Source organism: Gobio gobio, assembly GCF_949357685.1.
Source record: "Gobio gobio genome assembly, chromosome: 3".
NCBI classification, from domain to species: domain Eukaryota; kingdom Metazoa; phylum Chordata; class Actinopteri; order Cypriniformes; family Gobionidae; genus Gobio; species Gobio gobio.
In genome coordinates, this window is record NC_137099.1 from 9,362,088 (window position 1) to 9,434,176 (window position 72,089).

A 72,089-nucleotide genomic window follows, 5' to 3' on the forward strand; every position below is an offset into this window, starting at 1 on the left:
CTCTTGTGGTCTGATTGGTTGAAGGACTATCCAATTGCACACAGAGTCATTTGAATTATGCTCGTTGATCACGCCTCTTGTGCAGAAGAAAATACAGAGCAGACTCCCCAAACCAATGTTCAATCTTAAATTGAGCTTGGTCTGGTGATAGCCAGACAACTTAATTGTGTCACTTAAAATGACTTCATTACATGATGTTAAAGTTACATGAACAAATTATGTTTGTTTAACTTAATTGGTTCATGTGAGACCGATGTACAAGAATAAATAATGTAAATCCAACAATTTTATTTTCAGTGTATAGTCAAATAGAATCCATTTAGCTTAGTTTGGAATTAAATTTTTTTTTTTTTTCTGAAATTCTTCATGTAACAATTCAAAACGGTTCAATTTTTTTTGTTTTCTCACTTATAAGCTCATTAATTATATTAAGCATTTCTCATTTTAAACATCATTTAATTATTAAAACAAAAATCTGACATAATATTTAACTATTCAACAATATTGTTCAAACTGAGGTTTCCAGAATTTTTCTTCAAATCTTCTAAAGATATTGGCCTTGTTCAACTGTTACAAAAAACTTGAGAGAGAAAATTTAGATCTTCTAGATTTCAACTAACATTGAGCTTGTTCAAATATATATATATATATATATATATATATACACACACAAATTTAAATAAATTCATACTTATTTTCCCCATAAATTTCTAGCACAAATGGTCCCATATGCTCCGAATGACCCATCCACATTCCCAGTCCTCTCCTGGAAACTCTCATGAAGATGAAGGCAGTCAGCGATGTCATTGATAGATGCGGTGTGGGGGGGATATAATACTCAGTTCATTTCATCAGTAGGGTTAATTAACTGGCGCTCGATTGGACCTGAGGTTAATCTGTGTGCCAAACTGACACATTGCCGTTCATCACTCTCATCACTCCATCCCCCTCTCCTCCTCCTGTCCTCCTCTTTCCAGCACTCGTCCAGAGGAAGACGGGTCAATTAGTTCATGTCTTTTTACACAGATGGCCCCTTGGCCCTGGTGCCGGCGGCTAATTGACTGAAATGAGCAGCCACGCCCCCTTATAAAACACATTCAACATGTTTAATCAAGGATTGGAGGCAGTGTACACTGCCAGGCTTAAACATAAAGGATTAGTCATTGGACACACTAATATAAAATAAAGGGGGGAAATTAGTTTTAAGTGCCTCTCAAATGCCATACAATACCACTTTAAAGCTATTTTAATTTTATTTATGGTATTGGCACTTGTTGATTTAACAACACTTGTCACATGAAATCTCACATCTATCTTAAAGAGATAGTTCACCCAAAAATAATTTTTTTTCATCAATTACTCTCATGTCGTTCCAAACCTTTAAGACTTTCGTTCATCTTCAGAACGCAAATGTTAATGAAAAATGTAATGAATTCTGTCCCTCCATTGAAAGCTACCATTTTGACGCTTAAAAAGTTCATACAGAGACAGTAAAACTATATGATGAACAAATGTAATTTTATTCCCAATGAAAGATTGATCAGTGGACATAAACAGCAGCCCAACCGAACCTTCTTGCTCAAACTCAAAGTGCTGCGTAACACAAGAATGAACCTCATTGGTTCTTGAAGAAGCTCAAACGTGCTGCGTAACACACAAGACTGAACCTCATTGGTTCTTTCCAAAACTCAAACGTGCTGTGTAACACAAAAATGAACCTCATTGGTTCTTGCGGAAGCTCAAACGTGCTGTGTAACAGAAGAATGAACCTCATTGGTTCTTGCGGAAGCTCAAACGTGCTGTGTAACAGAAGAATGAACCTCATTGGTTCTTGCGGAAGCTCAAACGTGCTTTGTAACACAAGAATGGACCCCATTGGTTCTTGAAGAAGCTCAAATGTGCTGCGTAACACAAGACTGAACCTCATTGGTTCTTTCCGAAGCTCAAACGTGCTGTGTAACACAAGAATGAACCTCATTGGTTCTTGAAGAAGCTCAAATGTGCTGCGTAACACAAGACTGAACCTCATTGGTTCTTTCCGAAACTCAAACGTGCTGTGTAACACAAGAATGAACCTCATTGGTTCTTGAGGAAGCTCAAACGTGCTGTGAACACAAGAATGAACCTCATTGCTTCTTGCGGAAGCTCAAACGTGCTGTGTAACACAAGAATGAACCTCATTGGTTCTTGAGGAAGCTCAAACGTGCTGTGTAACACAAGAATGAACCTCATTGGTTCTTGCGGAAGCTCAAACGTGCTGTGCAACACGAGAATGAAACTCATTTTTTCTTGCATAAATTAAAATTTCTGCAGTGCTTAATAGATCTCACTAGACAGGTATACTCTTGTTCAAAGCTTCAAGGAGATGAATATATGTGCATGTGTATGTGTAAACCTGTATGTGTAGCCTATTTGTGTGTGTCTTGAGAGATTACACACCTCATTTATCAGAGCACTTCACCTTGTGGCAGAAGGTTGTAATCCAGAGTGGAACCATCCACTTGGTATAATTACACCCATTAAAGGTGCAGCCGTCCTGAGTTCCATCACCTCATTCAATGTCTTCCCCTCATCGCTGTATGCTCGTCTAAAAAATGTATACCAAAACTGGCAATAAAGATCATTCAAGCAATAGTGACAGTGAAGCTTGCATATCCAAACACAGCTTATAAGTTTTTCAGCATTGTAAGATGCATCAAATAGACTGCATCATAAACACAATTGCATTAAAATGCATAGTGTAGTTCATAATAGACAGATATTGGCCTAGCAGCAAAGAGGTGACAAAAAAACTCTTTTAACAGTTCATTTTGACCATTAATATCCATATCAATTAATATCACTCTTATCAACTGTTTGTGTCAACATTCCAGCAAGACGCTTAACACAAATGGTTACCGCTTTCACGCTGTAATCATGATAAGTGATACTAAAAAGTAACTGGATGAATGTGTTTGTGTATGCAATGAGATGAGAGGATGAACAGCGTCCAGAGACAGATAACGGCGTGTCACTCCATCTTTGCATTTGTCCCTGCACACTCCATCAATATGAAGCGGCTGTCAGCTGCCTATTTCAGGAAAATTAAACAGGCTTACGGTAAAGATGCTCTGCGAGGGAGGGGTGTGCATGAATTATGTGTGTGTGCGTGTGTGTGTTTGTAACCTCTGCTTAACTTAAATGCAAAAGTGCTATAAGTACTTAAAAAAAGGACTTTTAAGCGTTTGACAGTTTGTGCAGTTGAACATATGGGAGACCGGGGCTAGTTGTCACACACACGCTAGTTGTTTTACCACAGTGAAAAAGTATTTTACCGCAGTGAATGTCGATTTCCAGACTAAAAAAAATATATCCACAATATATGGCACAATATATATCCTCAGGACAAAAGTAGGCTATAGAAAACGTGATTCATCAGACCAGACCTTCTTCCATTGCTCCATGGTCCAGTTCTGATGGCGCTGTTGTCGCTTTCGGCGGTGGACAGGGGTCAGCATGGGCACCCTGACCGGTCTGCGGCTATGCAGTCCCATACACAACAAACTGCAATGCACCGTGTATTCTGACACCTTTCCATCAGAACCAGCATTAACTTTAAGCAATTTGAGCTACAGTAGCTTGTCTGTTTGATCGGGCCACACGGCTTTCGCTCCCCATACATCAGCGAGCCTTGGCCGCCCATGACCCTGTCGCCGTTTCACCACTGTTCCTTCCTTGGACCACTTTTGATACTGACCACTGCAGACCAGAAACACCCCACAAGAGCTGCAGTTTTGGAGATGCTCTGACCCAGTCGTCTAGCCATCACAATTTGGCCCTTGTCAAACTCCCTCAAATCCTTACCCTTGCCCATTTTTCCTGCTTCTAACACATTAACTTTGAGGACAAAATGTTCACTTGCTGCCTAATTTATCACACCCACTAACAGGTGCTGTGATGAAGAGATAATCAGTGTTATTCACTTCACCTGTCATAATGTTATGCCTGATCAGTGTATATTCCCTGGGAAGTAGCTGTAGATATGTTAAAAAGATCATATACATAGAGTATATATGGAACAATAAGGTTCATTACATTAGTTAACTACATTAGTTAACATGAACTAATAATGAACTGCACTTTTAAAGCATTTATTTATTTTTATTATTAATTGCAACATTTACTAATGCATTATTAAAATCTTCTTAACATTAGTTAGTGCACTGTGAAGTTGAACTAACATGAACAGCTGTATTTTTATGAACTAACGTTAACAAAGATTAACTAATGTTGAACAGAGGTGTTGCTCATGGTCAGGCCCGTTCTAAGGGGGTGCACCCTCAAACGCAAGCAAAAGCCCCCTCAGTTGATACTGTAATAATATTGGCTTAACAGATTTGTCAGATTTGCACATTTGTGTCTGAGTTTTGGAGAGCGTCAAATTCATCTATTCACAGCGTGTTTTTGCAGCGGTGAGTAATGTGGCCAATCACAGATAGTTGTTGATCTCTCAAACGCGATCAGAATCTCACCGCTTAAAACGCCTGAGTTTTTATTCAGTGCTGAGTTAATGCAGGCTCTCGAAACCTCTCTAACAAACAAAGTTAAGACACGATGTAAGTAAGAGATTTACTGTAGACAAGACGACTTCATTTGTATAAAGGAACTTTGTGAGATCGTGATGAAGCAACAGCATTTTAGTGATCGTATAACGATCTTGGCTCGCTTTCGAGGCTACAGTCATTCATTGAATAAACTATTATTGCTAAGAGGACCGACGGCCAATTACATGTAGCAAAGTTTCGGAAGTGACATCTAAATATAAATGCCACTCACGAGACGGAAATATCCACCTGAGACCCAGATTAGGGGTTTTGCCTCTGTAAAGGATATTATTTAACGAATTTCTCTGACAACATACACAGTTTTTTAGTCAGGATATTCTTATGAAATACAAGACATTCTTATGAAAATATTATTACACGTCTTTTTACATTACAACACATTAATATGCAAATTGGATACAGTGTATAGATGCATTGCATATATAATGAGAATGGCATTTATGGCCATGTTTACACATATTGCATAAAGTAAAATGGTATATCAAATTATTCTGTATCGTTCATAATATTGAGAATCATCTTTATACAAAGTTTGGATAAAAAAAAAAAAACATCCCATTGTTTGTCTATTCATGTATTTTAATGTTCTCAATAAAGGGGTTCTGGTGTCCTATACAGAGCAGAGGATATAGCATAGCCTATAACATAGGAATACATTATTATTTTATATTTTTTTTATGCTCCGAACAATAAAAAAAAAAATCTGTTGTGAACACAGTTCATAAATTGGACTTTTGACTCAAAACCTAAGTTCCGACATCCTCAATTTGAATGCATTTGCGTGCATGCATAGTAATTGTGCATGTTTGCATAACATTACAATGCAAAGAAATAGATGCACACACACACAAAGGCACACAATTTTCCCGAATGAGATTGATTGCCTGCAAAGCAGTCTCATGCAGATGGCATCTCTCCTTTTGACATGATAATGGCTCTAAATTGATGAAGACATCTCACTCATTCTCTACCAGCTCGCTGACAGGCCTTACCCAAACACTTCAACCTGCTACAACTACCCATCAATCACCCGCAGCCCCTCCCACCTTATGTCCACGCGCTTGTCCATTTTAATCAGCTAATTCTCTCCTTCACCGTCACCCCGTTCACCGATACAACACTGTGTTTTGCCCATCTTCTCTCACATTTAATCTGCTTTAATGAAGTCCTGATCTGCCAATTAGACACAATCACAGTGGAGAAGAAGATAAATATAACCATCACACTGGCCAAGCGGGAGGGGAAAAACACTAAAAGAGATACAGATACAGTAAGCAAGGACAGTTCAAGGACTTCTGGGGTATTGTGGGAAAGGTTGCATGATCTGTACTGTAGGAGGCGACTTTATTATCAATGAATCAATGAATCTCCTAATGAAATGTTGGAAACCAATTGAGCACGGCATCTGAAATAAACCCTAACCCTAAGTATTAAACTGTGTCCTGCTCTGTTTGTGCCACGGACATTAACAACACTCCAAATCATGCAGTTTTTTGAGGAGAAGTCTGCTTTTACTAACTTACAATTTTCATCTGAGGGATGATAAAACAGGTGAAAAACACCATAGGGTTACTTTGAAGAAACTTGAGAATTTGACCTAGCAACAACCAGGTAACCACCTGGCAACACCTTAGCAACCAAATCTTAGTTTTTAATTAAAAGCCTCCTACCTCAAATAATACATGCGAGAATGTTAGCAATCCAGAATACTCGACTGTTATGTTTCATAAGTGGGTTTTAAAACATATGTCGTTTTCCCCGTTCTAGTCCACTTTCTCGCCTACCTCAGCGCTTTGCACTCCTCGACTAAAGAGAGTTGTGATGCATTTAAGAGCATCAATAACATCCAACCTGTGCTGACCCTGAGGCAAATAAAAAGTTATTGATTCCGCCAACCTCACGGCACCCTTAGCAAAAGAGACTTTTTGTTGCCCCTGATGAAACACTTTCATCTAATCACTTGGCAAAATCTAAAGAGGTGGACGGCTACAGAAATAAATAAACAAGTAATGCCTCTGGAGATAGAGTGCACACCTTTGGAGATGAAATTAGCCTGAAGCTGTTGCAAATCAATGAAATCGATGCAATCAGCTTAACTGACATAGGTGGCGCAAATCGTCCAGTTGGGGTTCGCTCGCTCACAATTCCGTCTTAATTGCCCTCCGGGGCCAGGTTTGCGCATGCCATTTGTTCACTTTAATTAAATTACAAAGACAGGTTTCCAAAAGTCGTAAGAGCGCTGGCTTGGCACGAGCCCAGTAATTAAAACGACACCCTTTTTGATTACCGGAATGTGCCCTAATGAACTCATTATGTATTTTAACCCAAACACACATTACTGAGCTGGCAGAAGACATGCGGCTTACTGTAAAAACTCAAGGCTTTTGCAGAGGCAAATAATTTAAGCGAGAGCTTTCTGATTTTAATGTCCACCCTGAGGATGGAGTGGTAACTGGAGCGGTGGCCTAGAGTTGTTTGAACACATGCTGAGCTGTGGTGCTCATGTGGCCGACTTGAGTTTGAATCTGGCTTGAGATCTGGCAGATTTCCTCCACCAGCTCATTTTGATGAGCAAATGTCTTACATGTTTACATACAGTATATTATATTTTACTTTATATGCATGATATGCTTTTAACAATGCAGATTGTTTCAAACAGGGGCGCCGCTAGCAATTTTGGGCCCTATGAAAGAATATGATGTTGGGGCCTCTACCACACCAGCCTAGCTATCCAAAATCTTTGTCTGCAATTTAATAATACTGACCAATTAAGCTCCGCTCGCTCAACCCAGAAGGCCCCAATTGGCTGATGAAACATTGAATAAAATTAAGATACAATTTATCCAAAACAAAACTTAATGAAGTGGTCAATGAATCAACTCCATTCATCTTATGATGTGTCCTATCTCATGCTGTTCACTTTTCATAATCGACATAGATAGACAGATCGACAACATAGACATAAAAAACCCACATTATAATATTTAAACATAAATAGAAAAATAAATACCTTAATGGCTGCAACAATTATAGCACGTCATGTCGGAGTGGGATATGAGTGAACGTAGTTTTACCGGTGAGTGTGAGCGGTTCATGAGTGGAGCGTTTTGCTGGATTTTGCCGGAAATGCGCCATCATTTTTTTATATTTGTAAAGGCCTTTGCACACTGAGTCCGAAATTGTCATGCGAAATTTTCGCACGTCAAAAAATAAATTTGACCTCACGTTATGTCAATTACGCTTGCACACTGCCTCCGAAACTTCCGTCCGTCAAAAAAAAAAAATCGGAACAGGTTCGATTTTCTGCGTTTTTTGCATCCGTTTTTCCCACAGTGCTGATGCCCAACCTAAAACTGCTGGCAATGGTGGTGAATGAATCGGCAGTGCTCAGATACCTACATATACAAATATTATTGTATCAAAAATAGGCTACTACAAATTATTATATCACAGCTATAATTATAGCACACCAAGTCCCTGTAAACCGTGTGTGTGTGTGTGTGTGTGTGTGTGTGTGTGCGCGCGCGCGCGGATCCCTTTAGACATAGGCTGTCAGTCTCTGTTCAGGATAAATTGAGTCACGGAAATTTGTGGTCTTCTTTTTAATATGTGGCTCCAGTATCGCTAACAAAGCATCAAACAGAGTCACTGACATTCTAAAGTAAACTTTGAATCGGTCTGGATAATCCCGCAGCTCCTTGATAGGCTAAGAGGAACTCTCCTTCCTCTCTATGCGATCGCAGAAGTGGATGGACCCAATATTTCCTCTTTTTCATTTTTTAAGAGAGAGGACAAAAAAAATCATCCTCACTACTTGAAGACGGCATTTTGTGTTGTTTTGCGTTTTTTTTCGTAACGCATTCATTAATAGGCTACGCATCGGACTGCAAGGTGCAAGGTGTCTGTGCGTGACGAATTTTTCGGATCACGAATACGAAAAAACGCATGCGAAAATTTCGGACTCAGTGTGCAAAGGCCTTAACTCTTTGGTAGATTATACATTTATAATACATTACTACTAGTGCTGTTACTACTAATAAAACTGATCTCTGGGGGCCCCAAAAGTGTGTGGGCCCTTAGAATCGTCCTAACTTTCCCCCCCTTAGCTACGCCCCTGGTTTCAAAGCAGCTTCACAGTGTTAAACAGGAAAATAATGCAACAGAATTTGATTCGGCTGTACAGCCGTTCTGGAGAAAACTCTGATGTTATCCAGCTCATTTCAATTATCATATAGTGACAATGCGGGCAGATCAGTAATTTAGTTGATGTATTTAATTTAGTTTAGTAATTAAATTTATTTGGATATTTAGTTGAAAATGTAGTGTCCCCAACTGAGCAAGCCAAGCCAAAGGCGACAGTGGGGTGCCAGTTCTCCTCTGGCCAATTAACAAACAGCATATGATTATTATTCTGGCTACTTTACAGGTCAGTGGTCATATTAGATCGAAATATTCAAAAGATCGGAGTCTTCAAGCTGGAGACGGGTTTATTGAGGATGACTTATCGATTAAACAATTATAAAATAGGAATATTCGAAAGATCAGCGTCATCACGCAGGAGTTGGGTTTATTGAGGATGACGTGACGATTAAAAAATTATAAAATAGGAATATTCGAAAGATCGGAGTCATCATGCCGGAGACGGGTTTATTGAGGATGACTTGTCAATTAAACAATTATAAAATATTTGCTAAATGCTATACATTTATAAAGCGCTTTTCTAGGCACTCAAAGCACTTTACATATAGAAGAGGGAATCTCCTCAACCACCACCAATGTGCAGCACCACCTGGATGATGCGACGGCAGCCATATTGCGCCAGAACGCCCACCACACACCAGCTGATTGGTGGAGAGGAGACAGAGTGATGAAGCCAATCTGTATATGGGGATGATTAGGAGGCCAATGGGCAAATTTGGCCAGGATGCCGGGGATACACCCCTACTCTTTATCGAAGGGATTTTTAATGACCACAGAGAGTCAGGACCTCGGTTTAACGTCTCATCCGAAGGACGGTGCTTGTTACAGTATAGTGTCCCAATCACTATACTGGGGTGTTAGGACCCACACAGACCACAGGGTGAGCACCCCCTGCTGGCCTCACTAACACCACCAGCAGCTACCTGGTTTTCCCAGTTGGTCTCCCATCCAGGTACTAACCAGGCTCAGCCCTGCTTAGCTTCAGTGGGAAACCAGTCTTGGGCTGCAGGGCGATATGGGTGCTGGTTATAAATAGGATATAAAATCGGAAAATCTATTTATTTATTGAGGATGACGTGTCGATTATACAATTATTAAATAGGAATATTCGAAAGATCGGAGTCATCACGCCAGAGATGGGTTTATTGAGGATGACGTGACGATTAAAAAATTATTAAATAGGAATATTCGAAAGATCGTAGTCTTCACGCCGGAGATGGGTTTATTGAGGATGACGTGACGATTAAAAAATTATTAAATAGGAATATTCGAAAGATCGGAGTCTTCACGCCGGAGATGGGTTTATTGAGGATGACGTGACGATGAGACAATTTCAGGGGAGTCTAATTGTCATGGTCTCTGCAGACACTTCAGGGCCATGCGTTGGTCCTGTCTGGGCGCAAGTCCACCATCTGATCTGGATACGGCCCGGATCCGGCTGACTGCAGTAAACCTCGGGACAAAACAGAGAAACTAACATTAGCATAGATGCCATTCTTCTGATGATGTAACGAGTACATTAGGTGTTATGGGAAGTGTTCCCGGTTCCGGCTGACCTAGCTAATGCAGCCTAACAATCATTTAATTGAAAGAATTTTTTTTTTTATGTGTATGCCATGGTAAAGAGATGTGTTTTTAGTCTAGATTTAAACTGACAGAGTGTGTCTGCTTCCCGAACAATGCTAGGAAGACTGTTCCAGAGTTTAGGTGCTAAATAGGAAAAGGATCGACCGCCTGCAGTTGATTTTGATATTCTATATATTTTAATTTTATATATATTTTGATATACATTCTACACTCAGGTTCTATATGGCACCAAAAATGGTTCTTGGCTCGTAATCATAGGGGAACCTTTTTTAGTGCTATATAGCACCAATTTTGGTGCTTCAGTGGTTCTTCAGCGGTTCTTCAGATGTTCTTCACCGGTTCTTTGACTAAGGTGATATAGCACCTCTGAAGAACCGCTGAAGAACCACTGAAGCACTAAAATTGGTGCTATATAGCACTAAAAAAAGGTTCCCCTATATGATTACGAGCCAAGAACCATTTTTGGTGCCATATAGAACCTTTTTTTTTTAGAGTGTAGGTTTTATCAAATGGCCAGAATTTTGAGACCACAATAGGCGTGATGGAGTATAATGTGTTAAGAGCTCGCTCAAGTAATGGGGAGCCAAACCATTTAGAGCTTTGTAAGATTGCAAGATTTTAAAATGTATGCAATGTTTAATAGGCAGCCAGTGCAGTGTTGACAGAACCGGGCTAATATGGTCATACTTCCTGGTTCTAGTAAGAACTCGAGCTGCTGCGTTTTGGACCAGCTGGAGTTTGTTTATTAAGCGAGCAGGGCAACCACCCAGTAGAGCATTACAATAATCTAGCCTTGAGGTCATGAACGCATGAACTAACTGTTCAGCATTTTGCATTGAGAGCATGTGCCGTAATTTAGATATATTTTTAAGATGGTAGAATGCAGTTTTACAGATGCTAGAAACGTGGCTTTCAAACGTAAGATTGGTATCAAAGAGCACACCCAGGTTCCTCACTGACGACGAGGACTTCACAGAGCAGCCATCAAGTGTTAGACAGTATTCTATGTTACTACTTGTGGAGTTTTTTTGTCCAATAGTTAAATTTTTTTTTTTTTTCTGAATTGAGTGGCAGGAAATTACTAGTCATCCAATTTTTTATATCAGCTATGCATTCCATTAATCTTGTGAATTGGTAAATTTCGTCAGGGCGTGAAGAAATATAGATCTGAGTATCGTTAGCATAACAATGAAAACTAACGCCATGCTTCCTAATGTTATCTCCCAGTGGTAGCATGTACTGGGTGAAAAGCAACAGTCCTAGCACTGAGCCTTGCGGTACTCCATACTGAACTTGTAATCGGTGTGACATCTCTTCATTTACTGCTACAAATTAATAACGGTCAGATAAGTATGATTTAAACCGTGCCAATGCAATTCCACCAACATCATTTTCGAGTCTATTCAAAAGAATGTTGTGGTCGATAGTATCGAATGCAGCGCTTGAGTTTGAACATATTACCCATGTTCATGCTCAAAACTGATATGATTTCAGCTAGCAAAAAATTATAATATTTTTAAACCTTGTTATTGTCACAGGTGTGTGCAGGCAGGAAGACAAAGACAGGTAAATACCGTTCCCATAATGGTAAATACTTCAAAGACAGGCAATCGCACAACACATCTAACATAACAGAGATCAGACAAAGACTGAAGGAACAGGAGGAACTTATATAGTGAATGATGACACAGATTAACTAATAAAATGATGGTAACCGGGGAGACAGACGAGTGGCGGGAAACAGAACAAAGGAACATGTGACATATGCAAACAAACTGAAAGTCCAATCAAACTGAAACTAAATGTGACTGTGACAGTTATATACAATATTGGTGACACTTTAGTTTAGGGTTCAATTCTCACTATTAACTAGTTGCTTATTAGCATGCATATTACTACACTCTAAAAAAAAAAAGGTTCTATATTGCACCAAAAATGGTTCTTGGCTCGTAATCATAGGGAAACCTTTTTTAGTGCTATATAGCACCGATTTTGGTGCTTCAGTGGTTCTTCAGCGGTTCTTCAGAGGTTCTTCACCGGTTCTTTGACTAAGGTGCTATATAGCACCTCTGAAGAACCGCTGAAGAACCACTGAAGCACCAAAATTGGTGCTATATAGCACTAAAAAAGGTTCCCCTATGATTACGAGCCTTTTTTTTAGAGTGTATGATATTGGCTGTTTATAGTAAAAGCACAAATTAATGCTTTATAATTACAGTGTGTCTTCTGCATGGCCATAATCCTACTCAATACCTAAACTTAACAACTACCTTACTATCTATTAAGCAGTAATTCGTTCATTGAGGCAAAAGTAGTGGTTAATAGTTAGCTAATAGAGAGAATTGGACCCTAAACTAAAGTATGACCCAATATTTAATAAATACAAATATCAGGGGCTATATGATGTACAAGTCTGACTGCTCTGAATGTACTTCATCAATAAAACACAATGTTGTTTTTTACGACATATGCATAGAGTTCAGCCAGTCTTTGAAGCCAGTCTGCCTTTGAAGTTTGCATCTTCTATCTTTCTCCTGTCATAAAATTATGTGGAAAATTCTTCAAAGGATGTAAAAAATCCTATATAGGCTACAGTAGTTACAACCGAAGTGTTGAACAACCAAATCATAAATTATTTGACTTAGGCATTTAATGCCTGCTTCAAAAAAAAAAAAAAAAAAAAAAAACACTCTTTAATTTTCAATGCCTTATTCTAGTTTGTTTTACTTATAAAGTATTCTAAGCTACTGCATTGTACAGTTTGATATTTTCTAATGCAATTAGTTACGTTTTACATTAGCCTGATTGTGGCTTTGCTATATGTTTAAATACAATTTGTCTTCTTTATGAACATTTTTTTTTTATTATTGTTTATCATTTCAAAATTATTTTAGGAAAATTATTTTTGTGTGGTTGTGGTGTTAGCTTTATCTTACGTGGCTTTTTTGGTGACATTATATGCTACTGTAAAAGCGCTTGAGGTTGTAGGATTTTTGGCTCCATTTATTGAGATGAAATCATCATGTCAATCTCTTTGGTCTGTTCATGCGCTGTTGGATCTCAAGAGGACACATTTGACACAGGAGGACAAAGCGAAGAGCCTTTAATGCTTACACATGATGTGATGTGTTGTCAAAACTCAAGGTATGCACGAGGCGCCATCTATTGGTGTGTTTACAAAGGTAAACGCCATGATTTTTCATTCAAGTTCACTATGAAGCCCACACCCCATTCTTCTTCTTTTCTGTGTTATTTGCGAACTGTATATTTACACAAAGTTTGCTAATACATTAGCATTTCTATTAAATGCATTATTTATAATACATATATTTGTAAATAAAACACAAACAAACACTTCCTCAAGTTTTGATAAAGTGGGAGTGTCATTTGATATAAAAACTACATTTCCCATCATGCATCAACGCGGATAAAACTATTGCATCCACGTGTTTTTATTAACAGCGCGCGGTGCACGAGACACTCCAGCACAAGTCGCTCATTTAGTCAGCTTTACCTGCAGCATGGCATCTGAACTAGGTAATCGAACGTCTTTTTTACTTTTTGCACGCTTTTGCTTACAAATCAAGTACTTTTCGTTGTGTTTGTTTTTGATGGGTGATATAATGCATTGTTGATCCGTCACAGCCTTTACTGGCATTAACTTAATAGAAAATATAAGGTTTAGAAAAGCGTTTGTTATTAATTCCTGTTCTGGACACTGATCTGATATCTTATTTAAAAAAAAAATATTAAAAAAATTCCGAAAAGCACCATAATACCATGTTTTACACAGTACCATGACGATAATACCATATTCCAATGTGTCTGAATTGTACAGTATCATAGTGTTGTTCTGATGGGTAAATACCATGATATCAGATGTACCATGGTATTCTTGGAACTATTTTAGTGTACCATGCAGTGATGCATGAATTTAATTTTCTTTTTTTACATGAATTTCAGTGTTATGGGATGTGTCAAGAGTACATGATGGTACTGATACAGTACTTATTTGCCACTGTAACGTTACTTTTTAACTGTAGTACCATGGTATTAAAGGGATAGTTCACCCAAAAATGAAAATTGGCACCATTTACTCACCCTCAAGTTGTTCCAAACCTGTATGAGTTGTTTTGTTCTGCTGAACACAGAAGATATTTTGAAGAAAGAGCAACCATTGACTACCATAGTATTTTTTCCCCATCTATGGTAGTCAATAGTTGCTCTCTCTGCTTGGTTACAAACATTCTTCAAAATGCCTTCTTTTGTGTTCTAGAGAACAGAAAAACTCATACAGGTTTGGAACAACTTGAGGGTGAGTAAATGAAGATATTCCTATTTCATTTTTGGGTGAACTATCCCTTTAACATACTGTGGTATTACCATCTGATACTATCATTGTTTTGCTTTTTGTGAAGTTTGGATTTGTGCAAAAGTGATGTGTGTAATTTGAAGTACAGTCCTGCTGCTGCAGTTGTTAAAATATCAGATTTTGTCTAATTGATTTGAATTATGGACGGTCTTTTACAGCATTGCTGAGTGTGTCGGATAAGACCGGACTAGTGGAGTTTGCCAAGCGTCTGGTATCAGTGGGTCTGTCATTGGTGGCATCAGGAGGCACTGCCAAAACCCTCAGAGATGCTGGACTCACTGTCAGGTCAGACATCTTTTACCACATGCCATTCAAACTTGCTTCTAGTTGCTGTGAATACTAAATCTGGCAGATATAGTATTCAATTGTTTTCATTTTTTTCCCACAGGGATGTATCTGAGCTCACTGGATTTCCTGAGATGCTTGGAGGAAGAGTTAAAACCCTTCATCCCGCTGTCCATGGCGGCATTTTGGCTAGGCAAACTCCCTCTGATAAGGCTGACATGGATAAACTAGGGTTTAGTCTTGTCAGGTAATACTGTTTTTAGTAAGGAGATTTTAATGTGCGTAATAATCGTAATAGCATGGTAATTGTTTTGCAAGTTCTGCTTTATAGATTTAAAATTCAGTTTGTGGTATTTCATGAATGATTGTCATGTGCCACCAGCACAAGATATAATCAGGTTTAATGGTGCTAACATGATTTCCATTGGGTTTTTGTTAGAAGTAGAGACTCAGCATTGTTAATCTAATCACTGATAATTCAAAAAGTGCCGCTGTGGTGGCTGTGACCAAACGTCTTGATCTCACTGGCTCTCATCCATTTAGACATGGTCATATGAGCACTGTGAACTATGTCTGGGGGTAGTAATGATGCAATCAGGTTAGGCTTGTAGTCTAGATGTTTTTGTTTACTGTAGCCAGTAAATCATTTTTAAATGATCGTGTCAAGAGAGAATTGAGAAATGTTGATGTAAACTTGTGTTCTTAAAGAGTGGCTGTGTGCAACCTTTACCCGTTTGTGAAGACCGTTGCATCCCCCAGTGTGACCGTGGAAGACGCTGTTGAGCAGATTGACATTGGTCAGTACTGTGTTAATTGTTCACAGGGTTTTATTTAAAGGGCTCATAATTGACCATTTTGGTATATTCCTTGACCTGAATTCAACAATGCTATGCTTTTGTATGTTTAAAACTGTTTAGAAATTTGGTAATTTCCAATGTAAGGAAAACTTAAATGTTCTTCAGAGTGAATAATATTATAGGAGTGTAATTGTAAACTACCTGTAAATAATGAAATTATGCATAATGAAGTATTTTATACTTTAATTGTTATAAAACATAAATATTTATAATATTTTATCACATATAGCCATATATAAACTGATATTCTGTATATATTTTGAAGAATCTTTTATTTGAATCTTTTATTTTAATTTTTTTTAGCTTGAATTTTAGTAATTTTATGGGATTTTGTTTAAAGGAATAGTTCACCCAAAAATTAAAATAAGCCCATGATTTACTCACCCTAATGTCATCCTAGGTGTGCATGACATTCTTCTTTCAGATGAATATAATCGGAGTTATATTAAAGTCCTGGCTAATCTAAGCTTTATAATAGCAGTGATTGTTGCTCTGTTTTTGTTGCTCTGTTTTTGTAGTCTATAAAAATGTATCTGTCCGCTCCACACGGCTCTGGGAAAAAGAAAATATTTTTTCTTACACAAACGCATCGATTTGCTTCAGAAGGCCCTGTGTGGAGCAGTTATATGATGGATAGATGCACTTTTATGGACTTCAAAAACAGAGCAACAGTCACTGCCATTATAAAGCTTGGAAGTGCCAGGACTTTTTTTAAATAACTCTGATTTTATTTGTCTATTTATTCGTAAAGAAGAATGTCATATACACCTAGAATGACTTGAGGGTGAGTAAATCAAATATTATATTAAATATTTTTGCTGCTGTTTGTAAGTTGTATTAGTTTTATGTTGTCTTATTTTTGTTTAGGATACATTTTAATTTTAGCACTTCAACTGATTTTACTTCAGTTATTTGTTTGCTATGGCAAAAAAAAATGTCTTCCTTTCTCATCTCATATTTATATTTCGTGTTTTTAAATGAACAAAATTGTTTTTATTTTTTACTGTAGCTTTTTTATTTTGTATTATTATTTGTAATGTATTGAATATCTGGGAACTGTGCTTGATTTTCATGACAATAGCTATGTTTCATCCACCTATTTTTATGCGCATTTTGGGATATTGCATCAAAAAATGCTGAATGGAAACGGCAAGATGTGCGTAAATTCTAAAAATGCACATAAAACGTATGCTCTCGTTTGAGTCTGATACATTTTCTATCCGAAACGAAAACATGCGCATAAACGATGGAAACGCATTATTGAATAAATTCCTTGATACGCATAAAAAGAAAATAATGTGACTTTCGTGATGTAACCGCATAAGTGTACTAACCAGCGGAAAAATCTTGTTTGCAAAACATCTGAAATGCTGTTTTGGTCATTCAGAAATCTGTTGTCAAAGATGCTCGATATATTTCCGTCCTAGAACTGTCTTAAATGACTGTGTTCCCAAACAGCAGCATCTGCCTCTGAAAGCAGGACAACAAGTTTATTGAGTTTCTCTGAGACGCAAATCATTATATACGAAAATTATTATATTTGGTGGCTTCTCCTAAGTTTCTTAGTGAATTTTTAGCGGTAGTTTATCAGGAAGTGACGATTATGTTCTCTTCGAGTCACTGGATGGAAACGGTGCTTATTCGCAAATATTTTATGAGATATTGCATTTTTGCATTAATTACATTCGCAACTTTGGATGGAAACATAGCTAGTGTCATGCCAAAAAAACGGGTTTTGGGGTAAAATGTTACACAGACATCTTTATCTTGGCAGCGTGTGTCAGATTCACCCTATTGTCTCTAATTTCCCCATTAATCTCACAATCATATTTAGGTGGAGTGACTCTTCTTCGAGCGGCAGCTAAGAATCACTCCAGAGTCACTGTCGTCTGTGATCCGTCTGACTACGATGTTATTGCCAAGGAAATGGAATCTTCCGGCAGCCATGATACCACAATGGAAACACGCAAAACTCTTGCACTCAAGGTAACATGAGGATCCTATCTGAGAGATTTGATTAAGCTTTGACCCACTGACCTTTGTGCACATCCAAAACTCGGTGAATCCCACCTGATGTGACCTGAACCCTGTGAATTTTCCCCACTAATAAAATGAATAGATTCGGAACATATAATAATTTTAATGTATTACTGTCCTTGATTACAGGCAAATAGCCATGGCTTTAGTTTAATTCCAATTCTAAATGAATTAAGTAAATGTTTACACATGCTACGTTACTGAGTAGCTAATGTTCTGATTTGTGTGGTAAATCATGTTCAGACATTTAAATTTGTTGTTAAGCAATAGGCTTACTCATATTTGCTTCATGTTTTGAGCCCTTTTACCTCAAATAAACATTCGGTATGGTCTATTAATCATAATCTAACGTAATCAAATCTAACATTTTAGATCAATGTTTCTCAACTCCACTCATAGAGTCCCGCCTACCAGAATGTTTTAGATGTCTCGCTAATTAAAACCGCTTCTTAGTGTGTTGACTAGGAAAGCATCTAAAATATTCTGGGAGGTGGGTCTTGAGGACTGGAGTTTTAGATGATAAAGGGGTTCACAACTGGCAATTTTGCCCCCACATTTTAAATGGCTGGGTCATTTGTGTCTCTTTTGGTGGAACATTTGCTCTAGTTTAGTCTGCATGGTTTTTGATCAGATTGGGTTTCAGATGTTTGCGGAATATGATGACAGTTGCAGCAGAGGTTATGTTTATTTGGAATACTTGGGTTAAATAAAGTGTGTGCTTTGTTTGTGTTCTTATGACCTCTGAGGAATATCACCATACATTTTTGAGCTGAGCTGTCACTTATCGTTTTTGCTCTATTTTAAGAATAGTTTAAAATGTTTGGGGTCAATAATGTTTTGGAAAAGTCTTTTATGCTCACCAAGGCTGGATATATTTGATCAAAATACAGTGAAATATTATTAAAATGTATAATAATAATAGAACTCTTTCTATTTTACTATTTTTTTTAAATGTAATGTATTCCTGTGATGCAAAGCTGAATTTTCAGCATCATCACAGTTTGTCACATGATCCTTCAGAAATCATTCTAATTTGATGATTTGATGCTCGAGAAACATTTATTATTATTATTATTATTATTATCAATGCTAAAAACAGTTGAAAATTTCAGTGAAACAGTGAAATTTCTTTTATCAGTTTTTTTTTTTTTTTTTTTTTTTGAAATATCTTAGTCACTTTTGATCAATTAAATGCATCCTTGCAGAATAAAAGACTGACCCTAAACCTTTGAATGGTAGTGTATACTTGAATTGTATAGAATTAAGCAATATAAGTTAATGTATGTTATTGTATATCTCATCTGCTGTTGTTAAATTATTGTATAATATTAGCCACCCTTCTCTCTAGACATCTCTCTGCATCCGTCCTTGATAAACCCATCGATTGCCTAAATGGTTACTATTATGATAGACAATTCCTCTTTTGTTGAAATGCCTTTGTGTGTGAATTTGTATTTGTAATATCTCAGGCCTTCACACACACCGCTCAGTACGATGAGGCCATCTCTGATTACTTCAGACGTGAATATAGTCGAGGAATTTCCCAGCTGCCCTTGCGATATGGCATGAATCCCCATCAAGCTCCTGCCCAGCTCTACACTACACGCCCAGCACTTCCACTTTCCGGTATATATGATATCATATGCTACTACCAGACAAATGTTCGACCACAAAAGTTATGATCTTAATGTTCCTCTCCATTTCTGACCGTCTCAGTGCTGAATGGATCTCCAGGCTTCATTAACCTGTGTGATGCTCTGAACGCCTGGCAGCTGGTGAGAGAGTTGAAGAGAGCTCTAGGTTTGCCAGCCGCAACTTCATTTAAACACGTCAGCCCTGCAGGTATGAACACAAACTTGCTTTCCAGATGCCAGGAAAGCTCACATCTTTAGCCCTGTTTACACCTGGTATTAAGATTTTGGTCGATCGCAAGTGGACGAGGGAGACGCACCATAATTTACACCTGGTGTTTTAATCCGTCTCTTTTCTGATCTTTTGATCTAATGGACAAAAATAAGCTCACGCTATTTACATATGAACACGCCCGGAGATGACAGAAAAACATACGGAGAGCAGTAGCTTTCGTTTCTGCTCTGACAGTTGCAAGAACAGCCGAACACCGTGAGTGTGTGTTAGAAATCAGGAATGGTGAGAGATCATTGCGCTTGCTACATTTTTCGTCTTCAAGCCAAACTTGGGTGTTCAGCTGACAAAGTTTAAATCCCGTCTAGCTAGCGTGCTTCCCATAATGTTTACCCGTTTGGTCAGTAGGTGGTGTTTTGTGGCTGTTCGAACACATTTGACCACATGAGCGTTTACACTATGAAAGCAATCCGGCCAAATGTGTTTTCGACTACCTCTGTAAGTTGTCGAAAGTGGACAAGCTCAAAAAGTTTTAGACCCTGTTTACACCTGTATTTAGCGTCGTCCACCTGTGGTCCGATCGACCAAAACGCATCTTAATACCAGGAGCAAACAGCCTTTGTAGAGTTTCAGACAATATCTGACAAATTTTCACATTTCAGGAGCTGCAGTTGGCGTCCCATTGAGCGAAGACGAGGCCAAGGTGTGTATGGTGAATGACATGCTCCAGGACCTCACCCCTCTTTCCACCGCATACGCCAGAGCCAGAGGTGAAACATCTCTCAATGCATCTCCACGCTTCATTTTCAAACCAGAAGAATTCATTGTCAGGCATTAATCTCCTGTCTAGTTTGGCATGTTTAAGCCTAAAAACAATATGGAAAAATCTGAAAAATGTCTTGTAGGTTCTGACAGGATGTCCTCCTTTGGAGATTTCATTGCTTTGTCTGATGTCTGTGACGTCCCGACTGCCAAGATCATTTCTAGAGAGGTGTGTGAGAGAGAAACAGAGAATAACTTTGTCATTTGTCAATAAGAGTTACATCTAATATTCTCACAAAGCATTAGCCTCTTATTTAAAAAATACTTGATGCATTCATTTAGACATTTTATACACAACTTTGACCCTTCTTTTTTAAAGGTGTCAGATGGGATCGTTGCTCCTGGTTATGATGAGGAAGCACTGCGAATTCTCTCCAAAAAGAAGAATGGAAACTATTGTGTCCTTCGGGTAAATCATGCTTGTTGATTGATTAAAGAGACAGAAGAATAATCTTCAGACTGTTATTGGACTGTTAACCAAATTTGCTCCACCTTTTCGTTAGTGGAGCGTTTTTGTTCAAAATAGCCCTTACTAAAAAGCTTTTTTTGGTTAGCTTTTTTTTGGGGGGGGTGGGGGGTATAGTGATGCTGTACCATGGTACTTTAAAGTCGGCATGAAACGGAAGTTGAGATCGTCTTTTTCTCCTTATTGTGACGTATATCCGAGTGAAACGGCTTCTGAAATTAGAAAAAATTTAGGGCGAGGCTTGATTTCGTCCTTCGGGAATTGATTGGATCGTTGAAAGTTGGGCGTTGCTAACAAAATGGAGGCAGATTTGAAGTTTGCACTCAGTTGTGGAGAAACTCGATCTATCTCTTAAATAAATATATTTTCTCTCTAAATCTTTTCTACATATGTTACTGAGCATATTTCCTCACTTTTCGCTGGTTTATGCTACAGATTTTACTTATTTTAAGCCTTTTATGGCTTTATGTCTGTAAAACTTTTCTCAGCTCTCCCTTATAAGGGGGGCGGCCGTAAGCGCGTTCACACACTGCATTCCTCAGTGCGAGCCGTCACCACAAGCTGTTCGTCCGACTATATTGAGTGATTTTTACATAAAGCTTTTATTTCTCATATATTTCTCTCTTTTTGCCTCAAGTCCTTCTTGAATAAGGTATTGTGTACACCTAGAAAAATGCACCTAACCACCATATTGCTACAATCAGTGACAGGTTTCTGAGAGGGGGTGCAGAAACGAGACAGGGGGCGATAACCCCGCCCTCACGCCACAGCACATGACCAGGACAGAAGAGAAGTTGTTTCGATGGGGGAGGGAAAGTTAACATATTTGATTAAAGATTATAAGGGTAAATAATTTTTTTTTAAATAATGAAGTGCACAGATAAATCAGTTATAGTAAACCCTACAAAATTAATAAAAAAATACGAATTGTAAAATTTGATTTCATGCCGCCTTTAATATATAAATTATGTAATAATACAGATTATACTGGGTGAAAAGTCTATTTTAGACACATTGAAGTCATTATATACTAATCGCAGTAATACACTACGGTTCAAGAGTTTAGGTCAGTAATATTTTGAAATGTTTTCGTCTCTTCTGCTCACCAAGGCTGCATTTATTGGATTTTAAAATACTGTAAAAGCAGTAATATTGTGAAATTACTATTTAAAATAACAGTTTTCTATGTTCATATATTTTAAAATGTATTTTATTCCTGTGATGCAAAGCTGAATTTTCAGCATCATTACTCCCAGTTATTTGTTTTCAGGATTCAAAAGAACAGCATTTATTTGAAATGTTTTGCTGAAAAGAATAGTCCATGTTTCAACACCGCTCTAAGACTTCATGATGTATGTCCTGTTCTTTTAGATGGATCCTGACTATGAACCTGATGAAGAGGAGGTGAGGGTGCTGTTTGGTTTGTACCTCAAACAGAAGAGGAATGGAGCCGTCATTGATAAAGAGCTCTTCAGCAACATTGTGTCAAAGGGCAAGGTGAGAAACTCCATTAATGCCGTTATATTTTAGTAAATTCTGATTTGCACTAGGGATGTCACGATACCAAAATTCCAGTAGTCGGTACCAATACCATAAAAAATTTACGGTACTCCTTACCAATTTCAGTACCACAGCAAAATGTTTAGTTTTATTTTTATTTATTTATTTTTTTTATTTATTCAAATGCTACCCTGATTTTAATCAGGCCAATTGTTCAAACTTTTTTGCAATATTTAATTGATTTGAACACATTTAGCTTAGCTAATGTAACGAGTGTGAAACAATATTCTGTAGTAAATTTAGCTGAATGTTTTATCCATTTCAATTTTGATTGGCTATTATATTAATGAACACAGATGATGTGATATTGATCTCTTTGCAGCTCTCTGAGAGTGCTCTTCGAGACCTCATTGTGGCCAGTATCGCAGTGAAGTACACTCAGTCTAACTCTGTGTGTTATGCAAAGGATGGTCAGGTAACTAAAAAAATAAATAAATGCAAATGCCATTTGGAAACATGTACTGTAAATGTATGAACATTTAATTATGAAAAATCATTAGTATGGCGTGTGTTTGTTAGGTGATTGGCATCGGCGCTGGGCAGCAGTCTCGTATCCACTGCACTCGGCTGGCCGGAGACAAGGCTGATAACTGGTGGCTCAGGCACCATCCCAGAGTGCTCAAAATGAAATTCCGCAGCGGAGTTAAGCGCGCAGAGATGGCTAATGCCATTGATCAGTATGTCAGCGGAACAATTGGAGAGGTATTGTCCAAAAATTGGTCATTTGCACTATGCATATATTCGCCAGCCTAATTAATCAGATGATATTTGGCTGTTTTGAGAACTTGCATCAGCCTATAACCATGCTTACTTGACTAGAACTTTCAGAGAAGAATTCAAATTTTCAGGGGGGTTTTTTTCAAATAATTTTGAAAATTGTGGTATTGTGAGGTACAGTTATTTTGAAATTTTAGGATAATGGATTGTCATTTCACCCCAAAATATGAATTCTAAAGACAATGACTCATGAAATTACAGAATTTGTGAGTTAAATTAAGGCTTAATTATTTCCCTTTTTTTTATTCCATGTAATGTTTTGGGTGAAATTACATTTCATTTTGTTTATTATTGTGATTACACCTTGGGCCTATACCATGAAGCCGGTTTAACTGGCTAACCAGATTTTTTTTTTTTCTTAGTTTGTGCCAATCCTGGGTTTTGGGTACCATTTAAAGTAGTTTGGCTTTTAGCAGTGTTCATCTCCATAGCAACTTGCGCTCCAGGTTATGTTCTGGATCCGTACTACCGGCACATCCGGGAACTTAACTGTTAATTTCGTCAACACCCCTTTTTAGGGGAAAATAAACTAGACTTCCATACAAAATAGCGCTTACCTGGTGACTCGATGAGGTACGTGTAAATTTCTGGGTAATGTCTGTCCACTGGGTGGGGTTGTTAAATCAATTTGACGGTGGGAGAATGAAGGGACATGTTTTTTAAATTGACCAAATTAAGTGTGTGGATGTATCTTTCACACTCTGGCAGGCAGGTTGGACATATAATCACTTGACATGTTTAATATTGGGGATTTCTTAAGTGATTCAAGCCTGCTGGCTGTGTACGGACGTTGTTTTGTGCCGCTATTTTGTATTGAAGTCTACGGGAGTTTCGTTTATTTTCCCCTTAAAGTGGGCGTGAATCTGTTCAGAGACATTCTATGTGCGTATAAGAGATCAGCTGTGAGCAAAGTGACACACCTCTGATGCAATTAAAGCTACACTATGTAACTTTTCCGTCCACTAGAGGTCGCCTGTTCAAAACAAAGACGTAGTTTGATGACGGCACGTTTGAGCGCAGAATCTCGGGACATGTGGTCTTCACCTCACAGCCGGTGATAAAAACAGTCAGGATAGGACTCGGGCAGAAATCATGTTCATGGATGCGATTATTGACATTACTGTAGTCTGAAGCAGAGCAGGAGCGAGTGTTGTGGAGCTGAGCAAGGCCGCAGGAGCGATTGAAGAGCGGGACTGTTATTATGGCATAGTCGCTGGCGGGACTTTTATTATGACACGGTTGCCGGCGCTACTTCCTCTTTTCCAGTCATGAGTCTGAGGTAACGCAACTCTGTTTATCGTATTAGATATATCTGAGTGTGTTGAAAAGGAAGTTATGACGTTCGCTCGGCGGCTGCTATGACACTTGTTCACAATGCAGTGAGAGTAAAGTGTTTCACTGAATAAAACCGGAGACCGAGGGTGACGCAGATATGACGCAATCGACAGGCGACTCCCTCACACGCATAGCTCACACGTCCCGGTTCCTTGGTTAAAATAGCAATTTTCTCACGGTTTACAAATAGTTTAAAACATTTGGGATATTCTAAGTACTCAACTGAACAAAATATATAACACTGGCCTAGTGGTTTCTGGATATTTTACTGCAAAAATCCTACATAGTTCACCTTTAAGTCACTCCCCCTGTTTCTACTCCAAATTAAAGGTCACTACATAGCAAATAGTTTTTAAAGACTAAAGTGTCTGGCTTTTAACAATGATTATTTATAATAATAATAATAATTTTGAATGATTTAAATATAATTTATGTAATTATCATACCCTTGATCAATTACACGTGTATAATTTTAGTTAATCAATTTTTAATAGGCACATTTATATAAGTAGCCTATATAGAGGTTATACAATGTTTTTTTTTAAATCAATAAATAAAGCTATACATTTTACTACATGTGCGTTTAAATGTTCAATTATCTCTGTATATCAACTAATCTAACTTCAATGCAAGTAAAAGTTATGACGTATAAGATTTTTCTTTAAGTTGTCCTCTTTCATAGACGGCTCTTTTCTTCTTCCTGTGTAAATTTTTTAAATTCTTAATATTTTTCAATCATGTAATATTCTGCGGAAGAGAGAAATTAATCTCACTGCTTCTCTCACGAGAAGTGAATCTGTTTCACTGATCTACAGCATGTGATTGGCTGTTCACTACTGATGTCACAGCTAAACTCAGGAGTTTGACAGAGAAAGCTGATGATCAGCATCATGGGACTAACAAAGCCCGAATAGATTGGTTTGGTTTTGTCAACTCGAAACTAATCCTGTAACCTTGAGTTTGTTAAACTTCCATCATGGTACAGGCCCCAGGTCACTCAACCTATAATGGGCATCAGAAACAACCACTGAAATTGAGAATCTTTGCAGTCAGTGATAGAAATAATGTTATTGCCCGGTTTCACAGACAAAGCTTAAGCCTTTTGTCCCAAACTAAAATGCGTGTTTGAGCTGCTTTAACTGAAAGCTACTTGCACTGACATGTCTTAAAATATGTCAGTGCCATATTGTTTTGTCTGATGATGATGAACACCAGTAAGGTGTTTTTTTTGTTTGTTTTTTTTTCCTCTAAGACATGAATGTCCTAGTTTAACTAAGACCTACTACTAGCCCTGTCTGTGAAACCAGGCCTATGTGTCACCAGTATTTCTTCAGGTGGAGTTTTTCTGATGACATTGAATGATTTGTTGGTACGTCAGGGTCCAGATATGGAGGTTTGGAAGGCTCTGTTTGAGGAGATTCCTGAGCCTCTGTCAGAGGTGGAGAAGAAGAACTGGATCAGTTCTCTGCAGGCTGTGGCCCTCAGCTCTGATGCTTTCTTCCCCTTCCGGGACAATGTTGACCGGGCCAAACGGGTAAACACCCTCTCCTATTTACCAAGCTTAAATGTTGTTTCCTTATTCATGCACCTCATTTGTCCATGCTGTCTTATGCACACTTGTATACTTGTCATCAAAGTGGCTTGTTGTTATATTATACATTTATACTTAAGATGGCATATGAACGGCATATAAGTGACAATTTTCTATCTGTGTATGGTTTTAGAGTGGTGTGGAGTATATTGCCGCCCCCTCTGGCTCTACTGCTGATGAGGTGGTCATCAATGCCTGCAATGAGCTGGGTATTAGCCTGGTGCACACCAATATCCGTCTCTTCCATCACTGAAAAACACCACAAAACATCCAGTTGAATACAAATACAACTAGTTTCACTGTTACAACTTTACACTGTTTGTTTCTTTTTAGCTGTACTTCTTTTACAGTAATTCAAAGTTGCTATCCATTTGTCATAACTTAGCCCAATAGCTAATTGCTAGTCTTTCCACTTTAACTCAATAGTTTAAGTATTAGAAATTTGAGTTTCTTTTTTTACTTTAAGCCTAAAGCTAACAGCAAAGTGATTATTTTTTTCTTTCTTTCTGCTAAATATTTCAAACATTCTTCATACATGACTTCTTTAATACTAATACACAAATAATATGATCCACTCCTGTTCATTTTATGTTTTCTTTGCATAATTTCTTTTTCCAACATTTACAATATGAAATTGTCTCCCATACACTTCCTGATGCATTCCATTTTGCTGCCTTTAATGTCTCGTGTGCATTTCAAAATAAAAACACAAATCACGTATAATAGTTTCTTAAAGATTCCATCAAGGGTTTATTTGCATTTATTGACATGTTTTGTTTTTTTGCAAGGTTTACTTCCAAAAGCTCGTTCCAAAAGATTTTTCTTTGAGTGGAATTTTATAAATATAATTTGTCATGTGTTTTGCAATATCCAAGAAAAGATTTAACAGTAGTGAGTGAATACTGTTGACAGTATAACATTGACAGTCAAATGCAAAAAAATAACATTCTATACAACCAAACACTTCTTCTGAATGAAGGGGATAAATAGCCAAAAAAATTAGCAAATTAATATTTGAAGAAGAGAAAAAATCTATCTAAAAACAGTGCTGACTCTAAATAATCAAACGAGCCATGTGAAAAATCAAAGATTAACAAATTGAGACTTGATTTTTGGTACCCTTTGTGTACCCCAGTGGTGCTCTAACATTCTTCTAAAACAGTGCTTTTATTCTACGGTGTCTCACATTTGCCCATATCAATTAATAAAGTCTGAAATCATTTGAAAATACTGGTAAGGTAGTTGTAATTGCCCTAACAATGCATAAAGGCTGAAATCATTTAAAAAGTGTGCAAATTTAATTGAACTACAAATCTACACATATATATATATATATATATATATATATATATATATATATAAAAAAACGTATTAACAAGGAAAGTGTTCTTTCCCATTGTAATTTTGGTATCAACAAGTAGACCATACTAACCAACGGCAATGGGGAATATCTTGTTTTAATATTCTTTTTTTTTAAATTTAATGTTAAACCACATTTGCAAACACAAAAGTAAAAGCCAATCAGATTCCTCAACGTAACAGCAGCCAAAGGCTGTGAATGATACATCACAACAGACACTGTAAAGCAGCAGCTGAACGGATGTGGTAACAAACAAGGAGGCTTTAAGGCAGTATGTGATTAGTACGTTCTCATATGTCCTATGTGAAATGTTGCATAATGGAGTTCATGGTGCTGTTCAGTCAGAAAGGTTTCCCTCTTGGGTTTTGGGATTAGTCACAGCATCTGCAAGAAGATCAGGTCGGAGACATTCGATGGGGCATTGAATGTTCTGGAAGAACAAAGGGAAATGTGTTATACAATGAAAAGCAGGACTGTTTATTTGCATAAATTCAAATATGTATGAACCATGGCAATGTATGGTTCCATGCACATATACTAAAAATATAATGGGTACAATCCCGGCTTGAAAAAGCCTCCACTAGCTTAATACGGTTGATATTTTTGTGTGGCCATTTGAAATGTTTGAATGAATGAAGGCAGATACTCACCACCCTGTGGTCGGTGTTAAAGCGGACGGGTCTCAGCAGGTCGGAGCTTATCTCAGCACCAGGCCTTCTGCAATTCTCACAGCGCCAACCCTAAGAGCAACACATACACAATGCATTTCACCAGACTCAAGCATATTAATGAATTTTAATTAAAACATTTAGAAAAGGACCTTTTCTATTTGTTTTTAAATTTTCTTTCTATAATTAGTCCATGGATATGGATGTGAATTAAAGGAATAGTTCAACTAAAAATGGAAATTACCCCATCCTAGGTGTACAAGACTTCATGCAGTCGAACACAATCTGAGTTCTATTAAATAACATCCTGGCTCTTCCCAATTTTGTAATGGCATTAAATAGTGCAGAGTTTTTGAAGCTCCAAGAAGTGCATCAATCCATCATAAAAGTACCACATGACTCCAACGGGTTAATAAATGCCCTCTAGATCAAAGTGATGGTTTTTGTGAGAAATATATCCATATTTAAAACTTTATAAACTATAATCACTGGCATCAGATTATTGTTAATAGTTTTAAATATGGATATTTTTCTTACAAAAAAAACATTGCTGGGAAGAAAACATAGCTGGAAATAGACAGGTTATTACTTAATATAACTCTGATTGTGTTTGACTGAAAGACAAAAGTCATACAACTAGGATGGTTTGAGGGAGAGTAAATCATGGGATCATTTTCATTTTAGGGTGAAGTATTTCTTTAAATTGTGTGTTCATACCTGTTGTCCTCCATAGCACGTGCAAGTGCAGATGGCCCCCAAGTATTCCTTCTGCCACTGGTTTCCGACCTGGTACATCTTTCCGTCATCGTAACATGTGGACTCATCTATAACGAAATGGAAGCCATTTTAATTCCACTGCTTGGAACTGAAGAAACTTGACTATTCAGTCTCAAGAAGAAGGACTTACGTGGTTCACACTTGAACTCTCCTTTACCATTGCCCAGGCAAGTACAGCTCATCAAGTGACCGTTTTCTGCCTGTCGCTCCCACTTTTCACCAATGCGGTAGTTGTTGCCACTGTCATGACACCATTCTGTGTAAAAACAGGCATTCAGAGTTTTATGCTCTTGATAGACTGGATTGCCTACATGATAAAATCCACCATTTGAGCTTCAGGTGTTAAGTTACTCACTGGAAGAGTCGCATCTGAAATGTCCACTTCCCAGGCCAAGACATCTGCACCAGAGTTTGAAGCCAGTCTCAGACATACGCTCCCATTCCTCTCCAACGTCATGGTAAGTGGCTGTGAAGGTGTCATAACATGAGTCCTTGCTGGATGAAGCACCTCCTGGAACTGTTGGTTTCATAGGGAATGGAATAAAGAAACATTAAGGCATAAGCATGTGCATTTTTAAACTTCCAACAAAGTTCATAGATCTTTTCTCGACCTGTGTTTCCAGCGGTGACAATTTCCTCCAAGATTTTGTGTTTGAGGGCTCCTTTCAAGGCCTCCACAATGACATTATAAGAGGCACCAGAAGTGAGACCAATCAGGGTGGCGCTTGTGGACGTTCCTGGGACACGCATCTGCAAAACAAGAAAAGGTCAATCTTAAGAACAAACCCCTAAAGAACGGGACCTTCCTGTACATCCTTTCTAGGTCCTTACCTGGAACATCTTCTCATCTTCATGGGTAATGGGCTGACAGGACACCAGGTAAGAAGAACTCTGCTGGTAGGGCTGCCATGAGATGGTGGTCTGGGTCTGGGCCTCCTGCGGTCTTCCTGTCCTGTCCTCTGGAAAACCAAAAGGATGGCCATCGCCAGGCCTTTCACTAACCTGAATAATCCGAGGGACACGACCCCCATCGGGTCCCACCTTGGGGATGTATACTAGGGTCTCCCCAACTTGAGGCACATAAGGCTGGGGTCGGGGTTGGTTAGGTTGAGAGACTGGTTGACGATGTGGAGGCTGGTTGCCTCTGTTGGGTTGACTGGGCTGATTATTATATTCCGTGTACTCCACGTGCTGCCCATGTGCATCAGGTGATTCGTGCCCAGTAGGACCCACTACATGAACTCTGTTGTCAGGCTCAGGCACATCCAGCTTGTCTGGGCCACCATGGGTAGGCAGGCTGGGCAGTTCAGAAGTCAGCTCTGGGCGGGAAAAAGGTGTTAAAGCAAAGCAGCAGGTAAAGAGGCAGCCAGAGTTGCATCTAAAAGCCTGTAAGGCATTGGAAGTCCAGTCAAGTAATGCTGACATAACTTTAAAGGGGGGTGGGTCCAAGTATTTTCTCAAACCAATGTTTTGCAATTAAACAGTGAGGAGGAAGTGCATGCTATGATTATACCAACCAAAGATTCTTTGCATCACGCCTGGTTTGGATATGGTATAAGGCTAAGATTTAGTCCAAAGAATACACCTCTCCTCAGAGTGAAAATATTGGTGAATGGACCAGCCCTTTAAACACTGATCAAGGTTTTTGATCATAGTACTCCACAGAGGGAACGCTTCGCCTGAATCAACAAGGTAGTGATAAGCCAGCAAGTGTGTCAATTAAGCAACATTAAATGCAATTTACCTTAATTTTGCATTTCAATTCAAAATGCATTCCACCATTAAAAAGCTAAGCACTGCAACTAAGAAAAACTATGGCTTTGCCAAGTACCTTTTACTAGTAAAAGGCAAGCGAGTGCAATATCAAAGCTTTTATAAAATACAGTGTTGGCTAGTTTAACCCAAGCGGCAACCCCCCCCTGCAGTTTCTCTTGAAGCCAATACGGAAGTGACTTAAACTGCAATTCATCGACTGGCTGCTAGGGACAGGCTCCAGAAGGGAGCAGAATCTCATTGAGCTCATGTTAAAATGCCCAACTTTACAGCAGAAAAAAAAAACATGTTTACAGCCTGGTACAAATTGTGGTTTTGGTCTATACGGCTAATTTTGCCCTTCATGACAACTGTGAGGGGGGTGAATTTGTTTATAGCTCATTCGTTTACATTATATAAAGCCTTAAAGTTCTGCATAATTAAGGGCGTGGCCACTTTGAGTGACAGGTGGATAGCCATTTATTTGCCGTCTGTTAGTCATCACGTCACCTCAGCTCCACCCACGTCCCGCCTCTTTGCCCATTTTCTATTATCCGGGAGTGATGCGCTGCCAAGATGGCAATGGCCAGCTTGTCCCTACTTTACGCTTCAAAACTGCTCTTCAGAATCCTATGGGGGACGTCACGGACACTACGTCCATATTTTTTTTACAGTCTATGGTTTAACCGAATGTGCTGTACCGTTCGGCAATAAAGCATATTGGATCATTAAGATTTTACTTTAGAATTTTTTCTTTAAGCAGATGTTTTTATCCTGTGCAACTTACATGAGGAAAATTAATATTTTTATATATGAGTACGTAAATACTTACGAGTTGTTGCCGTGCCAATCAGTGGTGCACTCCTCAGGGTATTAATTAAGGCAATGATCTTAATTATGTATTCGGTGCCTGGTTTCAGACCTGTAATTAGGATATGATAATATGGTCACACAGCAAATTATACATTTTGTTTTCTAACATATATGTATACCACATGTGGGTATAACGTGATACAGTCTGGGTCTTACCAGTGATGGTGGCATAGTTCTGGCCAGCATTAAGACGTGGTATAAGCTCACGAGGCACACCACCTGATTCTTCATAAGTGATGTAATATCCTGTAATTTGTGTTGGAGGGGCTTGCCAAGTAAAGGACATAGAATTGGGGGTCAGGGAGGTGAATTGAAGGTTGGTAGGAGACTGAACTGCTGGCCGAGCTGTGACGATACAGGGCAAAAATAAAGGTCATTAAGGGAAATGTCAATCAATTTATTTGGAGACTTCATGCATTAGCATTACTAGTGTATTACTCTTCCCACAAGGACACATTTTCTTTATTGTACCTGTGGTTACAGTCAATGTGAATGGAGGGCTTCGACTATTTCCGTTCAGTGTGTACATGTTGACCACATACATGACACCTGGCTGCAAACCTGAAGTATCAAATAAAAAATTTTCAATTAACAGCAATATTCCCAAACATGGTAAAAGAAAGTTCTGAAACCATTTTTGGGTTTATTCAAATCAGGATGCAACATTTACAAAAGGTACCATGTTAACCCTATAGATTTTGGACACTACAATAATGGTAATGTCATGCTATTCTTTGAAGTAACTTACCAGAAGTAGTTCATAATTCCAGGTTCAGTTTACTCATTGAGTTGACAGTGGTTAACGATTAATTATTAAACTGATGGACTATAAGGTGTTACTTGGATTATGTACAGTAGCTTACCAGTGACAACATAGTTTAGTTGGTCAGAAGGAATAGTTTTTCTGAAGGTGGGGTATCCTCCACTTTTGGGTGTCGCTTCAATAAGAAAACCTGACACTGGCTCATTATTGACAGTGCGCCATGTAAGAGTGAATGATGTGTCTTTCACATCAGTGATACGGACTCTGCGAGGAGGGGTTATATCTGTGGAGCCAAAGAGATTATGGCTTACATTTAATACAGGATGCTGATACTAAAAATCACTCTCGACTATAATCCATATTATGGGAAACCCACGTACTGTCTGCGGTGGTGCATTCTCCAGTGAGAGGAGAACTGCTCTCTGAACCTCTCAGTGCGTAGACATGTACATCATAAGCGGTGGCCACCTGGAAGTAAACAGCAGATATTTAGGACTAAGATGGATTAGTCATCATGATTGGTTAAAATATCAAATGCTTGGACTCCTTTTCTTAAGACTTTATTGGAACAAAAACATTGAAATGTAACAACCAGGGTGTTAAACATCCTATATCTATTGCCTGTTTATTGGAATAATTGAACATTGTCCCTGGAAATAAATCTCCCTGCTATTTTTACTTGTGACTTGTTGATGTATTTGTAAAGCGCAAGAAGGTAGGCATATTACCATAAGCCCGGGCACTAAGACTTGTGTAGAGTCAGGTGAAACATTCATTTCTTTGGCTGGGAAATACTGGTTCTTCGGGGAGATCGTGACACGGTAGCCAGAAAGTCTGCCAGTGGGTGCTTTCCATGCCACAATAAAGGAAGATGGACTGATGTCGGAAAACTGGATATTGGTTGGAGCAGAAACAGCTGAGAAAGGTGAAAGGACAAAAATCAGGTCAGATCCCCCATAACACTCAACCCCGTTAGCTTACTAAACTGAATTACAATATGCCATACCAGTGGGCTGAGTCTCCTCATGAGTAGTGTGCTGATTGCCCTCAAGGGTACCGACTGGTTTACGTCCTTTCATGGGAATGACTTTAACGGTGTACATGGTTCCTGGGCGCAGACCCTGGAGAACCACACTTTTATCACGACCACTTAGGGCTGGTTGGTACTCTCGTTCTCCCTCCTCTGGACTAGAGTACAGAACCCTGTAGGAGGTCACTCCTGGACTCCTTGGAACATCCCATGTCACAAGCATGGAGGTGGAGCCCACATCAGAGAAGGTCAGGTCTCTTGGATGCTGCAAATTTGCTAGAGAATTGGAAGAAGAGCATTAAGGGAGTATTTATAGGGTGGTTTGGCATAGTTGCTGGAAGGATGCTGGTCCGAGTCCCGTAAGGAACAAGCCATGAACCATTGACCCCTTGAGCAAGACACCTAACTGCAGGTTGTCCCGGTAGGACAAGTTAGACTATGATTTCAAATGTTAAAACGTTCAATAGGTTAAAAGATATAAAAACACTAACCTGTTGTAGCTTTCTGGACCACTGGGGTGCTCTCTCCTTCCTGGCTGAGAGCAATCACATTAATTGTATACTCCACTGTGGGCACCAAGCCTTTGATGGTCATTTCAGTACGCTCTAAAAAGGCGGAAACAGAATAGTTGTTATACCAAGTCCAAGTACTGAACTAATTCTTCTTAGTCAGCTTCGAGGTCATGAGGAAGGAATAAAGATTGATAAAAGCTTAAAGAGTGAGAGCTGTCTCACCAGGGCCAACCAGCTCAGAGAATGTAGGACCTTGCCCACCCTTGGGCGTCCCTGTTACTTTATACCCTGTGATGGGACCTCTAGCAGGGCTCCAGCGGACAGTCAAGGTATTATCTTGAATATCCGTAACATCTAAATCTGATGGGGATGGAACACCTGAGAATGGAGTAAAGGAAGAGTTGTGGTAAGCTAATGTTCAGAAACCATAATAGATACAAATAACATTAGCACTTACTTCCACCTGCAGTCCTGTGTGTGATGATGACGGGTGTGCTTGAGGCTGGGCTGTCCCCTCTCCCTGTCACAGCGTACAGCGTGATGGTGTAATCGGTGTCTGGCCGCAGGCTCTGGATGGTAGCAGTGGACTGTGTTCCTGGAACAGTGAACTCTTTGGGTTCACCTCTTACCCCTGGGAGTCAATGAGAACGAATCGACTGCATTTACAAGTTCAATTAAACTTGCAGCAACAGAACACAACACCACAAGCACACTTTAAACCATATGTCATACCAGTTTCGCCATGTGTGATCTTGTAGTAGCGTACAGTGACTGCAGGGGCGTCCCAGGAGATGGTGATGCTAGTAGGAGTGGAGGACGTCACAGCCAGGTCAGTGGGAGCATCAGAGACTACAGGAGGAAAAAAGAGTCACATCATTCTACCTCACAAAGATTAACAAAAAAAAAAACCCATTAATTTCCTAACTTCTCACCAGTTGCTCGTGTTCCAGTAAGTGGTAGACTTTCTGTATTGCCGCTGACAGCGTAAATATAGACAGTGTACTCTGTCTCGGGGGCCAGGTTCACCAGTGTGAAGTAATTTCTTGTCGGGGAAAGTCTCTCATCTTTAGGGCGCCCATCTTTTGTTGGCTGATAGCGTAGGCGGTAACCCGTAATGACAGCACGTGGGGCCATCCAGTGCACGGTAAATGAGTTGGTGGAGACATCAGAGAAGTCCAGATTTGTCGGGGAGTCCAGTTCTGTGAGGATGAGGAGAAAAATATTAAGTGGAGGATCTGACATGAACAGAGAGTGGTAAGAAAACGGAATACCATTTCTTATATTTAAATACATACTTGTTTTCTGAATTCCAGTTACAGGTTCACTCTCTTTGTCATCATAGACGCACACTACTTTCACCAGATACTCTGTGTTTGGAAGCAAGTCTGAATCGAGAAAAAAAATCTGAATCAGCTGGTGAAATGTGTTTTGACTGTACTGTAGATGCACATGGAACCAACCATCTTATGATTTGTTTCCTAAAGGGTCAAATAAAGAACTTTGAAAGCATTAGTAAACTCTTACTCTGGAGGATGAAGCTATTGGTGCCACCTCCTACGTTGACTTCTTGAGTGTCATCATCATTGTTCGTGGGATGGTAGCGGATGACAAAACGACTAATTTCGGAAGGCTTAACAGAAGGTGCGGTCCATGACACATGCATGAAGTCTGATCCCACCTCTGGAAAGTTCAGGCTTGTGGGGGCTAGAACAGCTAAACAAGAGGACATTAAGAGAATAAAGTCATAAACTAAGTCAAAAGTTTGGATTGAAATGTGTCTACTAAAAAAAAAAATAGTATTTACATGAAACAGGAATACAATGAAGACAAACAATAAGACACACGACCTAGTGAATGCAAATGCAAAGATATTCCTATAAATAGGAAAAGTATTCTGATGTAAGCATATTATTGTTTCAAAGAGGTACACTGAGATTGGGAAATAGCAAATTGCTAACAATCTTGGCTAGCGAGGAAATAATGGAATGAAGTGGCCTGAGCGAATGATGTTCAGGGAATAGGGTCTCTCCCTCTCTTTTACGTCCATATTCTCCAGTCCTCTCCTACTTCTTTTTCTCCCACCATCCCAAATTAAATAATAAACCTATGTGGGATAATTCACCAGTTTGGGTCTGCTGTGTGATCACTGAGGGCACGCTCTCCGCCTCATCTGTAATGGTGGACACACTGATTTCATAATCGATGCCTGGCTCCAGTCCATGGATAGTGTAATAGTTGACGGAGGAGTTCACCATGTCCTCCAAAATAGGAAAACTCTGGCCGGCCGTAACAACTGTTATATGGTATCCAATAACCGCTGGGTAATTTAGTGGGGTCCATTTAATTCCAATTGTGGTATCCGTGAAATCAACAAAACTGAGATCACCCACCTTGGGCACATCTTTAATCGGTTTACAAAGTTGCATTCATTGGGAAGGGAGAGAGAAGACAAGACAAGACAAGACAAGACAAGACAAGACAAGACACACAGAAGCAATGACAATGAATAATTAAGACAAGCAGCAAATTACTGTTCTCATGCCAGCAATGCTAACAAATGCTAATAGCTAATTAATAATCAGAAGACATGCAGACAATAATGTAAAATAAACAGGATTTGAATTAGTCATACTACAAAAAAGATGTCAGGCATACAAAAAAGAAAGAAAGAAAAAAGCTCCAACTTTTCTAGCAACTGTCAAATGCAATAGATATTTTCAAACATTTATAATTAAAAGTGAAACAGCCATGCTTGTTGAGAATTACACAATTATTTTAATGATGCACAAACAGAATAAACAATACCAATGACTTGCATTACTGGATATTCTTAGTAATTAATAGCTCTATATTAAAAGCAACTGTCTTTGTGGATCTGTACAGGGTGCGTGTGATGCATCTAAAAGGATCTGCAGGAAGGACCAGAGGGGTTACATTGGTGCCGTGACCCGGGTGGGAGTGAGGTTTAAGGGGGTGAGAGTAACGGAGGCCAGCTAGTGAGAGTTGTGCAGGTAAACCTCACTCCCCTGATCTCAAGAGGCGTGCTAGAGATTACAGTCTTTAGCTTCCTTGTTAGTGCACCCACCTCCCATGGATCGAGTCCCGCTCTGAGTGGGGTTACTTGAGGAGTGAGCCATTAGTTGTCACCATTGTGGCCTTGAGCACCAACGAACATGGTGGTTTGGCTTTCACAAAACGTCTCGCAGGAATAACATGCCGTCTGGTGAGATGTGCTTGTTGTTCCTATTTAGTGCTTGTTCATGTCTTTAATGACGTCTTCTTAGCTTTTTATGGAACAGCAGCAAAGTTGCTGTCTGTATCTTGGTTAGGTTTAATACCTGATATTATTTATAAGGATCGGTGTACTAGATAGATGCCATTTAATTGTCCATTGTTGACACAATGCCTGGGTCTATTCATAGGCACTAACAAGACCTATTGGTTTCATTCTTGACATTTCAATAGCATACTTGTGATCAACAGTCTATTATGTACCAGATATGCTTTAAAAGCATGTATGCCAAATTGCTGTCAAAATGAACACCTCTCTTTAAAGCTCTTTTTGGCTGGGTGTATTGAGGGGGTGGTTTTATAAATCTACTGGTACATGATAATCAGGTGATTCTCTGGATCAGTCACGGTGGTTTTGATCCAGTAGAGCATGGCTTGAACTTACCTTTATTTATTTTATTATTTTACTGTTCACTATAGATGGGGTCTTACCTTGCGTAATGGTGGTTGAGACAGGTTTACTCTCTAGGTGGTTTTTAACAGTGTAGACACTGACATTGTATTCAACTCCAGGACTCAGGTTGTCAAGGGTACATGAGGTTTCTTGCCCTTGAACAAGCTCCTCTTGAGTACTTCCACGCTGCCCATTGGTTGGTGTGCACGTCACTCTATAGCCAGTTATATCTGAGAGGATAAAGCGGATATTTCAAATATAAAAAATAGAAATGGTCGCTTACAAAATAGTATTGTGACTATGGTTGAGAGACGGTAATAACTTTTGATTACCATATTCATATACAGTACCAAAGGGTTAGGTTAATTATGTATATAGATTATCTAAAGAACACCATGCTGTTGTTCAATACACCATGGATTATATATTTTTTGGTAATACAATACCAAACTAAATGTCAGAGTTTAGCATATACAAAAAAACAACAGCAACCCAGTAAGAGTTAGAATTAAACACACTAAATGTAATAATAAACAGACAAATAATAGAGGGAGCAAAGGATGACTGGAAGAACATAATTCCCAAGGAGAAGCAATGGGATGAATTTAACATAAATATTTGCAACTAGTCACATACACACACAGCCTACACAGATGGCAAAGGTCTAATAGCATGCTTCAAAGAAATGGTGAATAAGGATAAGAAGTGGGTGTACAGTCAATATTTACCTGGACTGTTGGTTCTGCTCCATTTGACATTGAGGTTACCGTTGACAGGGTTAGACACCACATTCAGGTCAGTTGGTGGGGATAGGACTATTGTGACAGAGCAAAGAGGAATATAGTCCGACATTAGAAAATGTACATACTACTTTGAGCCCTACAATATAGATTCATCAGTAACTTACATGTCACAACTTTATTTGTGATAGGTTTGCCACGCTTTTGGCCATTAAACAGGGGCTGCAAGCTATAGGTATACTCCAATCCTGGAGTCAGACCGGAAAAGTAAATAGTGCCATCCCCAGAGGTCACATCTCTGAGAGCCTCACCACCTTGGCTGGGTTTCGCAGACATCTGAGAGAAGGATACATATTCTTAAGACAGGGAAATAGATATGTTTTTTTCTTTGGAAATGTAGATGCAACACCTGCTGGAAAAACCTAGTGATAACAGCTTAAAGTGGTCAAGCTGGTTTTTGGAATATGGTGGCTGTTCTAAGTCGGTCTACCAGCTTGAACTGTTCACTAGGAGAACCTGGTTTTCCATCTATGATCATGTACTGACCAGCTTTCACTTGCTGGTAGCCATATAAACCATAAGAAGCTGGATTTTCCAGCAGGGAATGGAAACACTTTAAAGAAAGGGATATATTTCCACAACTCCTGAGTGCAATATACAAACTCCATAACACGCCATCCGATATATAACATTTACAATATAGCCACATTCTTTTAATCTGTTTTACACAACAAAATGCTATTCTGAACCCAAGTAAATTGATCAAATTAAATAAATTGTTTATACCCTGTAGCTGAATCGTGCTACAGGGATCCAGGTAATGATGATGGCCGTGTCGGTGACATCAGTGGTGAATCGAGGAGCATTACCCGTTGGCTGAGCTGGAGAACAAAAGCAAAAGAGGATATTTAAAACAAGCACTCCTTGGAGGGCACTATTACTCATGAGAAAAGGTTACGCACATGTTCTGAAGGCATTAGTGACTCCATCGCTGAGCGTGCTCCCTTGCTCTGAGTGCAGAGTGACTAAGTAGTCTGAATCAGGCTGAAGTTCGCTGAGCTTGTATTGAGAAACGTGGCCAGGGATCCTCAGCTGTTTGGGGACTGAGCTTCCGATGCTGATGAATAGACGATAACCTGTGACCTGAGCTTTAGGAACAGACCAGATGACCAGAGCGCTGTCATCAGTGATATCAGTGAAACGCAGGTCAGTAGGGGCATCAGGCTCTGAGGGAAGAGAATGTGGAATTGATGTTTACATGGGAAATGTAGTGAAAACTTTGACCTAGATGGTCTATATGACCTAAACATGACTAAAAACAGATTTAGCATATTTTGCTAGTTGTAATGCTCAAAGACAAACATATGAATGTAACTCACTTGTAGATTTCTCCCCAACCAAAGGTTCACTCTCCACTCCTCCATTGACCGCATAAATATGGAAGCGGTAGAGCGTGCCGGGATTCAAGTGTGTGAGCTCGGCATAAGCATTTTGCGTCACAGGAAGCTGAAGGGGTCTCTGGGCCCGGCCGTCTGTGCTTACAGGTGCAAAGGTCACGCGGTATCCTGAGACCTCATTAGGAGGACCAGTCCAGATGATGGTGATTTTGACATCGTTAACTTCATAAAACTGCAGGTCTGTGGGAGCTTGGACCTCCTCTGTTAATGTGGTGGGAAGCAAAGGAAAGGTATGAATGATCAGTGATGTAAACACAAGAGCAATTTGGGCAAGCTATGATTAGGAGTCTTTTCAAATCCTAACCATAAGTATAAGCAAAAAAGTCATAATGATCAAGTACCACTAAATATTTATTTCATTGGGAATGTTTATATCCCCTGGTGAAAAATTGCTGGTCACCAGCATAAGTTGTTTTGCATGCTTGGTCCCCGGCATGGGAAGCAGGAGTGAAGGCAAACCAGCTACACCAGCTTAGTTTTGCTTGAGAAAAGCATGACTATGCTGGTCCACCAGCTAAACGGGCACTATACCAGCATAAACCAGCCTGGACCAACATGGAATTCATGCGGGTTTATGCTGGATTATTCAGCAAGCTAATCAATGCATGGAGTTCAAAAAGAGCTTCAAAGGAAAAACAAGGTCACACAAGGAAGAGAAGACTTTTCACAGTTCTCATAAGGAAGTGTGTGTTTGGGAATAAAGACGTCAACTGGCAAGACGAGAACAGAAAGACACTCAAAACTTCTCAATCCATCCTTATAAAGTTGTTTTGGCTCTGACTAAGCACTAAATCTCTCAGCTCAGGCATTTTCTAGAGTCAGCTCTCAGCACGAGGAGGCAGAGAACTGGCAGACATCTTTACACGTGAGTGAGAAACTTGGGCACTTTCACTAGCTTAGAGAAATTGAGTAAAGAAAGTTGTTTGAACTCCAATGCAGACATAAAATACTAGGAAGTGTGCGGGTGTAAAACGTTTTGATACAATCAGAGGTAAGAATACAAATGTTGAACTCAGTTAAAAGAGTAGAGTAGCTATACAAACAAAAAATAAACTGGGAGGTGTCTCAATATGTCCTCTTTCACTTTCTACTATATCTATGCAATAAAAGAGGATCCCAAAAAAGGATCTTCGGAACTCTTACCAGGCTGTTGCTCTCCAGTGGTGCTGACCTGTAGGACCAAAGGTACACTCTCCAAGTTGTCTTCCACTGAGTAAATACTGACATTGTATGACAAGCCAGGTCGAAGGTCACCCAGTGTCACAAATGTTTGAGTCTCCGGGAGGATGAGCTCAGTACTGCTGCCCTCAATTGAGGGTGTGTACACCACACGATAGCCTGCACACACACATTACATGGAAAAACTGTTGATGCCTATTCCACATTCCTGAACATTATCAGCAGACATACTAAAATGCATTTAGAATACAATTAATATCTAATTTACTCACCAGTTATAGGTGCTTGGGGTTTGGACCATCTTATCATGATGGACGTATCCTGGACATTTGAGACCTCATGATTGGTTGGAGCATCAGGTGCTGTGAATAGACAGACGGTTAACTTAATGTGCAATGCAATCTAATGACTGCCTTCTAGTGGTTGGATGGTAAATCTGTAAATATAGCCCACAAAATCACATCAGTAATGAACTTTGCTGTTTGCTCTGCAAACGCAGTGTGAAAAACACCTAAGCAATAATATAGTTTAATTAAATACTGCACAATACTGTTCCATGCCTGGTAAGAAATATTAATGGCTGTTAATTTGTCTTCATGGCAAAGTTAATTTTGGACCCTGTGCACAGTGATGGTCATCTTACCAGTGGTCTGAGTTGTGGTCAGGATGAGATTTGTATTTCCTTCTGGATGGACTTCATAAACTTGGACGTTGTACCTACGGCCAGGCAGAAGATCGTGGATGTTCACTGATGTAGTTGTTCTTGGGAGGTCTGTGTAATGGGGAAAAAAAAGAGTCAGTTGAATTTTACAAAGTCATTAGAAAACCTGAGAATTATATTCATAAAAGGTGTTATCAGTTTGGCTAATTCCCAGTGATATACAGTAACAGATAATACAAATTTGAAAGATTGTAATCGGACAAGAATGGTCATCATAAATGGTCATCATAATGGTCAATCATAAATTTAGCTTCTTTAGCTATAGCTATTAGCTAAAAATATATATATTTTGGAGTTGGACGTTGGTTCAGCCAATGTTCATGGGCATTCTAGAGTGAGGAGTGTCATTACGATCATGCAAGAGCTTTCATTCCCACAGCTGTCATGTTGAGCATTAATATTTCTATTCATTTTTTAACTAGTAGCATGTCTCCAACTATACTCACCAATCACACTTGGCTGGGCACCATCCTCTGAGAGTTCATATTCCACTCTAAATCCAGACACTGTGTCGGATGCAGATACCCAGGAGATGACGAAGCTGCTGGAGGTGATCTCTGTAACGGACTCTGAGGTGTCCACCTCCGGCTCGGACTGGGTGGTCTCACCCTCTGATTTGGCCACTGCAAAAATGGGGAATGATGTTGAAAGTTTTCATGTTTTGTTTCAATAGCAAGGTTTTTTGAAAGTCCTATATAAAAAAAGCACTGAAGATAATAAAAATGTACATACGAGAGCCATACGTAGTGGTGAAGTCAAAGCGAGTGACCTCTCTAGGTCCATACCGCAGAATGCTGATCAGTTGACCCTCATAGGTCAAACCCGGTTTAAGCCCTGAAATGGTGTGGGAATTGATGGTGCCAGGAATAGTTGCCTCTCTCCAGGGTGTGCGTGTATTTTTCTGTGAAAGGAAAATGTTACTCTGAAAAATCTAGAAAAAACTGTACATTTACAAGACTTAATACAAGTTAATACTGTGCAAGGGTGTTTCTAATACAACATCTGAGGGAGTGATGGTACATTTGACATCTGACTGCCGTAAGCAAACTCTCTATTTTTGTGTGTTTGTTTTGGAAATGTGTGGAAACACTATAGTGGACTTTTTCTTTTGCTATGTGAGGGGGGTCTAATGCTATTCAAATACGTTTATGTTATCCAAGGATAATTCCATGATGTATTGCGTGTGTGCGTGTGTGCTCGTGATTCTTTAGCTCCGCCCACTGCACGCTTCCACAAGCTCGGCTGTTTTCGGAAAGAATCGGTACAGCGCATCTGTCTTTTATAAATATGATAAAACTAAAGACTTTTTGGGGATGCAATACTCTATAAGAACTCAAGATTAACACGAGATTGGAAGAAACTGTGTGTGTTATGTACCCTTTAATTTGACCTTCTGAGAACCCCAGAAATATGAAAAGGGTGCATTAGCTTCTGCTTTATTTACAGGCTTTATAACAGCTCTGACAAATCTTGTTAAGGTATTAAGCAGGTATTAAAGCCAAAATATGTAATTTTTCACTGCTAGAGGTCGCTTTTTCAAAACAAAGGCGTAGCTTGATGACGCCTTGACTTAGCATAGCTTCTATTATGCTGACAGACGAGTGCTTCTGCTTCTTCCGCTCATGCATACGTGGGGTAACGTAGCATTGTTGATCATATTAGATACATTATTTGAGTGTGTTGAAAGTTAAAATGCTACTCCGTGCGTTCGCTCGGCTGCTACTATGAGACACTTGTTGCACACTGCAGTGAGCTAGATCCATATTAGTCATGGTAAAACATGGTACTAGCGGTAAATCATGAAAACAAGATTTAAACAATAAGACTAACTGTGTTGAGCTGTATAACAATGATTCATTTTTATGACGATGAATGATCCAAACAGTTGCTCATCTGTCTAATAAAACACAATATATTAAAGCGTCTCATGGTTTCTACAAAATACAACCAGAAATTGAGGGTAACACAGGTAAGATGTCATTGATAGCCGACGCACGGACATGGTCCATGTCCTGGTTAAAATAGCTTATTTCTCTGGATTTAAACATTCTTGGAAACATTTGGGATAATTTAAGCACACAAGTCAACAAAATAAATAACATTGTTCTAGTGGTTTTTGGATAGTCCGAAAATCTTAGATATTGTGCCTTTAACATTGGGAAGAATATAAATAATATCTATTCCAAAATATATAAGACCGATTGTTTTTTAATGTATTTTGACCTGCAAAAATGTAATATTGTCCCACTTCAGATAAATTGCCATTTAAATGCCAATATATATACAGTTTAAAAGCCTCTTTCTTTTAGTTAATAAGAAAAAGAAAATATGCACAATTTAGCAACTTTCCACTGAAGCCCAGAGTGAAGAGTAAATGTGTGTTTTGAAGTTCAAGGACTGTGGCTTGTTTGTGTGTGATGAAATCTCATCATGTACTTTTAACATAGTTGATCATCCCTTGCTGACGGAGGTACACAAACATTCTCTGAAGGGACAAAATGTCTCTCGTTCCAGGAATCTGGCTTAAAATCGATGCTGTTGGAATCTTCTTTACGGACATAAATTGTCACTAAAACTTTATCACCAGAAAACCGCAGACCTGAAAATCCTCAATGCGAAAGTACAAAACAAAAAGACTTACGACTCTCCACTTGAGGATGTATTGCGTAATGTGGGCAGAAGGGGGAGGGTTCCATTGGATGGGATGGGAATTCGGCTGATTTCCAGCTTCTGTGATGATGACCCGAACAGGAGCTTTTGAGGAAGAGGATATACAAATAATAATTGTTAACTTACTGATTAGCTAGTTTCATATTGTAAAGGCCACTTACTCTGCAGTTGTATTTAATATGACATGGCAGAGGAAACAGGTGATTCATTCACAGTGAAGGAAAGGAAAACAAAGAAAAGGAGATAAGTATTTGAAAACAGCCTGTTTCACATTAAGAAAATAAGTTTGGACAAGGCAATCAAATCTCTTGTCTGGCCAGATGTCTGAAAATGGAACAAAATTACCCCAGTTTGTCAAGTGAGGGGCGTTAAACAGTCCAGAGGATGATTGCATGGGTGCGGTGTTAAAAATCACACCTGTCCATAACATTCTGCACCACATTACCCTTTATTATCCCCAGGCCTTCACAAAGTTTGGTTAACAGCTGCATGCAATTCAACGTGGTGAGGTCATTTTGAACAATTCTGATGTCCCCTTCACCTACACCAGCCTTTGTGGTGTCAAAACCAAACGAGAAGATGGTAACCCAGAAACAAATTCACAGTGACCATTCAAAAGCACAACCTTCAATATACAGTGTTAAAGACAATCATTTACAGATGGTCTAAGTACATAGTGCGGCTGTCTTTTTTTGGTTCTGTGAAGGTCGTAAAAATACAGCTCACACTTTCCTCAAAAAAACAAAAAAAAGCCAACTGCTAACAAACAGCAACCTGTCTTATATTTCTTACTGCTACAGGCCATTTGGTTGCAAATTATCACAACTGAACATCAAACCATGGTATTAAAAGCTATAAATGCTGTTTGAGAATCACACTTGGTATTTTGCACAAGTTTGCCATAACCATAGCCTAAAATAAAACTCTAACGTTGTTCAAAGGCATTCATTTTCAATGAATAACGACTCAAATTTTGATCCGTTTCTAGCACAAAGCTGTCATTTGGCTTCAGAAGATGTGAAATATACAGTAGTGCACAAATCATACGGACTACTTTTATGGTACTTTCTGTTTTTTAGAAAATAGCAGCCTGCTAAACATCTTCTGTTGGCATAAATGGCATAAACATTTGTCCTATCTGCCTAAATGGTTAATGTTTCCCCTGTAGAGAGGTTAGATGGAGGTTGATCTACATCTGCTGAATTTCAAAGAGGCTGATTGATTGGTAAACGATGGGTGACAGCTCTTTTAGTGAGACCATTTGAGGCTTTTAAAAGAAAAACAAACATGCATAATCAAGTGTTAGTCAAGTTAAAGGAGGGTAATTGCGGGAAAGTGACTGTTGCGTATAGGTGTAATTTCCAGGTGGGAATGTTGGGACATGCCCCCACTCAGACATGGGCAGTATTTCAATTAAATGTATTTTAAATACGTATTTAATTACTTTGGTGTATTTTGTAATTTGTATTTTGCAGGTGTGGAACAAATAAAAAGTAGTTTGTAACAAAATATTTTGAGGGAGTGTATTTAGAGTATTTCAAGTACTTAAATACTTAAGAAAAATCACCATATGCTTATCACCATAGTAAATGATTTTGCCATATTTTCGGTCTGATGTTGGCAATGGCAATGTCCAGGTTAGATGCACGAAAATCACGTGACACCCTTAACAGCTCTGGACCGGGCTCCCTCCAAGAAGTGATCGAGTTTTGAACACAGGAGAAGAAGTGGTGCTGCTCCTCTTAAAAACGGCATTAAGGTAAAGTGTTTTGTGAAAAATATAGAGTCTACACACATATTGCACACTGAACGGCATTATAGAGAAAATTGTGCCTTATGAGATCAATGCACTGTGTTGTCATTCATAAAAGGACATCATATCTATTATGAAACAGCGCGTCTGTCGTAAGCTCGTAACTCCACTGAAATCTCCATGCTAAGCAAGCGTTCACAATATAAAATCCATCTGCAGTTTTTACACGTTTTTAAACGTATTACATATGAGAAATATTTATATTCCGTCGGATTTTGTATAAAATAATCATCATCTTTTGTAGCATAGTTGTGTTATTGCTACTATTTCTGTTACTGACATTTCAATAAAGTTCCTCATTAAAGCTGTTAGTGCACATAACATAAATATGGATTTATGGCTGTTTCCTCTCCCTTAGCCAGTGATGTGAACTTAGCTGTACATGCCATTTACGACAGAGGGAGCTATTTCAGGCCCCGTAGAGATTTAGTGAAATGCCCATGCTTTTTTATTTTGCTACTTCGCCATTTTGAATTTACACATATCTCATATTTGTGTTATTGCTACTATTTGTGTTATTGACCTTCCAGTAATAAAAAAAAAGAATTAAGATTATTGTGTAGTCAAAATACTAATTACTTGTATTTTATTTAAATACATTTTTCACATCAGTATTTTGTATTTTATTTTGTTACATTTCATGAGCCAGTATTTGTAGTTTGTAACAAAATAGTTTTTGATGTATTTGTGCCCACCTCTGCCCCCACTACATTTTGCCAAAGTTGATTTTGCCCCCACTTTTTAAAAGCCACCAAAAAATGGCAGGCTTACAACACAAAGAAACAGAATCTCCGGCCCAATGGTTAGAGAGTCGGACTTGTAAGAGTCCCAGGTCTGGCAGGAATTGTCGGTGGGGGAGTGAATAACCAGCGCCCTCCTCCACCCTCAATATCATGACTGAAGTGAGACCCTTGAGCAAGGCACCGAACCCCCAACTGCTCCCCCGGTGCCACAGCAAAAATGCTGTTCACGGTGTGTGTGTGCACCTGGATGGGTTAAATGCAGAGCACAAATTCCAAATATGGGTCACCAAAATACATTTGTGCCAACCAGACAGGCCTGATTTATAAATCTTGTTTGGATTTGTAAACAATAAACGTCTTTAGTATGTGCACAGCACCCACACACGCTGGACCGCATGCACTCTTTTACCTTGTGATCGATGAGATGAAGTAAAGACAATGCTTTCCATTTACACATTTAGATTAAATATATTACTCTCATGAGAGTACACAGATAACATGAAATCATCATAAAAGCGAATGAATATTATGGAGGTACAATAATTTTAGCTATGCGCTATGGCTAAAATGTTGGTGTTTATATTTAGATTTAGGTTTCATCGAGCCCCCCCCCCCCCCATAAAAAGCACCACCACTTTTTAAGACAAAATTATGCTAATATACTGTTGGCATCAACAAAACTGCTTCCTGCCTTTGAATTCACAGTAAAACTTTATTTTAGGGTCCAATTCTCACTATTAACTAGTTACTCATTAGCATGCATATTACTAGGATATTGGCTGTTTATTAGTACTTATAAAGCACATATTAATGCCTTATTCTGCATTCCTTAATCCTACCCAAAACCTAAACTTAACAACTGCCTTACAAACTATTAATAAACAGTAATTAGAAGTTTATTGTCGCAAAAGGCGTAGTTAATAGTGAGAACTGGATCCTAAACTAAACTGTACATTTTTAACCTCTGTTAGCTGGGTCTTTTATGAATGCCAGCTGAAGTTGTGCGATCTCTTACCAGTAGACTGCAGAGGCTCACAGGACAGTTCTCCAATGCCGTTACCATAGCAGGAACATCTATACGGGACGCTTTGGATAATCTTGTTCCATGTCTGGCCAATCTGGTAGAACACCTTGGTCTCGGGTTCTTGGCACTGGTCTGAAGACAAATAATAAATGGTTTGTGTAGACAAAGTAAAAACAATCTTTCTTTCATTACAACTCTGACATGTTTACAAAAACTATTGTTTAAAACGAGTCTGTTCGATTTGAATTGAAGGAAACATGACCATTCATGATGTAAGATACTTTGAACTTATGAAGGGAAGTTCTAACATTTTGAGAAAAAGGTTAGAAAAAGAAAACAGAACAAAAGGCTGAACTTAGCAACGAATGCCTGCTTACCAATGGCATCACATTTCCAGCGACCACGGCCTTGGCCAAAGCATGTGCAGTTCATCATGTAGCCCTGGTCATGGCGCTTTTCGAAGGTCTCGTTCACATCATATGTCTGTTCATTCACAACGCACTGGTCTGAAATAGGCAAGAACTTTTTGACCAACTTTATGATGACATATTTTGTATTTATTTTATGTCAATTGTCACGTCCAGAACTACTTTTTGTGTTTGTGTGTATTTCAGAACATCTAATGACCTTTGAACTGAGTGTAGGAAATGCAGTTCCACTCCCCGCGTCCGTTGCCCTGGCACTTGCAGCGCATCATGTGACCAAGTGTGTCATGGCGCTTGTCCCACTCGTCACCCACACGGTACATGATTTCATTAACAGTGCAGACTTCCTCATGAGCTGGATTAAAAAGAAGAAAGGGAATTTATGATTGCATTAATATTTTCAACAGGGACGTCTACTCTGAATGCACGTAATGTTCAGTGTCCATTCTGATCTCATTTTCCCTGGAACAAAGCCAGGAACCATGTCTGGTCTGGAGTGGAGCCAGGATTAAAATCCTGACAGGGGCGGACTCCATAGATCCAGTCAGCGGAGCCACAAATCAGTACCGCATTACATGGTCTTAAAAAATCTAACTCCCTTAATGGCTCTTAAATACAGCTCGAGAACTCATTTGCAGGCCACTGAGTGTCATGGCCCAAGCACACAAATGACCAATTAAGGCCAAAAAAGCTATTAATGTCTATAAAACCTGACTTCAGCTGAATGTATTAAAAAGAACCAGTAAATTTAAACAGATAACAACCCACAGTTATACGCCTACTGGCTCACTGATTACATGGAAACTGTAAAAATGGGATCTTTATGCAGCTATGTGCTGAAATTTCAGTGTAAAAAATGTATTTCTAAGCTATTAATATATTTCCACTTCTAGGAACTGTTTCCTCTGTTACCCCTAGAGGAAATAACCATATATCTTAGCATACAAAGCCTATACTACTGTGGGGGAACTGCTTAAAAAAACTTTCCCTGCCAAACACGGCTTTCCGTGTTTTCACTGTTATACGCTAGGTGGCGCTATGTCACATCTTTTGAAAGAGTACTAAATCTTCTGATCAAAACACATGCGAAGAAGATGCCAAAACAAGCGATCTCAAATGTAATCATATGCATATGTAAAATAAGGTGATCCCCAACATTAAACAGCATTTAAATCAAAACTGCCTAATGTTACTGAAAGAAATGTCGACCCCGGATGAGGACTGTGCGAGCATTAGGGGTGTTGATGGACTCGATGTACTCCATCTGTGATCATTGTTCTGAATTTTTTATGAAACTTACCCATATTCAAGTGTTGATATGCATAAAGCTAAAATAAAACATGTTTTATGTTTATTTCTTTTGATATATTGCATGTTCAGATATTCACAACATATTCACATATTCTGGGGGCCATAACATTTTTGTGAAAATGATCAAAGATGCTGACGGTGGCTGGCAACTTAAAAAAAAAAAACGCTAGCGGGTAAAGAGTTAACAACTTCATAAAGGAAAAAGATGATCTAAATCATCAATTAAACATTCTCACCAGCCATGGGACAGAATCCGTATTTACGATCTCCATCAAAGTCTGTAGTGGTCCCACACCACTTCATCCCATCAGGACGGCCTTCAGATGTGCAGTCGGTGTAGTTGCGTCCATTATACTTGAAGGGGAACTGGCACACAGCACCATTTGAGTTTCCTCCACGGGTCGACACACGCTCTGAAAGACCAAAGAAAGGAAAAAGAGTGAAATCTTGACCTATTACTTTACAAGTGAAAAGACCAGGCCACCATGTTTTATCTGTAACTCTTTGGTCAACCAGCTTTACTAGAAAGACCATGAAATGTGGCTGGGCAAGTCCAAACCAAATATGCACAAGTTGGTCTATGCAGGTAACCTAAAGAAAGAGGCTCTGAGATGCACTTACGGTTCTTTCCGGTACAGAATGAGTACAAGCGATCGCTGTCGTAGTCAGAGGTGGTACTGCACCATAGTTGCCCATCGCTTTGGCCCTCAGAAATGCAGGAGTAGTGGGTGTTCCCACTAAAAACAAAGGGGAACACACATGGCTGCCCACCAGACTTGCCACCATAAACCTGGGACTGTCCATCTGCGTAAATCAAAGAGAGGACAACATTATTAATGGCACCAGGGGTGTTTCAATCATTAGAAATGTGGGTTCATGCCCGCCAATATTTAAAGAAAATTCTATACTCATCCCCCAACTTTTTGGGAGATAATCAGAATGTGTCAATAGGTGCAGAATGAGGGTCAATGGGTTGGCCAAAACCCAGTTTGTTTTAGGCCTTTGTTTGTTTTAGGTCCTATAGCTCAAACAGTAGAGCATAGCGCTAGCAATGCCAAGGTCATGGGTTCAATTCCCAGGAAGGTACGAACTGGTACACTGAAAAAATATTGCTGTGATTAGTTATCACAACTTAAATTTTAACATTAGAAATAAGTAATAATGTGTTGTTTCAACTTAAAAGTGTTTGTGCTTGAATGAAATTTTTAAGTTTAGTTAACTTTAGTTTAGATATTTAAGATATCTCTGAATTAAAGTTGCTGCAACTTTAAATTTGTTGAGATAACTTAAATATCCAACTTAACTAAACAACTAAACTTAACTAAACTTATCATTTTAAGTCAAGCACAAACACTTACTTTAAGTTGAAACAACATAATATTACTTATTCTGATGCTGAATTTTAAGTTGTGATAACTAACTGCAGCAAAACATTTTACAGTGTAAAACTTTTTTGCCATTTTATCCACAGGAAAAGTAGAAAGAGGACAAGAAATGGGTGGGAAAGGACTAGTTGAAAGGACGAAAGGACTCATAAAGTAAACATGCACATAAAGATTCTTAGACCTGGACAACACACTGGATGGTAGAGTTGTCAAAAGTACCGACTTGGTATTTAATTAAAAAAATGTGACAGTACCAGCATTTCCCTCTAGCATTTTGAGCGCTGTTGAACGGATTCTTAAACACCTCTGATTGGCCATTGTATTCACGTGCTCAACATATATGTCTCTGATTGGCCGTTGTGTTCACACGCTCACTTTTGACAACTCTACTGGATAGTGTATAAAATACCCCTGGATCCCTGAATTTAAATTTCACCTTGCTCCTCGCAGCTGATTCCTCCTCCAACACAAGTGCACAGCATCTCCTTGCTGCCCTGAGTTCTGATCCAGCTCATGCCATTGAAATAGGACACACCTGCATCGGTTTTACAGTTACCCTCCTCAAGAAGATCAGGCAGGACGTTGACTTGGTTCATCACTGTTGTAACTTTATGAGTCACGGAAGAGCCAGAACCTAGTCACAAAGACAACAGAGACAAGCTGTTGAAGCTTATGACAAATAAAAGCCTTGTGGGAAAAACATTTCTAAAGGGTTTAAATTTTTCATGAAATTTCGGATCAGTCCCATTGGGATAATGAGAAGTATGATTCTATTATCCTACTGAAATTCCTACAGAACGTTCTGGTTCTTACTTGATTGTCCTACTGGACATTGTGTAATCTTGATCAGACCTTTATTTGTATTGCATTGGAATAGTGTTTTGCTGCTTGTTTCCTATTAATGGAAATCACGTTAGGAACTTTAATAAAATCCCGAAAGATTTCCTTTTGATGTCGTATAGAGGCATTTATCCTAATTTTCAGTCATAATGGCCTATTTTTGTGAATTTGGGAACTTTGTGCTCTAAGATCTAGTTTTGGTTTTGTACCATGCTTCAATCCTTGGAATTCCCATTTGGTCCCATTTGTTACAACAGTATGTAATGAACATTTGGTTTGCTACACACTTATAATACATATCACCTAATGCAAATTTGGTCTAGAGCTTAACAAATGTTGCACCTTTAATTGACAGTCTGTCATCATGTGAACATTAAGTCACAAAAGCGTGGAGAATTGTAATTAAATTATGCAATTACACTTCCAAGTCTTTTAAATCCATTCATTACTATCAAACAGCAGATTTTACACTTACCAATGGCATGTGTTGCATGGGAGGCAGCATGTCTGTCACACTTCCATTCTCCACGACCGTTGCCTGTGCAAAGACACTGCAGAGTGTTTCCATTGGAGTCGGTTTTGGTCCAGGTCTCACCAATACGGTATGAGGTTCTGGTGTCCTGGTCATTACAGCGGTCTGGAAAAGACAATGAAACAATGCCAAACATGTAGTCAAGGGGATGAGGGACATAACAAACATGGAAACATCCATTCATCTAACCCCTTCTCTTCTGATGGTCATGCTTGACTCAAGCTTGTTTAGGAAACACTTCCATCACACTACAGTGGGTTGTCTTTATTTATGACCCATGGTGAAGTGTTTTCCGACACTTTCCAAGCAGAACAGGTGAAGGAAGCCAAAATCTTAATAGTGTTTCTTCACCCACACCACTTCCTTTCACTGCATGACTTCAACTTCAACAGCCCCACAAAGGGCACACTGTAATTTTCCATGTGCATAATCCCATCCAGCTACAGGAAGCTTGCAGATCTCATTGGTAATTATGTAATAAGGGTGTGCCGTGTAAATAACTACAAAGTCATGAAAGGAGACATGGGGAAATTGAGTGCTTTAGGGAAAAAAAACAGGACCTTAGTAACAAGTAGGTGTCTACCGAACAACAAACACAACAAAGAGGTGTTTTTAGAAAATGTCATGATGTTGAAGACATCTCTTACTTCTGGAGGTGCAGGTGATGCGCCCGTTGCCCTCCCCCAAACAGGTACAGTCCACTATCATCCAGCCTTGATAGGGTTTCTGCCATGTCTGACCAACCACATATGAAGTTCCCACTGAGTCATCATAGCAACGCTCCGCTGTGAAGATACAGTCAATTTAGCATCTTGTTCTTACCACTCGGGTGTGGCATGCTAGCATGCCAAATTTCCAAAAAGAGACACATGCAGTTTCATCTGTATACTGTGTCAACCAAGCAACAAATAAACAAACCAACTAACAAACAAATAATAACTAAATCCACAGGTCATATATGAAATTAAATGAAAGTTGCAAACAACTTGAATATGTACCCAGAATTACATGAATTCCTATTAGTCAATAAACACTTTCTCACCAACGGGTTTACAGGTCCACTCTCCCTTTCCATTGCCAAGGCACACACATTCAAGCATGTAGTCTCCAGTGTCGTGGGGTCGTGTCCAGGTGTCCCCGATTCTGTATGAACTACCTCCCTCATGGCAACGATCTGTACACACAAAAAACATTATCAGTTGAGTAATAAGACAAAAGAAACGGTAGCACTTTATTTTACAGTCCTGTTCCCCATGTACATACTATGTACTTACTGTAATTACAATAACTGGGTAAAACTAACCCTGAACCTACCCTTAACCCATGTAGATACCTTATATTGCATAGGCCTCGTACTTTCTTAGGTAAGTACACGTTTTGTAAAATAAAGTGCAACCAAAAAAACACTTAATGTGAGCATTTTTTTATGTACAATTCATACTTTTTTGTCATGGACTTACTTGCGATGGTGCAGCTAATTTTGCCTTTGCCGGACCCAATGCAGGTACAGTCCCATATCATGCTATCCTTCGGTCGCTCGTAGGTCTCTCCAACTCGGTAGGAGCGTGCATTGAATTTGTCATAGCACATCTCCTCGGCTACAGGTGGCAAACATGATCATATATGTACATCAGTTTACATCATACTACACATTTAGATACGTATTAAACACAGAAAATAACCAAACAACTCGTTAAACGCGCATATACCTAGGTATGTGCGTAATTGCGCAGTATTGCGCACTTGCAGAAAAGCATAGGTAAAAAAAATTATTATAATAACCTTAATGTCTCAACTAAATAGTGTGAAATATGAAAACGGTCACCTGCTGGTTTGGATTTACACTTGACCCCTGAAGCCCCCTGACAAGTGCAGACGAGAGTGCTTTCCATGTACGGGCGCTCCCACTCATCGTTCATCCTATAAAACCGACCGTTGTCGTTGCAGCCATCTAAAGTTAAAAAGACAAAATCAGCATATATTCCTATATAAAAACACCTATGTAGTCAACTCTTTTTTCATGTACAGTGGTCTGATTTGCCCTGGAAATCTTTGTTAGATTGTCTATATTTTTGAAGATGTTTTTCCCCATTCAAAATCAAAGAAATACGCTGATGAACTTACTTTCATGGATTGCTAAACTCCTGGCTTCCTCGTAGACCGGGTCCAGACTGATTTGTTCCTGCGTTTGCCTTTTACTTTTCCCTGCTGATTTTGGCATACAGTGGACAGATCCCCCGATGCACAGCAGGAGCAGAAGCTTCTTTACTGGGAGACGGGTCATTTCCACCCGTTGCGGAGAACAATTTTGTGTGTATGTGTGTCAATGTCAGCTGCCTTCCCCTGACTGTACTGAACCTCCGCCGTCAAGCTGATGTGGGACGAGTGCTCTTTTAAAGGGGGATTTTATCCAGCCCAGTGTGGAGAGAGAGAGAGAGAGAGAGAGAGAGAGAGAGAGAGAGAGAGAGAGAGAGAGAGAGAGAGAGAGAGAGAGAGTTTGGGGGCTTGAGGGGAGGGATCTCTCACCCTCTCCAGTCTGCGTGCGTCAGTGTCGGGAAATCTGGCACAACACAAGCATCACCTGCGCATTCATAAACCCGCAGGTAACTGTCACCTAGCGTTCACAATCTATCTATCTATCTATCTATCTATCTATCTATCTATCTATCTATCTATCTATCTATCTATCTATCTATCTATCTATCTATCTATCTATCTATCTATCTATCTATCTATCTATCTATCTATCTATCTATCTATCTATCTATCTATCTATCTATCTATCTATCTATCTGTCTGTCTGTCTGTCTGTCTGTCTGTCTGTCTGTCTGTCTGTCTGTCTGTCTGTCTGTCTGTCTGTCTGTCTGTCTGTCTGTCTGTCTATCTATCTATCAGTCTGTCTGTCTGTCTGTCTGTCTATCTATCAGTCTGTCTGTCTGTCTGTCTGTCTGTCTGTCTCTGTCTATGTATCTAAATATCAATCCGTCTGTCTGTCTGTCTGTCTGTCTGTCTGTCTGTCTGTCTGTCTGCCTGCCTATCTATCTATCTATCTATCTATCTATCTATCTATCTATCTATCTATCTATCTATCTATCTATCTATCTATCTATCTATCTATCTATCTATCTATCTATCTATCTATCTATCTATCTATCTATCTATCTATCTATCTATCTATCTATCTATCAATCTATCTATCTATCTATCTATCTATCTATCTATCTATCTATCTATCTATCTATCTATCTATCTATCTATCTATCATCTATCTATCTATCTATTTTTTTGTGTGGACGTGTATTTTTATTTCATACTGTTTGTCTTTGGTGCACTCTTTAAAATAGGCAAACACATGTAACAAATGTGCTATCTTTTTACTCAGCACTTATGTTTTTTTATTTGCTTAGCGTGATATTTATTCTCCTTGCTGAATAAAGAGAAAAGAGAGCAGAGCAATTCTGGGCATACTGCTTACACATCATGCCTTGAGTTTTTTTTTTATGGGTGGAAAATATGTGATATTGCTGGTGCATGTTTTCGTCTAGCTTAGGTGATCCTGGAAGTCACAGAGTAAAGGGAAATAGCTGTTGGCTACAAACATTATTTAGTGCTATGAGGCCCAAACACACGTTCATTTACAGGAACTGATGTCCAGTGGTGTCCTTGTCTAGGCATGCGACTCATTATAAAACTCTCATTGTCCACAATGCCAGCGGTCTACTGCTGCAAGTTTGTTCAGTTTTGTCATCCAACACTTTTTTCTTTTCACATCTGTGAAACACATCAGAAGGATTTGTGGTAATAATCATAATAATCAGTCCATGAAAGCTTGAGTGCTGCTGTCCTAAAAGGAAATGAGGACAAACCAAGAAATTCATAAACCCATATACATTTTTCAGCTTTTCACTAAAATTGTAAGCTAATATAATTTAGTAATTAAAACCAAGTTATATTAAATTAGAAAATAATGCAAATTTAAAATTGTGAAAATCTTCTAGTGACTGATCACATCTAATTTTTTTAGTTGGCCAAATTGAATTTCTGTGAATTAAATTGCATCAATTCACAGAAATTCAATTTGACCAACTGAAAAAGTTAGATGTGATCAGTCACTAGAAAATTTTCAATTGGAGACCTGAATTTTTTTTACAGTGTGAGCTGTAAAAAAGTGATCAGTTGACTTAACAAAAAAGTGAGGAAACCCGTTGCCTTAAAATGATTAAGTAAATAAACTTAATGCGTAATTGAAAGAATTAAGTTATGTGGAATTGTAAAGCTTATTTTTTTCAATTACACATGAAGTTTATTAATAATTTTAAGGCAACTGGTTTCCTCACTTTTTTAAGTTAAACTGATCACTTTTTATAGTGTATACAGTGTAGACATATTTTCCACCTTTTTGACTTCATGCAATTCTGATTGACCAATCAGAATTAAGCATTCCACATAATTAAAGCTTTCCACATTGAATAATAGACATTGGGCCTCATTCATGAAACTTTCGTAAATATATGAGAACATTCTGAGTAATTTGCGCGTAAAATGGACGAAAACTCTCCTTCACATTCACAAATGCTTCGTATACCACGTATTCGGTAGTTAAACGTGTGTTGTGTATATTAATGAATTCCAAACATTCGTAAATAGGACGCGCGTGCACGCTCATTCATAATTAGCATAATCCCCACCCATGAGTTACAACCAAGCGGCAACCTCCCGCAGTTTCTCTTGAAGCCAATACGGAAGTGACATTTACTGCAATTCATCGACTGGCCACTAGGGACAGGCTCCAGAAGGGAGCAGAATTTAATTGAGCTCATGTTAAAATGCCCAACTTTACAGCAGATTAAAACATGTTTACAGCCTGATACAAATTGTGGTTTTGGTCTATACGGCTAATTTTGCCCTTCATGACAACTGTGAGGGGGGTACATTTTTTTATAACTTATTCGTTTACATTATATAAAGCATTAAAGTTCTGCATAATTAAGGGCGTGGCCACTTTGAGTGACAGGTGGATAGCCGTTTATCTGCTGTCTGTTAGTCATCGCGTCACCTCAGCTCCGCCCACGTCCCGCCTTTTTGCCCATTTTCTGTTATCCGGGAGTGACGCGCTGCCAAGATGGTCATCTCGTCCATACTTTGCGCTTCAGAACGGCTGATCAGAATCTTATGGGTGACATCACGGACACTACGTCCATATTTTTTTACAGTCTATGGTTACAACTGCAAATGACGTGGTCACCAGGAACGCTGTGGAATCTTCTGGAATTCTTTCTCAGGTTTGGCTCCAGTTTTTTGCATAAATGCTAAAGAGACTAATTGACCACATGCCTAGCAATAAATATTCAATTATCGTGTGTCCGCCAAAGCATTTTTAGCGCGCTAAAAAACACCTGGTGCTCTTCTGAAAACAGCCAGCTGGTGGCGCTTGAAAGCACTTTGCAAGGGCAGCGTTTTTCCAGCTGAGATTATTTGGTTGCTATGATACAGAATATCCATGGCAATAATGTGTTACTAATATATCATTTTGAAGAATATTACTGAATATAAAAAATGCAGTAAAAAGCAGTATTAACTTCTCCATTATTGTTGTTCAGTCGGTGTACAAGTGGGACGATTGGTCGGTGTATTTTTTGTCCTACCCCTCCTCCACTGTGATTGGACGGCCTGGTAAAAAGTGACAGTGACGAGCATTACCCAACGCTGAACAGTAAAAAAAAAAAAAAAATCAACTCTTGAAATATTGTTATGGTACATTGTGCACCAAAATGCAATGTCATCAGTTTGCCCAAATCATAAAACGTTCAAATGTTTTACGCACATTTTGAACATACAAACATTTTTGTGAATCCGAAAATTTACGTCAGAGCGGCTTTACGAGCGATTTACACAAATTTGTTCTGCTCGTGTTTCATGAATGAGGCCCATTGAACCTAAAAAAATAATTTATAGCCTATAATAGAAAAAGTCATCAATTACCTATACCTGTGAAAAAGTAATTGCCCCCTTCAGGGGCGCCGCTAGCAATTTTGGGCCCTATGAAAGAATATGATTTTGGGCCCTCTACCGCACCAATCTAGCTATCCAAAATCTTTGTTTGTAATTTAATAATACTGACCAATTAAGCTCAGCTCGCTCAACCCAGAATGCCCCAATTGACTGATGAAGCATTGATTAAAATTAAGATACAATTTATACAAAACGAAATTTACTTTAAAGAAAGGCTTTCTACAAAACATAACTTAATGAAGTGGTAACAATCATGTCTGACCCACTCCATGTCTCCTGACATTGCGCATCTTATGATGTGTCCTTTCTCACTCATGCTGTTCACTTTTCATAATCAACATAGATAGACATAAAAAATAACATTATAATATTTAAACAAATATAAAACTAAATACCTTTTCTTAATGGCTACAACAAGTATAGTAGCCTACAATACCGAGAAATTTCATGTCGGAGTGGGATTTGAGCAAATGTCGTTTTACCCGTGAGCTGAGTGGTTTGTGAGTGAAGTGTTTTGCTGGATTTTGCTGGAAATGCAGAAATAAGCCATAATTGTGTTATATTTGTAACTCTTTGGTAGATTATACATTTATAATTTCTATTACATTACTACTCGTACTGTTACTACTAATAAAACCAATCTCTGGGGGCCCCAAAAGTGCGCGGGCCCTTAGAATGGTCCCAACTTTCCCCCCCTTAGCGGCGCCCCTGGCCCCCTTAATCAAGTACTACTAGAAATCATTTCGAAATGTAGGCATGAGAACAAGCAGGACTTAAACCGCATATAGAAAGCATCTACAGGTGCGTATAAAGTGGACTTAAAACAATCAAGAATTTATGAAGCGGTGACATGAGTCTATGTTTTTATATTAACTATATTAAAGAATAACATTTATTTTGCCTTTACTCAGGTTCCCTACAATGTTGCAATGGTCAGTTCTCCAAAAGAAGGGGTCACAAATACCTTTCCATAACACTGTAAACACTGTAGGAAAATGATTTTTTAAAGTTGTAAATAAAGCAAAGATTTTTGGAGAATACACTTCACAAGAAAATTCTATTTCAGTCTTTCCATTTCAACATTTCACGTTCAATTCAATGTGTTATTTCTTTGTGAAATTTACAAGCAATTTTTGAGGGAAAACTGTTTCAACATCTTTTTGTTTTGTTTTTCAGTGTATGGTACATACTCACAAGGTCTTCTCTGTATGAAGCTGTCACACCCCATATCCAGTTACAGTAAAGCAGTGTTGTAAGGGACCGTCTGAATCAGAAGCAAACAAGCACTCACACAAACACCGCAGGCACAGAGCAAAGGCACGTTGTCCATTTGACAAGTTCAAAAACCTCATGATTCAGAAGTGAATTGACATAACAGGCAGTGACTCGATGACAGACAGGTGAGCTCATCAAGACAGATATACAGCCTCTACACGTTTTTGCCTCCAGCTGTTTTTTTCCACTGCAATCTTATTGCATTTTTAATGTATATGATAAAGAATCAACAGAGGATTTGCTATTTAAACAAAATGTCATTGAGAAAGCCTTGCTCTAGTATATAGTTGCATAAGAGAGTGGATCTGTGTAGAGTTAGTTTAATATAAAGTCAGTGTGATTGGTGTGTGCAGTACATCTACTCCGTAGCACTTTGCTGAACTTTTCCCCTCAAAACTGATGCAAAACAGGACTTCACTGACAGGGCCGCCCCACGTTCTCCAAAGGTTTACAAGCCCTCTATTTCGTCAAGTGCAACAAGATATTTTGTTCACTAAGCAATTTGCCTTTCATTCCATGTGTAGACGTCTTCAGAATTCATGTTCTACTCATAGAGTTCAAACTCTAACCCTGTAGAGTCTGGGGTTTTCAGTTGTGGATCTAAAAGAAAAACATAAGATCCAAAATAGGTAAAGCACTTTGGAAACTGGGAGTGTAAATATGGTTAAATTAATTCACCACTTTTACTTTTTTGATTCCAGAAGTGTCAGATTTGTATCTTTCTTCAAACCTTATATAAAATTTCAAATTTCACTGTGTTTTTCCTTTCGGTTCGGCACCGCCAACATTTTATAACACTTTAGTTTAGGGTCCAATTCTCACTTTTAATTAACTAGTTGTTTATTAGCATACATATTACTGTATTGGCTGTTTATTAGTACTTATAAAACACATATTAATGCCGTATTCTGCATGACCATATTCTACATCCCTTAACCCAATACCTACAATTATCAACTACCTTAATAACAAAGGTGCACTATGTAAAATCTTTTGAGTAAAATATCCAAAAACCACTAGGCCAGTGTTATATATTTTGTTCAGTTGAGTACTTACAATATCCCAAATGTTTCCAACTATTTGTAAATCGTGAGAAATTGCTATTTTAACCAAGGAACCGGGACGTGTGATGAAGTCGCCTGTCGATGCTGTCAATATCTGTGTTCCCCTCGGTTTCCGGTTTTATTTTGCAGAAACGCTTTACTCTCACTGCAGTGTGAACAAGTGTCATAGCAGCCGCCGAGCGAACACACAGAGTAACGTCCTAACATCATTTTCAACACACTCAGATGTATCAAATATGATAAACAGAGCTGCGTTACCTCATACTCATAACCGGAAAACCGGAAGTGGCGCCGGCGACTGTGTCATAATAAAAGTCCCGCCGGAGACTGTGTCATAATAAAAGTCAACATGATTTCTGCCCGAGTCCTATCCCGATTCTTTTCCACCGGCTGTGAGGTGAAGACCACATGTCCCAAGATTCTGCGCTCAAACGTGGCGTCATCAAACTACACCTTTGTTTTGAACAGGCAATCTCTAGTGGACGGAAAAGTTACATAGTGCACCTTTAATAGGCATTAATTGTTTGTGAGTGTATTGAGGGAAAAGTCATCATAGTTAATAGTTTGTTAATAGTGAGAATTGGACCCTAATCTAAAGTGTGACCAAAGTTTGTATTGACAAACTTTCTTTTTAGTTGCATTTGTTGTTAAAAAGTTATCATATATTTAAAGTTGCACTGAACATGGTTTATATATCAGTTCTTTGAATGTTCCAGTAACACCAGATAGTTCACATATTGTGTCTACCTGGATAAAAGTTATATAGTATACCTTTAAATGTATAAAACGTTACAATATAGACTTTTATTATGTTACAAAAGATTTCAAATAGTCTAAATTCTGTCCTTTTGAACTTTCTATTCATCAAATAATCCTGAACAAATCATGGTTTTCACAGAAATATGAAGCAACACAACTATTTCAACATTGATAATAATGAGAAATGTTTCTTGAGCAGCAAATCATCATATTAGAATGATTCTGAAGGATCATGTGACACTAAAGACTGGAGTAATGATGCTGGAAATTGAGTTTTGCATCACAGGAATAAATTACATTTTAAAATATATTAAAATAATATATTCACAATATTACTGATCTGAACTGAATCTTACCAATCCCAAACTTTTGAACAGTATGACAGATGACCTCTTCTTGTCTATGTTGGTGATTCAGAATACGTTGGAAAGTGGACTAGCCATTATGGTGATGTCTGGGATATACAAGACAAGAACGAAAGCAATAATTTATCAGAAATAATTTATTTGGAAACAGATATGAGATATGAGAAGTGCAGCAATATAACACCAGTAACACCAGATACTTCACATATTGTGTCTACCATGGTTAACTTTCATTCATAAAGGCCCGTTCACAATAATGATAAAGATGTAGTTCTAAAAATCTTTCTAAATATAAAAGAATAGCAGAGTCCACATCACATCATTAATGATAACGGCACAGAAAAATTATATTGTTGGAATCACTTTCAGAATATATATATTTTTTTCCCCAGCTGATGAACAATAAAAACATTGACAGCCAACCAGAATCCATTCCGCTCTAAAGAGCTTGAGCATTTAAACGGCAGACGACAAAACTTGTTCGTTGATGTGCACGCTATGGTTATCGTTATGGTTATCATTATAGTTATTATTGTTGTTGTGAACAGGCCTTAAAGGTCCTGTTCTTCGTGATCCCATTTTTCAAACTTTAGTTAGTGTGTAATGTTGCTGTTAGAGCATAAATAATACCTGTAAAATTATAAAGCTCAAAGTTCAATGCCAAGCGAGATATTTTATTTAACAGAAGTTCCCTTTTAAAGCCTACAGCGAACGGCCGGTCTGGACTACATCCTGGTACTTCCTGCTTTAATTACGTCAGTAGAACAGTTTGTCGACTAACCTCCGCCCACAAGAATACACGAAAAAGGGGGCGTGGTCTTGTTGCTCCCTCGTGGAGAAGAGGAAGTGTTGCGTTCGGTTCGGTTCGGTTCAGTTGCGTTTGTCGCCATGTCGTTCAGACGCTGTTATTTTCATCCCGGAGTCAAATCACCTTTGTTTGGCCTTCAGGGGCTGTACTTTGAGCGCGTTCATCTCCCCGTTATGGTAAGAGGCGTGACCTTTCCGGGCAACGTGCCCTAAGCTGCTGTCGAATCACAACACGGGAACCGCTGGCACAATCAGAACTCGTTACGTATTTCTGAAGGAGGGACTTCATAGAACGAGGAAATTCTCAAGCCGTTTTGAGGACAGTGAAAACAGCAGTATACAGATAAGTAAATTGTGTGAAAAATACTGTGTTTTTTTACACATGAAACATGAACACATGTTATATTGCACACTGTAAACACAATCAAAGCTTCAAAAAAAACACGAAAAACGGGACCATTAACAGTGATGTAAGTGCACAGGCACAGATATATCCCAGACCACCTTGCTGATAAATGAGCTGACATTCTCCAAGACTCCCAGAAGGGCTGGCCTACATGCTTCTCTTGCCCTCGAATTACTCTTTCACCTTGCCTGAGAGAAAATTCATGAATATGATTGTAGCTGATTGTAGTTTTGAAGTTTTCTGCAGAAAGTGACTGAATCAGTCTTAGTCAAATGTGAGATGGACCATCCCTCGTTGACCATTATTTGAATTTATCTTCTGCTATGAGAGTTATTAACTGTTTGGTTAAATAATTCCTCAGTTTAAAGCATTCCCAAATTATATACAGATGACATATTACAGATAACAACTAGTATTTCTCATTTGAATTTGCCAAGTCATCTGAAAATTGCTCAGGTCTCATTTTCTGTTGGCAACAGAAGTACGAGTAATAAAGTATGACGTACGTAATGCTCAATGCAATGCACAAACCCAATAACTCTCAGTTCCATGATGAAATATCTCCTCCCACAAGAGTTCACCCCTATTGTGCTATCGCCCCCTTTGGTCAGCCTTGGGTTTACATGTTTTATACACAGTCAAAGAGTTACGGAGCTGATGGTCATTTGCATAGATGATCATCTTAGTTGTAGGTTCTTTTGTCCATTTGCCCAAACACTCTCAGAAAAAAGGTTTTAAAAAAAGCTGTCGCTGGAGTGGTACCTTTTCAAATTGTACACTTTTGTGCCTAAAGGGTACATATTGGTACATTAAATGTACATATTAGAAGCTAAAAGGAACAAAAGTGTACCTTTTGAAAAGGCACCGCCCCAGTGACTGCCTTTTTTTAATTTTTTTTATTCTGAGAGTGTAACATTAAAAGTTTGGGGTCAGTAAGATCTTTTTTATTTATTTTTTAATAAATTAATAGTTTTATTCAGCAAGGACTCATTAAAGGAACACTATGTAACTTTTGGCCCTCTAGCTAGCAGTTAAAAAAACAAAACTGCATGTATTTATGCAGAAGAATATTGTTTTGGTGTGGATGAATATGGTTCTTTCTCATAACTAAAAAAATAAAGAAAGAGAGTATCCCACTGATCATAAAACATTATACTAGGCTTAAGAGTTTTAACCAGTTTATATGGAAATGATCTCAAACTGACTAGAAATTTCATCACAGTGATACAACAACCATAATCAAATGACCCTTCACAACAGATAATGCTTTACAATGAACTATGTTAGATATGGCGATTTATCTATTCAATAAAATACCTTACTACACCTGTTGAGTAATAAAAATTGCATCTTTTTCAATATATAAAATCCCTCAGTTCTTGCAATCTCTGAAAAGCCAAGCCAATGTTGATTCTTGTTTTATTACGAGCTCTTTTTACCAGCATACTCTCCTCTGTTTAGTGTTTGTTTAAAAATGGGTTGGAGATTTAGCTGCTCCGTCAACCTTTCTCGCTCGTTGTTACACGTTTTGGAAGAAGGAAACTATGCTGCAGTGACTCATTTAAATTTTGTTAATTTTGAACAAAATAATATAGTATACTTTCAATGTATAAAACGTTAAAATAAAGACTTTTATTATGTTACAAAAGATTTAAAATAGTCTTAATTCTGTTCTTTTGAACTTTCTATACATCAAAATATCCTGAACAAATCACAGTTTTCACAGAAATATGAAGCAGCACAATTTTCTCAACATACAGTACATAGAGCACTCAAGTATGGTAATGAAATAACGTCCGTAAGTAACGACGTACCTCTTTTATGGGTAAAAGCTTTATGGGTTTGGAACAATGTGAGAGTGAGTAATTTATGAAAGAGCTTTAATTTGGGGGTTAACTAACTCAAATATTAAATAGCATCTCTTTCATTGTAAGGTCATAATTGTATGCTAATTCAAGAATGAGTTGACTTATTTTATGCAATATGCAGACAGTGATGCATTTAAATTGCACTCTACCCATTGCTTGACATGGGCCACTCAAAGAGCAGTGCAGTTATTTCAGGTATATCGCCCTTCAAATGCTTCCTTATAGTCTCTGCAGTGGGAACTACACTTGGGACCCTTCAGTTCCATAATATGAAGCAATATGAATATCAATGTTTTATGTCAGCGCTTCTCGTTAGTGATACATTTTGGTTGAGATATTTTCATATTATGTCCTGCCAGGACCAGGTGGGAGTACATTTACGGTCAGCGCGATAAAGCCTGCGAGACACTGACAAACCTTTTAGGGGATGTTTGTATGAGATTTTTTTTAAACATAATAGACATGTTTCCATGGAGTCTCTAGCCAAACACAGTCTTTAGCCAGAAACCATTGAGTCACGTAGATTGAGCTAAATTACTGTTCAAATGCCAGATGTTACTGCAATTAGTAAAGACCGAAAACAACTTCTTCCATATGTCTAAAACACTCTATTCGCCCAGGATAATCTGTCTTTTTGTAGATTCTCTTTTTGCAGTATAAATTGTAATGGTCTATTTTATTCAGTTCTGACTTTTTCCAGTCAAAAAGGAATTGGAGAAATTGATTCACTCAGATCGTCTTGACAAACAGTTATGGTCTTTCTCCATTAAAATAGATGGCAGAAAGAATCTTTACTTGCATGACTAGAAATCCAAGATGGCAAACAAGTGCACTGATATACTTTTGTCAAACTTAATGACTTAATCTCACATTGCAGGGATAAATGATCTTCTGCTTGAAGTTATAAGATGCAGTCATGTGAGGTATGAACTTAATTTTGATTTTAAAAAAGAAAGAAGATACACCAGGAAACACAAGGAAACACTTCAAAATAAAAGACACATATACCGTACTTATCACTTAAAGGGATAGTTCACCCAAAAATGAAAATTAACCCGTGATTTACTCACCCTCAAGTCATCCTAGGTGTATATGACATTCTTCTTTCAGACGAATAAAATCGGAGTTATATTTAAAAAAGTAGAGGCAAATCCAAGCATTATAATATCAGTAACAGTTGTTCTGTTTTTGAAGTCCATAAAAAATGGTGCTCCACGCGGCTCTGGGGTGTTAATAAAGGCCTTATGAAGCGAATCGATTCGTTTGTGTAAGAAAAATATCCATATTTAAAACTTTATAAAATAAAGTTTCGGCCGACCGCCTTCCGTATTCAATTGATGGAAAAAGTGTTGAAAGTGCCTCTGCCGATCAAAGACAAACGCGACCAGTGCAGCGTTCCACTCTAGTTTTAGACACACACTTGCGAACTTCCCTAAGCACTTCCCCTCGGGGGAATCCCCGCCGCCATTTTGAAGTGCGTTCCACTTCGTGAAGTGGACAAGGGAAGTTTATATGGACAGTCTACTTCATATGTACACTTCAGGCAGCTTCATATACCACAATGCAACACGATTGTGACGTCACCGCATATCGCGTTTAATTTACCCCACCACAATCAACTCTATGATATTAATTTTTTTTACAACATTTAAAACAATCCAAACACACCTATATACATATAGACTGCTGCATTAAACAATTTCGTAAAGGAAAAAAAATAAATAATAAATCAACTCCATAGTGGATTCGAAGTGATCAAGGGCGTAGGACGTTCCGTTCAGCCATTGCAAATGTTCCTCCAATAGAGGGCACTCATGGAACGTAAGCAATGACGCACATTAGAGTGAACGAGACGGAGGGAAGTTAACAAGTGAAGGGCATAATAAAAATGAACTGGAATGCAGCACTGGTACCTTCGTCATGACGTCACGTACGCATCTTGAATTCGAGAAGGCACTTTCAACACTTTTTCCACTAAAGGCGATCGGCTGGAACTTAACTTGATAAAGTTTTAAATATGGATATTTTTCTTACACAAACAGATCGATTCGCTTCAGAAGGCCTTTATTAAAGAGCCCCAGAGCACGTTATTCGACGGACAGATGCATTTTTTATGGACTTCAAAAACAGAGCAACAATTACTGCTATAATAATGCTTGGATTAGCCAGGACTTTTTTTTAATATAACTCAAATTTTATTAGTCTGAAAGAAGAATGTCATATACACCTAGGATGACTTGAGGGTGAGTAAATCATGGGCTAATTTTCATTTTTGGGTGAACTATCCCTTCAATGCTATTTAGATCATAAAGCGTATAAATTACACTACCATTCAAAAGTAAGTTTTTATTTTTAAATTAAATTAATTAATACATTTATTCTTAGGCTATCACTTTATCAAAAGTGGCAATAAAGACATTTTTAATATTACAAAAGATTTATAATTTCTTATTACTGATAATAAGAAGAAATGTTTCTTGAGCACCAAATCTGGGGTAATGGTAAAACTCAGTGATTTGCAATCTTAAATTAGATTTTGATATATATTTGAATAGAAAAGAGGTATTTTAAATTATAATAATATTTCACAATATTGTTGTTTTACTGTGTTTTTGGAGAAAAAAAATGGTGAGTATAATTCTTTCAAAATCTTGCCGACCCCAAACCTTGGAATGGTACACTGTAAAAAAAAATCAGGTCTCCAATTGAACATTTTCTAGTGAGTGATCACATCTAAAATGTTCAGTTGGCCAAATTGAATTTTAATTTAATTAAATTGCATCAATTCACAGAAATTCAATTTGGCCCACTGAAAAATTTAGATGTGATCGCTCACTAGAACATTTTCAATTGGAGACCTGAATTTTTTTTACAGTGTAGTTAATATAAAGCCTATATAACTTTAAACTATTTTTTCAAGGTTTTTGCTCTTGAAAACCAAAGTTTGTCTTGACTAACCCTTCTCCTTCCGGCCCGCCAATTATTCTTTCTCTCTTCCTCACTCCTCACCTTAATGTGAAAACCTTTACATTCACACACAGAATTCTGGTTTCTCCATATTAATCTCGCAGGATGTCACTTCACCTCATCCAGCTCATGTTGGGCTGACGGAGCTTTGACAACGTGCTGGATTCCACATAAACATGACGCTCCACTGAACCAGTTCCTGTTTGCCGGGACACTCTATGGTGAGCGGACGGCCAACCCTGGTGGTGGCGAGACCATGTTATCCTCTGGGAAACTCAATGACTCAGCATTGCTGCTCAGGTAGACATGAGTGTGTGTTTGTTGACGGTGTGTGAATGGTGACGGTTGTTCAATCACTCAGCAGTGTCTGCAACGTTCTTGACCTCCAGACCCCTAATGTAGCCTTTCACGGGGTCGAACAGGTCATCTGAAAGTTCACAAATAAACACTCAGTTCAATTAATCAACAATTGTCATTAAAATAAAGAGAAATAATGGTTTGATTGCTATAAAGCTCAATAAGACTTATGCTACTTAATCTCTAAGTATAAATTGTGGGGGAAAACTATATTTGGACACTCACAATGTATTTATTTTTTGGTATAAAATTGTACAGTATATAAATAGGGCGATTCACTGTTCTGCATTTAAAGTATTTCAGCCGTACTGTTGTACTATTCCAGTGCTCAATTGAAATGTGAAAATTAATAAAGTGCTAAAAGTCCTAACAGTATTTTCTTGCTCCTCTGGTTTCATTGCCCTTAAAGGTATGGTAGGCAATTTTAGCACTGCTAGCAATAGCACATTAGCTTTCAAAGCATGAGCTCCCACCCTCCCTTCAGAGCGTCTCCAAAGCTTCTTCAAAACACGAGTTGTTGTCACGGGTTTCCATCTCTTCCAAATGACAGCAGTTATGGCATGAACGCAGCATAAGCTGGTTGTTTTGGTTTAGGGGGAACTGTAAAAGGTGTCTTTCTAACTCTGCATAGCATGAAATGCGCTACTGATGTGTGATGTCTACGCGAGCAGGGTGTGCAGAGGTATGGAAATACATGTGTTGACAGGTAAGATATTGGTAAGGCCTTAACCATGTCTTGAACATTGGGGTGACCAATATTTTTATTTTTATAAAGCATAAAGACACAAAACTGTGAATGAAATTCTAGGTCTAGTTCTATCTGGAAAATAATAATTTTGGGACTATTTGCAAATAATATTTGCAATAATTTGGATCAAATTTGGGGATTGTTTTGACAACTGTCTCATCTGTATGTGAAAAACGTGAAGGAATTTTTTTTTTTTTTCCCTTAAGTCATGAATTGGACCCGGGGTGAGGTCAGGGGTCATGTAAATTATTACAACATGTAATATCCACTGTAAGGTGAAGACTGAGCAAGACTTACAATTTCAGCCAGCACACCTTGGTGAAGTCCAAACAGTGTGTGGAAACAGGACAGGGTGGGATTTGAACACACACACACACACACACACACACACACACACACACACACACACACACACACACACACACACACACACACACACACACACACACACACACACACACACACACACACACACACACACACACACACACACACACACACACACACACACACACACACACACACACACACGGAGAGAGTGCAGGTACAAGGTGAGAGAAGTAATGAAACAGCTGCCTCTACAAGACCTGAGAGGTGCTGTTTGCTAAGGTGTCTGACTGGTTTCTTTTTTCCATCTCATGTGACCACTAAAATGTCTGAATGACACTGTGGTTCTGCAGTAGTTTTGTTCTCTACTGAAATAAACTTAATGCAAACCACACTGTCCTAAAACCAGACACTAGCAAAAATGTTATGTTGATCAAAAATGCAGCAGGGATTATCTAAATGCAAATTATAAAATGCAACTATATAATTGTGCATAGTTAGGATAGAAAAATGAATAGGCTTATCATCTTTTAAACGTGAGGAGAAAACATTTCCCTTATCTTTTGTTGCTGACGTCAAACGCTGTGCATTCACATAAAAGTTTGTCATCTGTATCTAGATTCAGCTGTCTCTAGTAAAATTAGGAACATGGAATGGTTGCTTAACATCTTTGAAAAACAAGGTTTCTGTTGACTATAATGTGTTGATGATATTTATGCAAATATATGAGATATAACTGTAAATTACTTTATAATAACACAATTACTTTTATTTACAGCCAAAAAAGTTACTGCAGATTAAGTATTTTGAATATGAAGTATTCAAGAACAAGAGTCACGGTATGAATTGTAGCTGAAATATAGGCAGTGATGCATTTTATCCAATTTAGTGGAAAGATGATTAATTTGAATTTCCTCCCAATCTAAAATCAATACTTGGCAAATTTAACAGTGATATGACTTCTAGGATAGAAGGAATGGATTGATATTCTGGAACATCTTGTCATTTCTGACTGGCTGTCGGACATCTTGGTTTGGAGTAAAAAAAAAAAATCCACATACAACGGCTTGCCACTTGGTGGCAGTGTATAGGATGATGCACCAAAGTCCACTGTAGTGGTTGATGTGCAACTATACGTCAAAAATACAAAGAAGGTGTGCACATCCTCAAACCCAAACAGGGTCTGATGCAGGACAAAAGAAAAACCTAAAGCAAAAAACAAATGTGATGTCCGCACACTGATATAACTGCTCCAATTTTTTGCAATGTTTCGACCAACAGGTGCTTGGCGAAGAAATGTTGGTTGAAAGATGCAATGAACTGGAGCAGTTATATCAGTGTGTGGACATCACATTTGTTTTTTGCTTTTGATGTGAAACTATGCCATCAAAACCCATGTATACGCAAGAAAATGCTTTTTGAATAGCTGTCCAATGTTGTTACCTCTGTGTGTGAAAGGGTTAATAATAAAATGTTGTGTGTGCGACGTATTCAGCACTATACAATGACCAAAAAAGATATTTGGACACTTAAACCACATAGGCCTGGGACACACTAGAAGATTTTAAAATCTCAAAAATCGGTTAAAATCACTAACCATCAATCGGTTATAATCCTCCGAATGCACACACTAAAAGATTCATCTGGACCCCGAGACCACACACCTGTCGATTGTAGTAACATTTTTACAGTTAGACGAGATCTCACGGAGACTTGCGAGATCAAATGTGACTTGAGAAGAAAAACAAATGGAGGATGATTGATGTCGTCAGCTCGTTCTCCTGAAGTGAGTTTTGTTTTATGGGAATATGGGTGATCGTCTCTCTCAATACTACACTTTCGTGGCATGTTTGTGGCTGCCAAGTTTCAGCTATAGAAGCCCACAACATGCGATTGGTCAAGCTTGCTCACTCTCATTGGCTATCTCGGGTATCACGTCAGAGGCAGCCCGATCAAGAGTCGGAAATATATAACATGTTTGATATTTACTATTTGGGATTGTGCAGGCTCCGACGTGATCGGGAGCAGTAAAATAATCGTAATGACACCACACAATTGAGGATTTTTTTTTGGACAAAAAGTTGGTTTGCAAGAAGCCTCGAATTGGACCACACCTCCCCAGATTGTTTGCTTAAAATCTGTGTGGCCAGCCTAAGGGTACATTTACATGACAATGATGTACTAAAAACAGAAACGTTTTTCCTTTGCATTTTTCGCCTATAGACAACACAATTGTAAAAATGATCCCTGTTCACACTGATCCACGGAAACGATTAAAACGCTGTATTATTCATTCCAGGCCAGTAGTTAGCAATGTCACTTTGTAAAGAAACTCTACTGTATATGCTCCTAGCCTGGTCTTACAAGACTCTCGTACATTTCATTTGTACAGAGAGTCTGGCCACTGTCCATTGACAAGCGTTTATTTCCTTGAAGGCGGGTGCTCTGCTGAAGTTTAAAACTATTGGATCTGCCCAGAGCCACTCTGGATCTGCCATAACCAATCGCTAACGTTTGG

The 72,089-nt window shown here is 38.6% G+C and overlaps 2 protein-coding genes across 3 annotated transcripts; one reads left to right on the forward strand and one right to left on the reverse strand.

Annotated features, from left to right (window-relative positions):
- The first annotated feature begins 13,804 nt into the window (after positions 1-13,804).
- Positions 13,805-27,580, forward strand: atic (5-aminoimidazole-4-carboxamide ribonucleotide formyltransferase/IMP cyclohydrolase). 2 transcript variants are annotated; one of them, XM_079813005.1, is made up of 16 exons: positions 13,823-13,928; positions 14,668-14,706; positions 14,922-15,048; positions 15,152-15,295; positions 15,757-15,845; positions 17,740-17,891; positions 19,412-19,568; positions 19,659-19,784; positions 20,468-20,575; positions 20,711-20,796; positions 20,947-21,036; positions 22,465-22,590; positions 22,976-23,068; positions 23,173-23,355; positions 26,144-26,299; positions 26,490-27,580. In XM_079813005.1, the coding sequence occupies exons 1-16, from the start codon at positions 13,913-13,915 to the stop codon at positions 26,607-26,609; spliced, it is 1,812 nt and encodes a 603-aa protein (XP_079669131.1). In that variant the 5' UTR covers positions 13,823-13,912; the 3' UTR covers positions 26,610-27,580. The 2 variants fall into 2 exon arrangements, with proteins under 2 accessions (XP_079669132.1, XP_079669131.1); XM_079813006.1 differs by lacking the exon at positions 14,668-14,706 and having other exon boundaries at positions 13,805-13,928.
- Positions 27,581-27,792: 212 nt separating this feature from the next.
- On the reverse strand, positions 27,793-54,999 carry fn1b (fibronectin 1b). The gene is made up of 45 exons (XM_079813004.1): positions 54,741-54,999; positions 54,442-54,567; positions 54,077-54,214; positions 53,659-53,790; positions 53,264-53,401; positions 52,560-52,721; positions 51,681-51,878; positions 50,481-50,663; positions 50,096-50,272; positions 48,751-48,903; positions 48,501-48,629; positions 48,115-48,255; positions 44,515-44,627; positions 42,606-42,774; positions 42,320-42,496; positions 41,796-41,924; positions 41,425-41,514; positions 41,117-41,311; positions 39,896-40,174; positions 39,479-39,742; positions 39,303-39,397; positions 38,684-38,852; positions 38,505-38,591; positions 37,815-38,006; positions 35,616-35,804; positions 35,387-35,476; positions 35,024-35,290; positions 34,824-34,940; positions 34,549-34,722; positions 34,314-34,469; positions 34,071-34,184; positions 33,556-33,855; positions 33,278-33,465; positions 32,930-33,017; positions 32,650-32,832; positions 32,258-32,347; positions 31,943-32,131; positions 31,746-31,835; positions 29,993-30,480; positions 29,773-29,911; positions 29,517-29,678; positions 29,292-29,417; positions 29,102-29,208; positions 28,367-28,456; positions 27,793-28,146 (listed from the first exon to the last, which is right to left on the reverse strand). The coding sequence occupies exons 1-45, from the start codon at positions 54,898-54,900 to the stop codon at positions 28,054-28,056; spliced, it is 7,236 nt and encodes a 2,411-aa protein (XP_079669130.1). The 5' UTR covers positions 54,901-54,999; the 3' UTR covers positions 27,793-28,053.
- Positions 55,000-72,089: the final 17,090 nt, after the last annotated feature.

Coding starts and splice junctions, on each gene's coding strand:
- atic (XM_079813005.1), top strand. Junction 14,707..14,921: donor AGGTTTGGAACAACTTGAGG/GTGAGTAAATGA, acceptor GGTCTTTTACAG/CATTGCTGAGTGTGTCGGAT. Junction 26,300..26,489: donor ATGTTGACCGGGCCAAACGG/GTAAACACCCTC, acceptor GTATGGTTTTAG/AGTGGTGTGGAGTATATTGC.
- fn1b (XM_079813004.1), bottom strand. CDS start 54,900: ATGACCCGTCTCCCAGTAAAGAAGCTTCTGCTCCTGCTGTGCATCGGG. Junction 34,185..34,313: donor CTCTGAGCTGGTTGGCCCTG/GTGAGACAGCTC, acceptor CCGCCTTTTTAG/AGCGTACTGAAATGACCATC. Junction 33,856..34,070: donor GGTCCAGAAAGCTACAACAG/GTTAGTGTTTTT, acceptor CCAATTCTCTAG/CAAATTTGCAGCATCCAAGA.